Source organism: Pseudonaja textilis, chromosome 3 (genome assembly GCF_049901715.1).
Source record: "Pseudonaja textilis isolate UNSWEBS1 chromosome 3, rPseTex1.2, whole genome shotgun sequence".
Taxonomy (NCBI): Eukaryota; Metazoa; Chordata; class Lepidosauria; order Squamata; family Elapidae; genus Pseudonaja; species Pseudonaja textilis.
In genome coordinates this window covers 57,598,427-57,670,515 of record NC_141992.1, presented here as the reverse complement: position 1 = coordinate 57,670,515, position 72,089 = coordinate 57,598,427, and the positions used below count along the sequence as shown (strand labels likewise).

At 39.9% G+C, this 72,089-nt stretch overlaps 1 protein-coding gene across 1 annotated transcript; it reads left to right on the top strand.

Annotated features, from left to right (window-relative positions):
* Nucleotides 1–26,200: 26,200 nt before the first annotated feature.
* On the top strand, nt 26,201–63,872 carry DMBX1 (diencephalon/mesencephalon homeobox 1). Its single transcript, XM_026707305.2, has 5 exons — nt 26,201–26,360; nt 51,164–51,330; nt 53,197–53,375; nt 58,434–58,788; nt 60,492–63,872. The coding sequence occupies exons 2-5, from the start codon at nt 51,177–51,179 to the stop codon at nt 60,890–60,892; spliced, it is 1,089 nt and encodes a 362-aa protein (XP_026563090.1). The 5' UTR covers nt 26,201–26,360; nt 51,164–51,176; the 3' UTR covers nt 60,893–63,872.
* Nucleotides 63,873–72,089: the final 8,217 nt, after the last annotated feature.

The following is a 72,089-nucleotide window of genomic DNA, read 5'->3' as shown; positions in this document are numbered from 1 at the left end:
TGGCATTTGCCAGTTCTCCGAACTACTCAAAATTTCCACTACTGGTCCGCCAGAAGTAATCAGAACCTGTTGAATAACACCTCTGCTTATGGGCTTTCTAACCTCTTGAACCCCATGCCTTGGCTCATAGGCAGCGTAGTAATAACTGTTATTGGTCAAGTATTTGTCAAGGTATCTTCAAATTGGCAAATCCTATAGTTATATAGCTTCCTGATCCTGAACCAAATTTTCTGGAGTTCCTAAACAAGGCATCAATGTGTGTAAATTATCTAACGTTCATATTATAAGAATATGAATCGCTAAGACAAAGCAATTTAAGGAAGAACATCATATTCTGTAAAACACTGCTGGAGTTATGGATTCTACTTTAATATCCAAATAAGGACTATTTCAGGTGAAAAGGCACAATTTGCCATGGCTGTCTCACCCCAGGCCAACTCTCCAAGGAGTAACTCACCATGGAACAATTCAATGTGGAATAACTCAAGAGAAGGACACGTGAATAGCAATGGGCCTTGTCTTGTTTTAGGTTTGAACCTACTCAACTTAGAGGCTGGGATGAACCAGAGCATGGAATCCCAGTAGCCCTTCGGCCAAATTCTCACCAAAAGCAATGGAGTGTGCCTTGATACAATCTGCATTCAGCACGGATGGAGCAGCTTTGATGGCCTTCACTGCACTTTGCCTTTGTTGGAGGAGGCCATGAATCCAATGGTCCTGACTCTTTTGTGTTCGCTGAGCACATGGCTTTTGTCTTTCCACCTGGTAGTTAGCTGGGTGTTAGGCTTTGTGTTTTCTGCTTTCTGATACAGTTATGCAACCCACTTCACTAATCACTCCTCAGATCAGATTCCCAATCTCAGGAATGGTCAGACATGTACATAGAATGCTTCCTTTTCCAACAATCTTCACCACCCACATTCTGCTCCAAGTTGTATTCTTGATATCAGCTGCATCAGCAAGAGAGGCAAACTACTTCCAGTCTTTCCAGTCCCTAACGAATAATTCTAGCTCTTTTCTTTAAAGCAGAGGTGGGGAACGATGGCCCTTTGATGACTTCAACTCCCAGAATGCCTGAGCCAGCAGAAATGCCTGGGAGTTGAAGTCCACAAATCATGAAAGTGTCATTGTTCCCCTGCTTTAAAGGATGTAAACATGCTTCAAAATGGATGTTGTTGTTCTTTTTAATGCAGCCAAACCATTCTCAGTTTCTTTACCTGGTCTCTGTTTAGCAGGAAATAAACGTTCAATTTCATGAGTACTGCTTCTGGATTGTTGTTGTCTCTCTCTTATCAAATATGTACAGAGGTCACATAGCATTCAATTATTGCAAAATGCTAATCCTTCTATCTCTTATACCACCTCCCCATGAGCAGTTAGGTTCTTAAATTAGTATTTTTAAAGAAAAACCATCTTTGCATATCCAGATTCTTTTATAGGTAGATACTTTTGATTAACGCACTCTTTGGTGCATCATTCCTCACAACGAAACACAGAAAGACAAAGTGTACTTGTGCTGTTATTGCAAACAAGGGAAAATTAGGAATTATTTAAACATATTCAAGGAGCCTGATGGATGGGAGTGAATTATTTTTTTAAATTTTTAAATACATTTTTATTTTCTGAAATTTCCTACAGTTTCAAAAGGTAATTCTTTCAATCTGACACGTTTCCTTGGGTCTTGATGTAAAGTGAAGACCAATGAGAAAGCCAGAGTAGCAAATTTAGGGGCAATTTATAGTCACATCTTGTTTATACCTTGTATACGTTGTCCAAATGTGAATGTATTGGTTTTTAGAGCAACAGAATATACTGTCACATAATCATCCATATATATGAGAAGAGTTATAAAATACATTGAGGGCATAGTGACTATTACCATGTGTTTCTCAGCTGCCAATAAGAAAAAGAAACAAGTCACACTTAAAGGGTGCCAAAATTCACATTGCAGTATTGGCTTTTTTCCCCCCCAGAAGGAAAAGAAGGATGTACTCTGGGTAAGAATGTAAAAAATATCAAATCTAACATCTGTTAATAAAAGAAAGCTTCATTGTTATTATTATATTCTTTTTTCTTTCCAAATGTCCAATCCAATACATAAAACTTTAGAGTTTGGTTAGGATGAGGGATGGGCTGTGGACTATTTTCTACTCTAATGTCCAAGACTGCCTGGTGCAATTAAATATTTCTTCAAATATTTCACAAATTTTCAGTATTCCACCTTTGCTGCTTTGATGTTTGTGTGTATGGCTCCATTAAACTGATTCATTGTGTGATATCAGCCTTGTTTGTGAAAATTGATTTGCCCTGCCCTGCCTTCTTGGGAATAATATGCACACATTTTATTCCCTTTTAAAAAATAAAATGGCATTTAGGCCTGGATGATTGGAATATGAGTTGGTCAGAGAATTTAATACAATAAGAGCGAGCTTAGGAGGAAATCAGTTAAACCCTAGATATATTTCTTATTGCATAGAAAACCTTGAATTGAGAGGGAAGTTTGCATCTATTTTCTCATTGCCTCTTTTAAAGGCTGTCAGACTTGGTTAGTCTCTCTCAAAATTAGTCCTTTGGATCATCTTCTTACTAAAAACAAAATCTGAGCTTGCTTTTTTTTCCCTTGAAGCGATAGCGGATTAGGGCAAGAAGCTTTGTTTAGCTAAAGCGAGGGATTAAAAGAGATTTGCCCCCATAAAGTTGTGGTTTGATGGTGCTTTTATCCCTGGATGTTGCTAAAGCTGTGTTGCCTCAGGATTAGGAGCATACAAAGAGTTTCCTTGTGCTTTTTCTGCAGCCAAGAGGGGGAAGGAGGGGGAGGAGAGGCAGGGAGACAGGATTCAGAAGCAAAAGATCTGGGCTTCCTTGGTTTCACAAAGCCAAAGTTTAAATCCACTGACACAAACTTCACCAGACATGGTGTGAATATAAGATTTTTTTAAAAAGGGGTAGGGGGAGGATGCTGGATGCCAGGTGGAAGAGAACTGTATTTCAGGAAGAGAGCAAAGGCCTAAGAAAAGTCAGCCTTTTGCCAACCCAGAATCTTCAATGGGTTGGACGATGGGCATTGTAGTCCTCATTCATAGGGAGGGTGCTAAGGATGCTCGCAACCAGATAATTACTAGATGGAAGCAAAGAGTCCATACTGCTGCAGCTGATAAGTAGCATTGATATTAATGTATTTCAGGGTTTACCAACTTTTTATCACACCATATTTTATTATTTTTTTCCAAGACCAATGGAAGGGAGGGAAGCAGAAGGCCATAGTCCTCACTTCCTTTTGCTAGTATTTGGATGGAACAAAGTTTATTTCCAATTAAAAAAAATTCACAGAAATAATCTTATTCTAGAAATCTATCAACTCTAAAGATCCAAATTATAACCCCAACTTCCAACCACTGGCCAATTCTAATCTCTTGGAAAGAAATCATCTCAAGAAGCTCAGAAATCTGGCTGCTAACTGGATCCAAAAACGGAACAGAATGGGACTCCATTTTGTATCGTGCTTGCTAAAGGAAGTTTAAACATGGGCCAGGTGATCCAGCTAAGCACTGTAGAAAAAAACATTCCTGACAAAAATTCCCACAATATATCTGAATGGGAGGTTGGGCAACAACTAAGAAGGCTTCTTATCCTAAATCCACCTGTCTCTTGATCCCAAAAACTTTTCCTGAGGAGTACATACTTAAACATGCAGGTGCAATAAGCAGGGTGAACGTAAAGAGGCAGACAATGAAATGCATCACATTAGTCTGATAATACACATGCTTCCTATGGACCCTGTGGATAAAGAAGTTGAGAAGAACTCCAACTTTGCTATGCTCTGCAGTCCCACCCACACACCCACATACCACTGCCCAGGTATGCAGGCATCATTTTTGTCTAAATTGGACAAATTGGTCTAACCCGAGAAATAGAGGGAAGGAAAGAACAGATCTGAGGAGAAAAGACATGGAGCTAAGCATGAGGTGAAAAAATGAATTAAAGGATTGGGAATCCAGTGGAAATTTGCATATTTTGCAATAGGGGAGAGGAATGAATAAGTAATAAAATGTTTGTAGTCAACACCAGTAGTTCTTTAGCTAAAAAATAATGTAAGCCTATGAATCAGTCCTTGTGGGGCATGCTCTGAAAACACGTGACTTATCAAATTGAGCAAATTGGAATCAGTCTCTTGGATCGAAATTGTGAAGACCAAATAACATCCTGCATCAAAGGAAGGCATGAATCTTGAGCATCCTCAGGATAATTGTTTGTGGTTGTTCCTATTTGATTCTACTTTACACAAAACATCTATTTTACCTGAAAGATTAGGCATTTCATAGAGCATTCATACAGATTAAGAAATAAAAACAAAAGCTGGTAATTAGAATTTGCCAGTTAAGGACTGTAGAGATTCTCAGTCATCCAGGTCATGGCTTTCCCAAAGGTGTTTTTTCAGGAGGCAACTGGACTTTGTTTTTTTCTTTGAAAATGTTTCACTTCTTATCCAAGAAACTTCTTCAGCTCTGACAGGATAGTAGGAAAATGGGAAGGTTTCTATTCCTTGCAGAAAGATGGTCATTTGCATCCTTTTAGGGGGTCCTTGAAGCACTTGGAAGTTTATCTGTGTCCTCAGGGTCATCTGAGTAGGGCTCCTGGTTCCTGTAGTCTGCAATTATTCCCCTGGAAATCCATCCCTACTCCCACACCATTCAAAGGGCGCTCACCCCAAATTGTATAGCTAAAAGTCTGTAGAGATTCTCAGTCATCCAGGTCATGGTTGTCCCAAAGGTGCTTTTTCAGGAGGCAACTGGACTTTCTTTGAAGACGTTTCACTTCTGAAGAGATGAAGAAGCTTCTTGGTTGAGAAGTGAAATGTCTTCAAAAGAAAAAACAAGACAGTCCAGTTGCCTCCTGAAAAAAGCACCTTTGGGACCACCAGTTAAGGAATATATCCAATCTTGAAAAAGCATTGCTACATGCATAACAAGCTTTCTCATCATTCTCATTCTTTTTCCCTATTCAGACATGTTATCCACCAATATTGCTCATTCCTCCAGATATAGAACATCCACTCTAAAGCTGCCTCCTAAAAGTTGAAGAAGAAATAAGCTTCCACTTACAGAGCACCGTATTCAAGATACCTGCACCCCAACTCTTCTACTGCACCATATTTTTCACATACCCGTCCACCACAAAAAAAAAATATGGATTCATACATGACCACAGCTCTCCATGTAAACATGGCCCTAAAAATATAAGAAAGTATAATATGGAGAGGCAATCCATTATTTATGAGCTGAGAAGTACTTGACAACATAAATCATGGCAGCAGGTTGATAAAGAGATAAAGTTAAAAGGTAAAGTTATAGGATCCAATCTGGGTCGGTTACCGGGACCAGAGGTTAATCATTCATAAGATACAGTTATGCTGATTATTGAAATATAACATATTCATATACAACAGGGAAGGAAGGAAGGAAGGAAGGAAGTAGGGAGGGAAGGAAGGAAAGAAAGAAGGAAGGAGGGAGGGAGGGAGGGAGGGAGGGAAGGAAGGAAAGAAGGAAGGAGGAAGGGAGGGAGGGAGGGAAGGAAGGAAGGAAGGAAGGAAAGAAGGAAGGAGGGAGGGAGGGAGAGAGGGAAGGAGGGAAGGAAGGCGGGAGGGAGGGAAGGAAGGAAGGCCTTATTCTGTTTGATTCAGGAGCTAAAATGTTAGAACAGCTATGACATAAATTGTTCATATTGTCCAACAATATACTCTATCCCCTCTGGAGCAGCTAGGCTGTTGAACAAAAGGACAAGGTCAAATGTAACTCTCAGCTGTTTTAATCTACCCTATATATATAGAAGGGTAAAGTTTTTTCTTCTGCAGAAGCAGACCAGGGAGGCAGAAATAAAGGAAAAGGGAGATAGAATCCAAGCCACCATCTTATAAAATAAAACAATTCCTTCTCTTGTTTGAACAGAAAGGAATAACATGCCAGGTTCCACAGCTGTGATGTAACAGTACTTAAAGTTGAAGCAGCTGTGTAGCATAGATCTTTTCTGTATTCTACATGGTTTTCATTTTTCATCAGTAATTTTGGGACTCACTCCAAACTCTTTTGGAGATTTCTGAGTTTGCAATCCAATCTTCTTTAAAATTATTTCTTTGAAGTACTCACATCAGCCCTTTTTATTCCAGAACATTCTAGTTTTCTTTTTATTTTTTTTTAGTATGGGCAATCTTTCCTATGCAAATACTCATAAGTGGACAAATCTCTAATGTTCATTTGACCAGAGATTGTGTGGTTCACCTAGTGGTTATGTGCATGCATACATATGAATAAACAAACTTTTCATTACAATTCCTGTCAAGAGATTTTACATCAAAACGCTCAAATATAATTTGAGAATAAGAAAATCTCATTAATTAAGTCAATTACTTATTTCTTTTATCAGAACTGAACACAGCAATTCTTGGTAGGACAGAATGATTGGATACAGGGACGTAATATGCAGGTGTATAAAATTTATATATTTCTTTTAAAAGGCAGTGGGAAAGCTGGAAGATTCATTCATCAGATAAGGTGCATGAAAATGGGCTCTCACAATGTTGAAGATCTGCAAAAGGTTCAGTATATCTGCCTTTTTCTGTTACTGATTGGATGAACAAGGCAGGGAGTTAGCTTGTCCTTTTAGAGACAGTTATTAAGTGAGTTTTGCCCCCATTTTATGACCTTTCTTGCTACAGTTGTTAAGTGAATCTGGCTTCCCCACTGACTTCGCTTGTCAGAAGCTTGCGTGAGGTAATCACATGACCCTGGGACACTGCAACCATCATAAATAGGAACTGGTTCCCAAGCAGCCAAATTCTAATCATGTGACCAGGGGGATGCTGCAGTCGTCCCAGTGTGAAAAACAGTCATAAATCACTTTTCAGTGCCATTGTAAGTTTAAACGGTCACCTAAGAAATGGTTGTAAATCAAGGACTGCCGATATTGTTTTTTATGGATTCTTATCTGCCTCATTTTTAGTATCTTCTGTGGGCAGGACTTTCAATTTTTTCAAAATGTCTAATGTCTATTTGACCATCGGTGACAGCATGACAACAGTTGAAACAAAAACAAACCTGTTCTGGTAATGTAATAAAGACATGGGATCATCTGTCTATTGCCTGACAAAGAAATTCTTTAAATTTATGTCAAGCGCAGAACATTTAAGCACAACATTCCACTAGGGGAGTGGTGGCTAACCTTTTGGGGTTCCTGTGCCAAAAATTGTGCGTGTGCTTGCATGCTCACGCTTGCGTGCCAGCACCCAGAAGGCAATGAGCGTGCCCCACCCCCTATGCATGTGCGCACAATCCCCACCACCCACCCACCCCTGCTGCCCTTATCCTGCACTGTATCTCACGGCTGATTTTCGGTCAGTTTGAGGCCTTTTTCGGCCTCCCAGAGGCTCGAGGAAGGCTTCTGCAGGCTTTGCAGGCCGAAAACTAGCCCCGTTTCGTCACTTCCAGTATTTTTGGAAAAACAGGAAGTGATGAAACAGGGCTAGTTTTTGGTTTGCAGAAGCCTGCAGAAGCCTTCCTCAAGCCTTTGGGAGGCTGAAAAAGACCTCAAACCAGCCGAAAATCAGCTGTGAGGTGCGCGCATGCACAGTGAAGTAAGTTTGCCTGCAGCTCGCATGCCGGCACAAATGGCTTTGTGGGCCACCTGTGGCACACATGCCATAGGTTTGCCATCATGGCATTAGGGTGTATCTAATGTTTCATCAGGGGATATGATGGAACTTCCTTTTTATTCTTCTCTTTCCTTTGCATTCCTTAAATATCTTCTGATAAGATCCTCCATCCTTTTCAAGCAGAAGTTTTTTCTACATGGAGCACAGACAGAGATAGAGAAAGAAGATTCTGCTCAAACGTCATTCTGTGATCAAAATGACACGACTAAGCAATAAACCGCCATTTGATTCCACTTCACTGTTCTTGTGGGAATAAAAGGCCTGTCTTAATTTCAGCCCTCTTTAAAATTGTTTACCTCAAACCAAAGAATATTTTAAAAAGAGGAAATTGCATTACACTGGAAGATTACACTGGAATAGATTCCTAACAAGCAAGAACTCAACAGATACCAATGCAGGGAGAACAGCTTAGCTCCTAAAAGTAACAATAAAAGTATCAGAATAGAATCAACCTCTTGATTCTTTGGGCTTGTGTCTTTGTTTCCTGCTGACAATGTGTGTTGCGAAGTGGCTGAAGCATTTTCAACTGACATTTGTTTTTGCCTTCAGTATCTGCTTTCTCCATATACGCGGTAATACTTGCGTTTTGTCTCTGTTAAGATTATCTCTGATTGATTAAGCTTTGTATCAACACCAGCCATAACCAAAAGACTTATCAAATCCCAGAGAGCAGGTTCATTTTTAAAAGAAAAGAGGTCTTTTATTCTGTACAAGTTGCTATGGCATTTTGCATTTCGCCTAGATAAATGGATAGAATCTGGGGCTTAAAAGAAAAAAAGAAAAGAAACAGAAGTAAAATGTATATAATACCCACAGGCGAGGGAATGGCAAAATAAAATATATGGGAGAATGTAAATCAATTACTGCTCAACCATACTGATTTTACTACAATTGTTATAATGATATCAAATCACATTTCTGTTTTAAGTCTTAAAACAGCTTAATTAGGAGGGAAAGTATTTAATCTCATACAAATCAAAGATTTCATACAGTACCATAGACATTTAAGTAGAATCCTAGTGAGTCTTATGTGCACAATATAAGATTTCAATCCAAAATGTCAATATACCACTATGTGTCAGCCACAAAAAGATGAACAATGAAAAGGGCATATGTTGAGCTCCCAATGCATAGTAGAATATATGCAACAATCAAATGTCTACACAATGTTATTTTTTCTCAACTGGAAGCTCTCCAAATGTATTAGGACTACAATACCCAGAATTCCAGTAGTCTTGCTGAATAAAATTCAGGGACCTGCCCCCAGATATCAGGAGAGTATCAAGATAAGGAAGGTAATATGCTCATCTCTTTGGCAAGAGCCTGCCAAGAAACTGGAAACTGACTTCTGATGAACATGTTGCATTGTATGCAGCAAAATACAGTATGTTGACAGTACAAATGTTCCCTTCTCATCCACTAAAATAAAAGCAACCAATGCTCTGGAGACTAATCATGATATAAAATACTAATATAAAATGGTACCCTTGTGTAAAACCACTTATGGTACAGCCTATTGAACACCTAGATAGCTGATTCAAGGAACATTTTTGTTTCAGCAGAGGATTAACTCAATGACTTTTATCATGCTTCTTTTTTCCATGAGTAGATCAAATGAGCACAGATTTTACATTAATGCATAGTGGGTTTTTTTTTTCTTTAGATGGGCCATAGGCTGTTGCAAATATGTATACTCCGTACTTTGAAATAATGATACAATTGTTCTATTTTGTCATGATATATACTGTAACAGGGTACACACATTTCATAGAATCGTTAAAAAGCATGTGTCTAGCTTTAAATACTCATTTGTTTCTCTTTTTCTAGAACATATACATAATAAAGCATGGGCCCAGAAATCAATATTTGAAAATAGCCTGCCTACATTGGCATATTTTCAGAGAAATTAGATATAAATTCGGGAGACTGCAATGTTTTATTTTAAGGTAGCAAGCATCAATGTATAGACCATGTTTCAAATGACCCAACTTAATTTGTAGGACCTGCCAATTCTCATATGAGTTTATTTGGGTATGGTTGACATCATCATCCATGGCTTTGCTGTCACTTGGGTGGCAAACAGAGCAAGAGCAGTTTTATGATAGCCTCGATATTTCAAGAGATTTTCTGCTAATATCTCTGTCTTTTACTTTCTAGCTAATATAGAGAAAGTGACTTCAGTTTTGTTTTGATAGGCCTTAAAGAGAAAACATATGCCTATGTTGTGTTTCTGATTTCATGTGGTTTTGGAGTTGGAACTCATTGCATCAGATATTTTTTAAATTGAAAATATAAAATCTACATATCTATCACCAATCCACCCTCTTTTCTCTCTCTCTCTCTCTCTCTCTCTTCTATCAATTTAACTACTGTGTCAAAGATTCTTATGTGGTCTTACTCAGTTTGATACAAAAGCATACAGGATGGGTCTATCTCAATTGCCGTGGCCAACTCAACACCTCCAGCTTGCCATGGCCAACTCATCATGGGCCAACTCGCTATGGCCAATTCGACACAGGACAACTTTCTGCGGGTGATGAGTTATACTAATATTGAAGAAATAGTGGAATCGAATCATTAAAGAAAAGTTGTCAAAGGAGAGACAAAATGAAATGTGAATGACAAAAATGAAGATAATTTTTAAATTATTTGGAATAATTGAAGTGAATTGTTGAATTGTTCCATGGCGAATTGGCCATGTTGAGTTGGCCATTATGAAAATGGGCCATGGTGAGCTGTCCCATTCCATACTTCCATTAAGCCACAGAAGAAGACATCATAACCAAATTCCATCTTTAATGCTCCATCGTATATGCAGAAATAGCAACAGGTAATGGTGATGATAGAGGAATGATTAAAAAGTGCACATTGACAGGTGGAAAAGATCTATATTCCACTTTATAGCAGCAAGGACAATTACATGGGATCACCTCTGCACTGCATCAATAACCATGTTGGAGGGTAAGACACTCAATAATTTACTGTATTGGTACAGTAACCAGTTATTACACTACCAGTAATAAAGGTAGTCCTCACTTGGTGATTGCCACGGTCAGCAATTGTTCCAACAGGGCTAAAGTAGGTTTGTGAACAATGCCCACCTTTGCAGTGCCTCTCTCTCTCCCACCCTCCAACTCTCTCTTACTCTGCCATGTGTTCCACAATGCAATTAGTTAGTACTGTGCAAAATCTTAAGTTCAGTCTCAATCATGTGATTTTTTTTCATTTAATAACCACTATGTTTAACCATCAAGTTTCCATTCCTAATTGTAGTCACTAAACAAGGAATACCTGTGATAATAACAAAGTAATAAGAACAATAAACAACAAAACAATAGCCTATTATGAAAGATTGACTAATAATCTAATAAATGTAAATTCACCTGGAAACAGGCATTCGCTTATGTCTCATTTATTTGTTCGATTTATATCCTAACTTTTCTCCAGGAGCCAGAAGTGGCAGTACAGGTAGTCCTCAATTTACAACTGTAATTGAGCCTGCAATTTTGGTCATAAGTCATGATGATCATTAAGTGGGACACTACATGACCATGCCTTATTTTATCGCCTTTTAGGGGCGGTTGTTAAGAAATGTCATGCCAACGCTCTAGATTTCAACAAAATGATAAAATATAAAGATCTTTTAAATGAAAAGGGGGAAATAAAAATGCAAAACCAATTAGAATCCAGGGAACTGAAATAGGATGGTGGCCTTATTTGCAAGTCCAAACATGTTACAAAAAAGACAAGGAACAATTTGGTTTTTTATATAATTCAGCAAGAATTAGATAAAATATTACAAGGGATGAAAAAAATGATTAGCAAAATATATAGTTACCTATTGGAGTATAAAATGAAAGAGGAAACTGTTAAAGAAAATATGATAACTTGAGCCAAAAATGTGGGCCATAGCATTGATTTGGAACAGTGGAACCATATTTGGCAGGTAAATTACAAGCTAACATTGTCGGTATCCTACAAAGAGAACATATATAAAATGTTTTACTGCTGGCACCTCCCTCCAGCGAGAATAGCTAAAATGTTCCCAAATATGATAGCTAAATGTTGGAGATGTAACCATAAGCAGGGAACATATTTCCACATGTGGTGGATGTGCCTCCTTGCACGGAGACACTGGCAAAAAATTAAATCATGGTTAGAGGAACTAACGAAACAGAGAATTAAATTTAAATCAGAAATCTTCTTGTTAGGCATGTTCGAGTCTAATATGAATAAAAAACATCAATATTTAATGTTCCATATTATAACAGCTGCCAGAATCTCTTTCACCCAAAATTGGAAACAGGCCAGGACCCTCCACCCAGGAACTGCAATAATCAACAAGGTATACAAATGCGCAGAGATGGACAGATTGACGAAGTTGTTGAAGGATAAGGAAGAAGGAGAATACTATAAGATATGGGATGACTGGTACGAATGGATAAGGAAGAGATGTAAAGGCATCAAATGATAATGTATGAAATACCATAAAGCAATAAGGTTTACGTGTAAATAAATGTAAATACAAATGTATATATGTATAAAATCCCTAGAATGACAAAGAAGCAAATACAGAGATGGATAACACATTAATAGAGGATACTTACAAATTTAAACACTGCTATAGTAACAGTGGAAAATGTGGAAATGTGTTTTTAATTGTCAAAACATTGAATAAATAAATTTATTTTTTTAAAAAAAAGAAATATCATGTTAAGTAAAGTTATTGTTCACTTTGGGGCAATTTTTTTGCCAGAAACAGAAGTAAAACATCATAGCTCCTGGCCCCAGTTGACTGCAGGACATTTTAAATAGCTTTAATTGTTGGCCAATTGCTGAGTAGTCCAAAATGCAGTCACGTGACACTGGGGTAGCCATTGGAACTTTGAATCTGACTTGTAAATAGCTTTTTCAGGATCCACCATAACATCGGTTACTAAACAACTTCTGGTAAGTTGAGGACTACCCCTGTATTTATGTAACTGTGTTGTTAGCGTGTCATTAGACCAGAGAGCAGTGCCACTAATTTACTCAGGCAACTTTTGGTTGCCTCGGTAACAAAATCCAACTTTGCATTTTATTTAATAAAGAGCAATAAATATATTCAGACATATCTGGTGAGATTTTGCAAAAGTTATGCACCTTTCCTTTCCCTCTCTTCCATTCCATTTATTCTTCTATCTTGTATTTTCTTGTTTTTTGTCTTGTAAATTCCACGCTCTTTGGACAAAAATGCCACCTTCTCCTAGATGACCGTGATTCGAAACCTGAGTTCTTCATTCAGTTAATTGGAGCAAACCCTCAATTAGTTTAAGTCAGTGTTTTTGTCAACCTTGGCAACTTTAAGACAGGTGGACTTCAACTACCAGAATTCCAGGTTGGCTGGGCAATTCTGAGCACTGAAGTCCACGTGTCTTAATCTTGCCAAGGTTGAGATACATGGGTGTAGAAAGAGATCCGTTTTTTTAAATCTGCCTACCATGAAAATTGCCAGATGGCAAGCTCCATGTATGTTTGGAAACCTTGTAGAATCTAGCCCAGGTTCCAATTAAAAAGCTCTGCACAAACCTTCCTCTATTAATTCTCCTCCCATCCCCACATTCCGACTTCAGCAACTCTGTGCAAGAAACTTTTTGATGCCTTCTGCGTGATCATGGCTTTTGCAGCAAAATGGAAGCAGCAAACATGTGACACAAGCTATCACCGTTTCTAATGTGTCGATTCCCCAACCCTTTAAGAAAATGGAGCATGTTAAAAGGAATTTCCATCCCCACAGTATTACAAAGCCAGCTAAGTGATGCACTAGACTTGGTCTGGAAATCCACACATATTTAATTCCATAAATAGCTTGGAAGCAGGAGGGAGACTAAGCTAGAGCAACATAATTCTTCATCATAGCTTTGCAAGCTTAGCAGCAGCCCCAACTCCTAAGACATGCTTGGAAAAGACTCACAAAATAAATGATCTTCTAGTTACAGAAGTATTGATTTTTGCCCACATCCAGTAATAAAGAGCAAGTCACCTGTAGGTAAAACTGTTGTAAAATACATTTTATACTCTATTAGTTCAAGAAAGAGAGATTGCTATATGAAGCTGAGAGAGAAAGGGAGAGAACAAAAATAATAATAAATACTTTCTGATAAGAGGAGATGTATACTTTCTGGCACTTGTTGAAATAGTAAAGCTTTTTTTTTTTTAACCAGAAACTTTTACCAAGCAGGTTTCTGGAAAGAATGAATGTTTTAAACTCTAACATTACATCACTGATGGAAAAAAGAATCATCTAAAAAGAAGGGATCCATGATATAATAAAGAAGCAGATTTGAAACCAGAGATGTTTTTATTGGGAATTTTACCTGATACATATAGCAAAGATTTGAAATACCTGATTGTAAATGTATTAACAGCGGCTAGGATTGTATTTGCTAAAAACTGGAAAAATGAGAAAATACCATCGCAGGAGGAAATCATTAAGAAAATATTGGAATGTGCTGAAATGAGTAGATTGACATTTGAAATTAAAGAACAAGAGGATAAACAATTTTATAAAATTTGGGACCTTTTCTATCAGTGGTTAGATAATAAAATACAATAATGAAATATGTAGATTTTTTAGAAAATAATACATATATAAAGATGTACTTCTTTTTTATTATATCTACAAAATGTTTTTAGAATAGATTTGGGGGGATTATATGAACTGTTATAAAATAAACTAAGTAAATTATGGTTATCTCGTAAAATATGAATAAAACTATAGTCAAATGATTGATTAATGATGATACTAGGGTATTCAGTTTTTGACTAATAATATGAGCTATTATGTAATGTAACTGTAACTGAAGACTACGAAATGGATGCACAAAAAATTTGTAAACCAACCGGCACACTGCTTGTATACCTATGGAAGAAAGTTTGATGTTTTTATGTTTTGTTTGTTTATGTTTGTTTTTAAAAACCAATAAAATTTACAAAAAAAAAAAAAAAAGAAGAAGAAGCAGGGCCTCCAAAACATGACAAAAGATTATTCAGAATAACAGCCACATAAATAGTAATCATAGTCAACTTAAAGGTACAGGTAAAGGTTCTCCTCGCATATACGTGCCAGTCATTTCCGGTTCTAGGGGGCAGTGCTCATCTCCATTACAAAGCCGAAGAGCCAGCACTGTCCAAAGATGTCTTCGTGATCATGTGGCTGACAGGACTAAATGCAAAAGTCACACAGAGCGCTGTTACCTTCCTACCAAAGTAGTCCCTATTTTTCTACTTGCTTTTTTACATGCTTTCGAACTGCACGGTTGGCAGAAGCTAGGACAAGTAACGGGGGCTCACTAAGTTACGCGGTGCTAGGGATTCAAACCACCGAACTGCCGACTTTTCTGATCGACAAGCTCAGCGTCTTAGTCCCTGAGCTACTGTGTTCCTAGTAGTCAACTTAATCCATGGCAAAAGTAGAATACGGCATGCATCTCTGCGCGATATCTTTATTAAGATGCATTAAAGCAAAACAAAGGTGACCTTTTTTTTTTCTTCTTCATTTGACAAGACATGATCAAAAAGCAGGGATGGGGAAGATATAAGAACTCCCAAAACTAAGAAATGAAATTATGGCTATTGCAGCTGTAATAGACTGTTATGGACTGAACGCAAAGACAGGACCTATTTATTGATTTATACTCAGATGAAAAGGACCCCAGAGTTGTTTATAAGTTGACGTGGTGGAGGAGCAGGGCCTTAAAACACATTACTACAAAAATGTTTTTAAAATTAACACATGTACAAAGGAAAATTATTCTAAAATGTAAAGGCAATGTTGTTAAGGGCAACCATGGAGGACAGTACCTGCTAATGCAAGGAGCTCCCCAAAATTCATATTTCAAAAAACCTTTGAAAAATGATGAGTTTTCATGTCATCATAAATAGATAGTAACTACCAATGTGTGATGTAATTAATTCTTGTGCTGCACAAAAGTGTTTTATAGGTTCTTTATTGTATTACATATAGTAGATGAGTGAATATATGATGAAACATGACTTTCCATGTACATCATTTCTGCTCTTGGGTAATTCAGTTTGACTTGCTATTCAGTAGTAAATTCTTTACTTACTTTTTTATTGGTGCATATCAGACAAATAATACTATGATTTCTAGATATATGTTTCAAGGGAGAAAAAAATTGAAGAATCATAACTACATCATAGGAAGAATATCAAGGGTTATGTGTAAATGTAGGTGCAAGTAGACAAAAAATGAAGGCTGTGGGAATTCTTGTGCAGCAACTTATTTTTTTTATGTAGCAATAAGTGTAACTCAAAAATGCATTTGCACACTTCTTTCTCTTCTATGGTTTTTTGGTGACAAACATGACTAAATAAAACTATCTAGGAAAGGATGAAGGACCTTGTAATACTCAGTGGTGATATAGATCAGAGGTCTCCAACCTTGGCAACTTTAAGCCTGGAGGACTTCAACTCCTAGAATTCCCCAGCCAGCTTTTTTTGCTGGCTGGGGAATTCTGGGAGTTGAAGTCCTCCAGGTTTAAAGTTGCCAAGGTTGGAGACCCCTGATATAGATTATATACGGCCAGTCCTAACTAATCTTTCTGACATGAGAATCTTTGACTTTGCAATAGTGACAAATATCTGTAGCTCAGTTTAGGATGAGGATGAGGGTTCGTTTTCCAAGTTACATACACAATAGCACAGAAATCCACAGCCACACTTGGCCAGGAATTATCCAGAACCAAAGACAAAATACAAAAGGATGAAAGAAGCAACATAATCTACAAAATCAACTGTAACCGTTGCAACCAATTCTACATGAGACAAACTTCATGTTAATTAAAAACCAGAATCCACAAACACCAGCTGGCAGTCACAATCCCAAATCTCTACCCACACCAACACCAAACAGCACCAGTTCAATTGGAGCAGCACAAAAATCATTGGCCACGCTCAGGGGTGGGATTCAAATTTTTTAACAACCAGTTCTGTGGATGTGGCTTGGGTGGTGGGTGTGGCTTGGTGGTCATGTGACTGGGTGGTCGTGGCTTGGTGGTCATGTGTGGCCCACTCAATATCACTCACATCGAGGCATGTATCTCCTCGCCTGGCCTCTCATGACTGTGGGGATGCTGCAACAGTTTTAAGTATGAAAAATGGTCATAAGTCACTTTTTTCAGTGCCATTGTAACTTTGAATGGTCACTCCACACAAGCAAAGTACAAAAAAGGAGGGGGGAAAAATCTAGAGAAGTTCCTGAGACAGGAAGTCTAGTCCTGCCAAGAATATAATAAGGGTCAACGGAGAGGCAGTTTCTGTAAGCAACATGTTTCCTTCCTGCCTTCCTTACAGGATTAGGCCAGTAATTTCTTCTAACAACCGGTTCTCCAAACTGCTTAGAATGTTAACAACTGGTTCTAGTGAATAGGTGTGAACTGGTAGAATCCCACCCCTGGCCACGCTACCACCTGCCATGCTCATGAACTCATGAACCTGGCACTTTACAAGCGACTCCATCAACAGACACACCGACCTACAAACCCATCAGAATCCAAATCAGCTGCACAGCCAACTGAAGACAGCATTGACTCTCAACCAACCTACACAATCACTCCACCAGCAGTTCGCCTCCCAATGACCCTGACCTGATGCAATCTCCTTATCACAAAACCCATCACAAGACTCACCAATGACTCACAGCTGACCCATCACAAGACCCTCACTTGACACACCCACAGAAGCCCTTATAAACAGAAGAACACTGACACTCACATCCCCTAAACTCCACTGAAGATGTTACCTAGCCTGGTAACAAAATGTTTGGAAACCAACCCACAAACTCAGAGAACAAACCCTCACCCCCAATCTTTGACTTTATCCCAATTTGCCACCTTACAATGTTTGTGACTTCATACGTATCAAGATGGTCTATCCATTTTGTTGCACAATACCTGAATATTCATTGTACAACATATTGCATGTGTTTGTCCTCAGAAGTGGCGCCCCATTCAAATAAAGTGAAGCTAAAGGAATGTGCAACTTTAAATTTTTGGAATTTGTCCACCCAGCTTTAAGTATTCCCAACAATCTGGGTTTGTTGGTCATGCAGAATTAGGACAACCTCCTCTGGTCAGGTCTCGCTGCTGTTAAAAGAAGAGTGTGGTTTTATTTATCTGAAGATCTTACAGACATCTGACAGATAATCACAGTTGGAAGGACCTTGTAGCAGAGGTGGTATTCAGCAGGTTCTGACCAGTTCTGGAGAACCAGTTTTTAGTCACAAAGGCCATTGTGCTTAAACAGGTCTGAATCTTCTGTTCCACTGAAAAAGGTAGCAAAAAAACTGTATGTCTCCTTGCTTCATAGTGCAGTCCTGAGCACTATAAATGGCAGGTGGAATCCCTTTCAGTCCCACAGAAAGGATTATGGATGCTTGTTTGATTGAGATCCTACCTTCCTTCAGAGACTCAGCAGCAGCATCTTCTCCAGATTTCCCCCACAACAGCCCTGTGAGGTAGGTTGGGTCCTGAGAAAGAATGTCACCTGGTGAATTTCCATAGCGATGAGTGACAATAGGGGATAGGCAGTTAGAATTAATTAAGTACTTAATTGAAACCTGGATCCCCACGCTCTAATCCAAGGGTCTTCAAATTTGGCAATTTAAGACTTGTGAATCTCAACTCCCAGAATTCCTGAGCTAACATGACTAGGAGTTGAAGTCCATAAGTCTTAAAGCTGTCAAGTTTGAAGATCCCTGCTCTAATCCAATGTCTTAACCACTGCTCTACACTGGGTTTTCCTCACATAGCATGCAAATGTGTGTGTGTGTGTGTGTGTGTGTTTGTATGTGTGTGTGTGTATAATATATATGTGTGTGTGTGTGCGTGCACTTAAGTTTTTGTGGGTACTTACATGTATGGTATTCAGCTTTGTTCGGGTATTTTCCCACGTCATTATAGTTGTGCTTTTAAAGTTGTAGCAACGTTTCGGCAGAATCTCATCTGCCATCATCAGGCTTCTGTATTGTGTTTTTATATATATAAATAATAAATAAAAGGGGCATTTCTTTTCTCAGATGAATGCTTTTTTTGAAACTTCAGCATTATTATGCTTTGGTCCCTGTGCTTTTAAATAAGAATGGCCAATGGTGGGGGGGTGTATTAAAAATTTAGTAGCATCTAAAATAAATAGAAATGAACAGTTCTTTGTGTGTGAGAGCCAAGGAATGAGACAGAGCAGAAGGTCCCCTTTTTACCTCACAACCTTGAGATCACCTTGCCTTGGAAACAGAAATCATAAGATAGGAGACAAAGCAGAGAAGGTGCCAATTTTCTTTTTAATCTTCTGGGTTTTTCTCTTCTCTTTTCCTTCTGTTCATCAGTTGCTCTTGGCATGTAGAGAAGGAAGGAAGGCAGGCTCAGGGAGTGAATCAGAGGATGGGGAAACAGAGCCAGCCGAGTAGTGGGTGAACAGTCTGGCCCTTTAAAGCAGGTACCTTCCCCACAGAAGGTTTGGGGGGGGCGGGCTTCTTTAAAATGAAATCTGTGCTAATAACATGTCCAGAAGATGGCTTCTGGCAAATTGCTTTGTTATTCTTGTCAAAAAAAAAAAAGTCCCTTGGAAGCGGTCAATTTTAAACCATATATCAAAATGATTAATTGCCCTTAAATGAGCAGATGTTGAAGTACCCTTGAATAGAGGCAAAGAGGCTAAAGCCTCCCCTCCCTCTTTTTTTCGTGGGGGCGGGAGGATTGCAGGCCTAATGTATTTATCGCCTTGGCGAAATTTCATTAAGGCTATTAATTAGCCTTAAGCGCCCCAGCTTTGAGAGAGGGCAAGGTGTGTATGCAGTGCGCCCCCTCACCCACCCACTTCTCCTTCCCTGGTTTTCTTCCCTGAAGGTTTCCGCGCAAGGGGGCTTCTTGGATTCCGTCTGGGGCGGTGATTCGCAGCCCGAGGAGACGACGCCGTCCGTCCGGTTTGCGCGCCCTTCCGTCAAAGGAAGCCTCTCCAGGCCGGGCGTGGAAAGGATCCGACAACCCTGCGCTGCTCCATGTCGATGCAGGGAGACCTGGGATTCCCCCCTCCCCACCACGGGCCACCGGACATCTAGAGAAAAAGGGCCTCCGGCTGGCTTGCTCTCTCTCTCTCTCTCTTTCTTTCTTTCTTTCTGCCCTTGAAGCAGGTTCCAATTAAACGTGGGGCTGCCACAGAAAAGACCGAGTCAGCCTATTCCCCAAAGCGTCTGAAGGAAGGACGCAAGAAGCAACGGATGGAAACTAACCAAGGAGAGAAGCCACCGAGAAGGAAGGAGAAAATTCCTAATAGTGAAAAACCATTAAGCAGTAGAACAAATTGTCTTCGGAACTTGTGGGTGCCCCATCCCTGGAAGGTTTTTTAAGAAGAGATTGCATAGCCATTTACCAGAAATAGCGAGCGAAGAGGGTTGGACTAGATGACCTCCAAGGACGCTTCCAACCCCTGTTATTCTGTTAAACGCGTTCCATGGCTCCTGTTTTGTTTTTGTTTTGTTTTAATGACGGCCAGGAGCCTCACAATCTGATTAGGGGATCGGAGGGGTCCTAGCCCCACTTAGCTGGATAATAACCCCTATTCAACCTAAGAGGGCTTCTCTCCCCCTCCGCCCTCCCCCCCAAAAAAAAATAGGTCAGGGCTAGGGAACTGGCCTTTTCTCCAAGCAGACTCCTCGTTCTCTAGGCCAGGGCTCTCCAAACCTTGGCAACTTTAAGCCTTTGCTGGCTGGGGAATTCTGGGAGTTGAAGTCCTCCAGGCTTAAAGTTGCCAAGGTTGGAGACCCCTGCTCTAGGCTGCTAAGATCAACCTGGAATGCGGACCAAGGGCGTCAATCAAAGACCATTATTCATCCAATAAAGACTGATAATTGGTCAGCGAACTTTTATTAGCCGAAGGTGAGCAAGTTGATGATTGATAAATTACGGATGTTGGAGGCGCGTCAAAAGAGATTCGGGTTCAAGTTCCCCTTTAGCCACTGGGCATCTCTGGGCCAGCGGGTCCTTTTACGGGGCGGTTGTTGGGTTAACATTGAAAATGGGGATGCTCTTTTTTGCGTTATACCCGGAAGAAAGCCGGATATAGAAGCCTAACAAATATATTAATTACCCAACACCAAATACGTGTTAAGCAGAGCAAGCGTTTCTTTCGCTCTCCACTCTTAAAGGATGGTTTGGTTGATAAAACTCTTGCTGCCCTTAGGGTGTTTAAAAGTGAACCTGGAGGTATTGTAAAAGGAACCCTTAGCCAGGAAAAAAAAAGCCCTCCCCATTAAAAAAAAAAGATAGGGAGATGAATAGCAGAGAAAAGAAGTCCTCCCCCATCTACAGTTGTGGAATTTTTTTCATAACTTTCCAAAAGGAGAGGGCGGGAGAGAATCCAAGCCTGAACGACAGCAGCAAGCCACTTCATACTTTTCATCAGAAAATCCTTAAAACTCAGCCTGCTCCGGTTTCTTTTGAAATCCGGCATCAAATATGTTTTCAATGAATTCATGGGGAGGAGGGAGGGAGCGGAGGGATGGGGAACTTTTAAAATCTGTTTAAGTTTATAAACAAGATTAAAGAAACAATGTCAAGGGTCTTATAGAAATGGTGATAGTGCCCCTTTAAATAACAGCAAGCGGAGATTTTCTATATCACTGTGCAATTTAAATCTGCCTTGATGGACTGGACATTAGTCCTCCTTAAATCCTTCAGAAAGCAGCTTTAAGGAAAAAGGCTGAGAGGAATTTCTTCTCGCTTTAATTGCTTAAGAAACGGTTCCCACAATGAGCGGTGGCCTAGATTCGCCTCTCATTTAAGTTCTGATTTTTAAAAGTTCACAAGTTAATCCCCTTTCAGTCTCACACGAATGCAGTTGGCATAGGGGACAAAGTAATGGACAATGTGTGTGGTGTGGGGCGGAGGGGGGAGACATCTCGAGCCATTAAAAAAATAAAAAAACCAACGCCCCATTAGGAAAAGAAGAGGAAAAAAAGAGAAAGCCAATGGCGATGTATTGATTTGGTTAAGTAGCCATTTTTAAGTCCTTGTTATCACTAGAATATAGGGGTGACTTTATGCATCTTCCGATAGCTTGGATAGTTTGGATTCTTCTCTTCGCTCCCCCCACCCCCCCCTTACTTTTACTGTCTTGGCTGTAAGGATATAGAAAAGCTGTTTCCCAATTTAAACGGGTCGGTTGGTGCATTTGAATTCAAGATTTATATACCAGTCTGTCATACGAAGGGGAAAAAGAAATGAGAAGTAGGATTCTAGAGTTTTGCAAAATAAAAAAATAAAAAGAGTGAGAAAATGAGAAGGAATACTTTAGCTTCTGGTTTCTTAAACGAAATTCACACACACACACATACACACACACACACACACACACAATCACAAAGTCAATAACTGAGAAAGATCTAATAGGTCAACTATTTTTCCTGTTCCAGTGAAATATAAAAAATTGTGAAAAGAAACAATAGAATTAAGGAAATTTTACATTTGTTAAGGAAGTGTAAATCTGATTTCAAAATAATTGACAGTATCTTTTCCTTCACTCCCATACACTCCTTTTGACTAGCATTCCCATCATCTCCAGAGAGGGATGATGGGAGTTGTAGTCTAACACAGGTTGGAGGAGGGCACTTCTAGGATCACCTTTCTCATCCACTTTCTGATGTTTGAACATCTGAATTCGGATGAAACAATAAAAATAACATCTAAATGTTGCTTCTTATTTAATAGACAAGCATGTGGTTCATTTAAATGTTAACGTTAAAAATGAAGTTGTGGTGGACAGTTTATGTAACATCAAGGCTATAAATGTTAGACATGTATGTTTATAAATCTACTTAGCAGGTAAACAGCAATTCAGGGAAAGCCGATTTAAAACACTGAAGCGCCAGGGGGAAAATATTTAAAATTGAACTTTAACGACCTGAATTGACTTCAATGCGTGGCGTGGCAAGGGATCCCGACGGAACGAAAGCCAACGATCAAGTCACCTAAACGTAATTTTAGTAAGGTTCGGAAAGAAGAAAATTAAACCGGATTGAAAGAAAATAAAAATTCTGTCCCATTCCCTCTGGGAATGTATTTACCAAATCGCAGCCGGCACCTTCACTACCACCCCGCTTATAAACTGTGCGACGCGTTTATCCCGTCCGCACCTGAGAATCGCAATAGATTTATCATTAATCAATCGCTTGTTTAAAACAGGGTTAAAAGAGAGCGAGAGCGGGAGAGGTCGATCAACAAAATCAGATTTCCCTCTCCCTTTCTCGGATGGCCACTCTGTCGCTTTACAAAACCGAGCGCGGAGTGGCCAGAGCCGGTTGCAGGGCGGTCGGTCCACAGACTTGAGGAAGTTCACGTTCATGGACGGACGGAGCCCTTGAGCGGCTTTTAAACTTTTTGGGGAACCCATTTGCCGCCGCCGCCGCCGCCTCCCCCCGCTGCGCTTCTGCCCGGTTAAAGGGCCGCCAGCACTTTCTCTGAGCCAGATTTCCTGCTTCCACGCCCCCGGAAAAGCTACAAGTGCCCGGTTTGCGGGCAAGTGCCGCAGGGCCTAAAGGCAAAGGACCACGGAGATCTATCGCCTACTTCCCAACCCGGAGAGGGCGGCCCACAAAGCAGAAGGCGGGCGATTGAAAAACCCGCCAAAGCTGCTTTTTCCGCTGGGCTGGCTCTCCGCCGGCGCTCGACCTCTCCTGGACGCTGCGCTCACTACTTCGGGGCGGGGAGCCAGAAGGGCCGCCACCCCATAATGTCAGAGAACATTCCCCGAGTCCCCAGCAAGTAGAGATCGATGCTGGGCACACAAACTGGGGGTGAGTGGGTGTGAAATACTTTATCAGGCCAAATGGGCGCCTGTCAAGTGACTTCTGGAAGAAGCTTTCTCACCAACTTCCTGAGTTCATCTCAGGTTAGAAACAGAGTCCCTGCCCCACGTCACAAGTAGGCAGCTTGGCCCAGGTGATATAAGAGCTTTTCCGAACGGAAAAAGTGGGGCGAAGAAAGAAAACACCCCCCTCGTCCGGTTTGGTGCCCTCTAGACGCGTCGGACTACACCTCCCATTGTCCTTAAGTCAGCCCGACGCATCTGGAGGGCGCAAACTGGAACGGGCTGCTCCAGGTGAACCTCCTGTTTTACCTTGTTCAGTGGGAAGGTATTTCAAGATTTGTGCTGTACTCGGAAGGGATATTCCCGGTGTCCGGGTTTTTCCCTCTCCAAAACTTGTATTTAGAAGTTCCTTCCTTCCCACTAGCTCAGCAAACCATTTGCCCTGCACCGTATATGAAGGTGCGCGCGCGCGCGTGTCTCTCTGTGTTTGTGTATAGAGAAAGTCAAGAGGCATTGCAGATGGCTATATGAGCTTCTCTTTTTCCTCTTTCTCTCTCTCTCTCTCTCCCCCCCCCCACTTTTTTTGACTGTCTTCTTCCCTTAATTCCTGCCTAAACGGTTTTGCTCTGGGAGAAGAAATCTTTTCTAGAGGAGGGGGAGAAAACCCTTAAGAAGAGAAGGGTATTATTGTTTTAATCCTCTTATCCGCAGTCATTTTAAAACAGGGTGTTTTGGAACCTGAAATGGCGTCTTGTCCTCCCAATCCCACCCTAAATCCTTCTGGGATGGGAAAGAAGTCTAAAGCAAAAGAAAAAAAGCAAAAGAGAAAATAAAAGAGAAAGAGAAAGAGAAAACCTTGGCATCCTGCAAAGGATTTCAACAACTGCAAAGGCACGGCAGAGCCGAAAAGCAAATAAAACCAACGGTGCAGTTAAGGTCTGCCAAAAGCTATCTCTTGGCTGCCTCAGAGATTGTGTGTGTGTGTGTGTGTGTGTGTGTGAGAAAGAGAGGGGGGGAGAGAGAGAGAGAGAGAGAATGAATGAGAATAGTAGCAGAAATTAAAGGAAATACTAAAACTGTTATGTCTGCATCACGCCTACTTTTTCCTTCCTTTTAATCCACCGGATTATTTAGGAATCAAGTCTTAAGCCCACCCGCGGTCTTCACACACACACACACACACACACACACACACACACACACACACACACCGCGGCAAGGGTTAACGTTCTCTGAAGTCACCTACGCCTTTTCATTTAGCTAACTGTAGTAAGGCTCCCGTAGATTTATTTATTTGGCGAAGGGAAATTTTAACACGTCTATTTAGAAATAAACTCAGTTTAGAAAGCTCTATGCCCGAGTAAACTGGGATGGGTGGGTGAGGGGGGTAGGATTTCAGCTTTAGAGCCCATGAAAATGATGCCGTCACAAGCAACGGATAAGACTGCAAGTCGTCGTGTTTAAAAAAATGACTCAAAAGATCTGCTCTTAAAAAAAAAAAAAAAATACCCCGCCAAGCGTGTGTGGTGTGGTGAGGGGAGGCTTAGTTTGGATATCTAAGATTCCTCGGCAATCAGGATTAAAAAAAAAAAATCAAACTGGACGGGAAGAGGATGTGTTCCTGTCCTGGGTTGGGTACCCAGGAAGACCCAGGGAAGAGGTGGTGATTTCAGAAGTCCGTAAACCTGTGGAGTAGCACCCCAAAAGACGGGGCGGTTCTCGGGATCCGAGTCATAGTTGGGCAACGAGATTTGAGGTGCGTGGGTGGGATGCGTGTGAAGCTAATCAGGGGTCCTCAAACTTGGCCCAAACTTAAGACATGTGGACTTCAACTCCCAGAATTCTCCAGCCAGCTATTCTGGGAGTTGAACTCCACAAGTCTTTAAAGTTGCCAAGTTGGGAGACCTCTTGAGCTAAGGGATTTTCGCCTGGAGACCTGTGCGGGCGTCTCGTGGAAAGCCTTCCAGACGGGACAAGTGTGAAGGGTGAACTTTGGACTTTGGCCTCCCCCGAAAGGAAAGGAGTCATAAAACTCTGCGAATATTCGAAGTTCAGGGCTAAATCCAGGTAGGGTTTTCCCTCTCCTTTACTTTCGGGTAGGGGGCCGTCCCAACTGTCGGCGGCGATCCGCTGTTGATCTTTGCAGGCACCTCGTTATCGGCCTCACCATCCTTAAGATACAAACCAAGACGAGGCGCCGCGGAGGGATTAGTCTATATTTGTCCCCCCCCCGCCTTTGGCTCTCTTAGGGGCGTGGATCCATTACTCATTAAAGCACTAATGCGACCCCTTTTTCCTCTTTCCGCTGCTTCCAATTCGACCCCGCCAGCCTGCTTGGCTATTATGATCGGCCAGAGATTCAATTAGACTTTTTAACACCTGACTAGCCTTGGAATAAAGGACTGGAGCGAGCGAGAGAAGCGCTTAAATTGCTATTGGGAGGGAGGGAGGGAGAGAGCGAGGGAGGGAGGAGGAGGAGGCAGGGAGACGTGGCGGGCCGGGGAGGGGGAGATCAGCAAAGCCTCTCTTTTGATTGACGTGGGGAAGAGCCACTGAACATCTTGTAGGGGAGCTCCCAGGTTTATGGTGAAGGCTCCTTTTAAAAATCCTTCCTGAATCCGCCTCCCCGCCCAGTAGATGGCAGCTTTGCAAGATCGAGAGCCCGGCAGGAGGAGACTTGGAGTAAAGCGAGCGCTCTCGAGTCCCGCGCTGGACGCTCCGCACACTCCCGAGCGAGAAGAGGCTGCCTCCCTTCTGCAACCGTCCCACCAAGACAGAAACATCCTCTCGAAAGGTACGACGGCCGTTGGGTCCCCCGCCTTGCTCCTCCCTCTGCTTGGAGCGCCTGGAAAGGCCTTCCGGGCGCTCCAAACTTTGCCCGGGGCTTTGCTTCTCTCGGTTAAGAGGCGTGCGCGCGTTTGACAGGATTGGGTCGAGCGGTTTTCCGCGTGGCGAGGAGGAGGAGGAGGAGGTGGAGGAGGAGGAGGTGGAGGAAGAGGAAGAAGTGGCGAGGATGCTTCTCTGTCGGGGACCGAATCCTGACAGGATCCAGGGACAAACTTTTCCTCCTTTCCCACGAACCCCGCGGGACGGTCCCTAGTCCGGGCTCCCTCGTGGAAGTCGCTGCCCCGGGAAGGAGGCAGTTCCTTGCCATTTGAACGAGCCTGGGCTCCGGCCTGACTTCATTTGGAACAGATTAGTTCTGTTCCATAACTATTCCCCACCCCCCCACACACCCTTTTTTTCCCCCTTGTCCGTTCCCCCTTTTTCTTTTAGGTAAAAAAAGAGAAATCTCTTGCCTCGCTTTTCAAATGTAATGTTTTGCAGATGGTTAGAGGAAAAGCACAGATTCGTTTGGTTAAAAGTTATTTCCTCCCCGCCTCCCCCCTTAGCGAGGAGGCGGGGAACGCGGTTGGTTTTAATACTCAGCTTCGAGCCTTCAAAATTGTCAAAATGTCTTGGCTCCCCTTTGAACTCATTTCCACGCACTCCGTAGGGGTGAAAATGAAAAAGAGTTCAGACTTTCCTTCCCTTCCCCTTGTTTTATTATTGACTTGTGGGGCGCTTCCCCTCTTTTTCTTTTTACAAACTTTTACTTCCTTGCCAGGCGTCCCGTCCATTTGCCAAAGGGCGCAGTTAAGAGTTCAGCGCTTCCATTTGTAGGCTTGACCCATTTCATCCCTATTTACCCTAACGACGTTTTAATAAGCTAAACAGCCGAGGGAGGCCACGAGAGACAGGCTTGGAGGCGGAGGGAAGCGGAGCCGGAGGCGAAGAGATTAAGTCAAGAGAAAGAAAGCTGAAAGACGAATATTTCCGCAGCAGCAGTATGCAAGCATGGGGGGGAGAGAGGGGGGGAGGGATTTTGTTTCTGATCTGGATGGGAATGTTAAAAGAGGATTGAAAAGGCCACTGCGTGGAAAACTCTATCTTAAAGCGAGGTTGGACTAGATGGCCTCGGGGGATCTCTCCCAACCTGTTTCTAGCAGGGGTGTAAATCTTGGCAATACAGTTGGGGGGGGGGGCAGTGTTCAGCTTGTGCAAGGGTTGAATGGGTCTCGCTTTCAAGTATTTGGATGGCCAGGGATTGCAGGCCCACGCAGGGAGAGTTTGGTAAGTGGGCCTTTGTTGCCTTGTACTTAAGCGCGAGTTTTTCGGGGAGCGTGTTTTTACTGGTTCTTTCCTAGGAGCTTCACCCTCTCTCTCCCCTCCGGCAGCTCCTCTTTAGCCCCCACCCCGTCAAATTCAGGAAAGCGTGGGACATGGCATTGCTGTGACCCGGGGTTGATAAATTGGAGGCTGACCAATACAACCTAGGTTGCGCTTCCATTACGCTGCGAATCCGCACGGAGATCCGCCGGCATATTTTTTTCGAGTCAAGAGACTGCATATGCATCTCGGCCCACCGCCTCCCCTGGGGCCCTCGGATAATGGATGAACCAGGGTGGGAGAAAGAGGAGCGCGTATGTGTGCGCGCGTGCGCGCGCGGAGGGCGCACCGCAATTAATTCCAAGCCACCAAGAATTGTTTGGCCAAAGGATATTCTTCCCTATTCCCGGGTACCTTTTTTTTTTTTTAAAGACAATTCTATGGTTTAAATACCCAAGTCCTGGAATAGCTGTGGGGTATTTAAATCTCATGGTTCTGTTAAATCGAGGCAAACGAATATTTGCGAGTATGGACAGGGGGGGTTGGGAACAGGAAGCAAACAGGTTTTCTTTCCTATTTTGCATTCATTAATACTGTCTATGATGTCGTGAGATCCCCTTGTCTTTACAAAACAAAAACTCTGCGTCTCCAATTACTTGAACGTTAATCCGGTTGTTGAAGGTGGATCTAACTGCCAAGTAAGAAGCTCTCTCTCTTTAACACACACACACACACACACACACACACACACACACAATACCTGCCACGGAGTAAGTCACATCCAACACAATGTTTGAATTAGTCTACAATCTCAAACTTTGAGGAACACGGGAACAGATTTTCCAAATAAAAAGTGTTAATGTTGCGCAATTGCTACGGTTGCACAGGCCTTTTAAAAATAATTTATCTTTCTGATAAGTTAGAAGCAGAAGCAAACAAAAATGAGTTATTGAAGAAAAGGAAGAGGTGGGAGGGGAGCAGGCTCTGTTTATTTTCAATAAGGGCATAACAATTCTTAGTCCGTCTTTTTCCCCTGTTTCCGAAGATTTAAAGTAATGCTTGCTGAAGGAAGGGCAAAAATCTGTATAAAATGTGCAAAATAACTCTTGGAAGTTGATGTGCAGTAAAAGTTGGTCAACTAATTTCATATGTCAAAACATTAATTGCTCACATTTCTCAGCCATTTCCTAGCTCCCATTGATTTAAAGTTGGGGTTTTTTTGAAGCTAAATTGAGGAAAGTGAAATTGTAGAACATGAGATAAGGGCCAGCTACTAAGATTTATACATTTGGGGTGTTTTTTTGTTGTTTTTTTGCAATCCTAGAGGTGAACCTTTGTCAGTTTATATTGGGTGAAAAAAAAAAAACTGATCAATATCTTATCAGTCAAATGACATCTAGAATGGCCTGTTTTTAGCAAAAAACCAAAAAAAAAAAAACCGTATTCAGAATTCTTCTGGGTGGCATTACAAAACTTATCTCCTGCCTCATGTTTTCAAAGCATGGTGGGAATCTTTTTTTCCCCCCACTTATAGCAAAGTGGCCCCAAGACCCTCTCCTGCTAAGAAAGGGTTTCCATCTACAATGCTGAAGGAAAGGCAAAAATCTGGATAAAATGTGCAAAATAACTCTTGGAAGTGCCTTGGACCCGCAGAGCGCCGGCCAGAAAGACCTAGCCCCAAATTCTCTTCTGCTCTGCGTTTGGGAAGATCCTGCCTTGGAGAATTGGAAAGCCTGCACACCTTTTTTGGTTCGTGCCAGTACAAATACCTCCAACTGTTCGGCGTTGGATCCCCATGAAGAATGTCATTTTCGGCCCACTGGCGCTTTCCTCCCTCCCTTCCCATCGCGTAGGCCTGGCACGAAACCCTTGGGGTACGACGCGAAGCCTCGGCCTGAATTTCCCCTGACTTTTAGACGAAACGAGTCTCCCGGATTTCGACGAAACTTGCTCCGCAACCAATCTGTCTCCAAATTGATGTCTGCGTTGGAATCGGGCCTTGGTGCCGGGTCAGAGGAGGAGCGAACTGCTCCAGAAAAGGCCAGGACTGGTCAAAGCCAGAAGGCCCCAGAAGCATTGGGCTCCTCTCCTTAGGAATGCGCTGAGCCAATCGACCGATAACTTACTTCCCGAAGTCTGATTTGCGTTTCCTCCGGCACTGAATCTCCGTTTGTCATCCGGCTCCAGGAGAAAGGTACTCTGGATCAGCGAAGCCCAAATCTCGGGTGTCAATCGCTGGAATCCCGGCCACTGTTTGACGGGACCGAGGTGATGTCCTCAACCCCCACCCACCCCTTTCACACACGCGCTCTGTCCGGATAAGAACTTAGAAAGGAAATCGACTCGTTTCTTCACCTAGAACGAAGCGTGGAAAACGTTCGCTTCTCAAACCGATGTGGTCGGAGCAAAAGGTTTAGGGAACTCCAGTGGGCTCTTATTAGAGATTGAGCGGAAGAGAAGGCAAAGTCAATGGTTGGGGGGAATAGGATCGTGTAAGTAGATACCTGCAGGAGTATTTGCGCGTTTACCCTAAACTGTCACTCAGCCAAGCACTTGACCCGGTCCATTTGCCACGGCGACGCGAGTAGTTCTTCCTATCCTTGTCAGGTTCCACGCCAACTTACTCTTTTCTCCGACTCTGACTCTCGCTGCGTTTCTCACTGCCGTTGCGTAACGATTTGTTATTTTTTTGGGGGGCATATTTTTAGCCCCTAGTTTAACGCAGGATTAAAAAAAAAACTAGGGTACCAACCCCCAAAAAACAAAATTGCTTTCCTACGCTGAAGTGCCTGGTAGTTTTTAAAGGTGCTTGCAGCTGTGCCTAAGGGCTTCAGGAACCACCTGGGCTGAAGGGTGCCACTTTAAAGGTCTTACGTCCTGTTTGTTGGGCCAGATGCTCTATTAACCTTGCAGGCGATCCAGACAGAAGTTTCTCACCCAAGGGGCAACGCTATGCATGTTTCCTTCCTAGGGATTTCTGACTTCTTGTACCTCCCCGCCATTCAGGGGCATACTTGTAGCCTCCACACAGCCAAGGTTCCATGAAAAGCTGGCGGCTACCTTCACTCCAGGTAGAGTTTATGGACAGGTTCAATGTTCTTAGCAGCAGAAAGAAATAATTCTTCATCATCATCTTCCAGGATGTTCCCCCCACCCCCCCACTACTTGGGATTTCTTGGTGGTCTCCCATCCAGATATTATCTAGGCCTAATCCTACTTGCTTAAGCTTTGCAAATTCAGCGAAGATCGGCTACATGTTGCTTTTTGCTATTACTTCTCGGGAGTCAAGCCCGAACAGAATTGCGGTGTGTGTGTGTGTGTGTGTGTGTGTGTGTGTGTGTGTGTGTGACTTTTAGTCAGAACATGGCAGCCGGACTCGACCTGAGAAGAGAACTGAAAGTGAGATAGTTTTGTACAAGGGAAAAATGATGGTCTCGCACATCCTTGCCCTCAGCAGAGCTACACATACACCACAGGCTTTGTCATTGCAATCCTATGGGAACTCTTTGGGGCCTAAAATACGTCTCAGTCCTGACCATCTCATTCTAAAGTTTCATTTATTTGTTTTAAAAGTCCTCATTGATTTGGTTAGTTAGTTAGCTAGAACTTCGCGTTGTCCTGTTACTTCGGAGCAGTCCCGCACCGTTGGATAAAGACACCTGAATGCGCTCTTCGAGCTTTTTCCTTGCGCTGGACAAGCTGCAAAAGCGAAGCGGCGCCGCCGCCGCCGCCGCCGCCTTTCAGTTCCCTTTGGTTGATTCTTCAAATTTCCTATGTAAATGACAGTAATAAATATCTAATCATGTCCCGCAGCTATCTACGGCTTTCTGAGCCACCCTCATTAATGAGACATCAAGCAAAGGGTTGGAGGCGGGGACAGAATCCCTCACCATCCCCAGCTGGGTAGAGTAAACGGCTTGTAGAGCCCCGCAGTTGCAAGCGATTCCGAAGGAGGGGAAGGGAGAGTGGGCAGAGATCCGCGCGCAACGCCGTTTGCCTTTCGAGAAGGCAGTAGTTAAGGAAAGCCTCGGACGGCGGCTCTGGCGATTTCTTAGACATCCCCTTCTGTGCAGCGATCTTGGCAACGGTAGGAAAGTCGCTTTAAAAAAACGCCTTTCGGGGGGACATTGTTCCACTACCCCGTTTGGTGAATTCTCCGCTTGCCGTTCTCCTATTTTAAGTACAATAAGCTCAACTCACCTGTACCTGCGTGTTTCGCAGGTGGTGCTTCTAAATCGTCGCACGTGGACTTAAAACCGCTTAGAGAAAGCTGCAAAGCACAGTGACGTGGCGTATAAGTCTACGTGCTATTGCTACGGGCCCGGGGAAGGTGCTGGGATTTGAGGGGAGCTCCATAGGTGCGGTGCGTTTGTCTGTCCCGATTTCAACCGGGTGGGGAGGATAGAGAGAAAAGCGGAGGCCTTGGGCCCCCGCTGGTTCCGTGCGCGGAGGAATTTCCCGGCGGATTCAATTCCTTTTTGCTTTCATCCAGAGAATCTCTTGCAAACCGTCTCCAAGTTATCAGGTACAGAGCGCGGACCGCTCACGCCACGGCATCTTTTGCTCAAGGGATGTTTGGCAGGTCTCTCTTTGGAACAATGAATGCACTTCGGACGCTATCAGTCGCTGGTGTCCGAAGGTGCAGCGAAGGAAGGAAGGTTAAAATGATGCCTGTAACCCACCCAGTCAAACAATGCAAGCTGTGAACTTTTTCAGAACTCTTATTCAGCAACACACACACACACACCCCTCCCACCCGCCCATAGTCGGGGAAGACTGACGGATGGGCGAGCTCTTTAACGCCAAAATAGGCTACTAAGAAGTTAGAAAGGGGGAAAGCGATGAAGAACCAAAAACTGAAAGGAAAGGAGGAGGGAGGGGGAGAGGGAAGAAAGCAGTAAGTAAGGAAGATCCAAGTGAAGATAAAGAGTAAATGAAAGGAGACCCACAACACCATGAAGAAGCAACAAATACAGAGAACTAGGCATATTTAGGGATCCAGCGATGGGGAAAAACCTTAGCTTTGAGCCAAGGGAGAGAGAGTTCTCTTGAGATAACTTTTTATTTCTTCTCAACCAAACTGATGTCCATCAACAGTTTGGCACCAGAACAATGCATTGGCCCAGAAAGCGTACTTCATTGCCAATGGCAGGTGGTGTGTGTGTGTGTGTGTGTGTGTGTGTATATGTGTGAACTAAGTCTGAAATTAAAGCATATGAGTTTGATATTGTTTTTCTTAAAACTAAACAAATGGAGTGATCACATTCTCTCCAAATGCATCAGTCACGCTACATTAAACAGCAGAGAGCTAATTATCCCAATTAGGAGGCTGATTTATAATTAATGGCTTGGACCAAGTAATAATTGGATGTTAATGGATAACAGTTTTGTCTGGAAGTAACCCCTGCGTTTCCCCAAAGGCAACCCTTCCCTTCCCTTTGCTCACAGCAAATGAAGGGGGGGCGGGAAACATATGAAAAAGGAAGGAAAGTGTTTCCAGTTGCTTTGAAAGGAAACTTAACAGGCAAGAATAAAAGAGGCGAAGTGAATAGTTTCCTTTCTATATAATGCTAGAACTGGAAGGAACCATATGGTATCCAATTTAACATATTTTCCACTTACATGGGTTGTTTTTCCCCCGCATGATATATAAAGCAATGCAACTCTAAACATACTTGTGTCCCATTTATATTTGAACTTCCTCATTAGTCATTTAAAAAAAAAAATATTCTAGTGACTGACAGAGCAAAACTGGAACTATTTTAAATACTTGGATAAGGCCATATATGAGCAATATTAAAACTCAGCCACTCAATCCCCCAGATTAAAAGTTTAATATCTCCAAACAATACATGGACCTTACTTTGAAGTAGATATCTGGAGGTTACTGAAACTTACTAAAGTATTTTCAGATCAGAGTTTACCTAGCTGGTCTTTTTGGGCTTATGCATGTTTGGATTCCATAGACTTGTTCCCGACTTTGAAATTAAGAATCTTTTTGTTTTGTTTTGTTTTCTGAAAGGGGAAAGATAAGACAATTTCCTTCAGTACATGGAAGAGTAAGGACAGATGAGAACAGGTACTTTATATCTGCATGGTGCAATAAAATATTGTTGAAATATGATCTTAACTGAAGGGTTTAGGTATCCCAACTTTGCTATTTCATAGAATTGTAAAATATATGGGTTGGGAGGGACTACGGAGATCATCAATCTCAACCCTATGTCTAGTACTGCAACACTATCAGATGGCACTTGACTTGCAATAGAGCAGAGTCCACCACCTTGTGAGACAATCTGTTCTATTGTTGAACAGTTTGTACCATTTGAAGATTTTTTTTTTTCTCTTATGATGTCCAACCAAAATCTGCTTTCTTGTAAATTCAGGATTTCTTGTCTGGCTTCTGGAACAACTCTGAGTAATTCTGCCCCGTTTTCTACACAACGTTCTTTCAGATACTTGAAGATAGCTACTACTAAAGGGCTTCCTAACCAGCAACTTCTTGTAATAGTCCCAGGAAAATACTGTGTATCTTCTGAAAGTGCCCATTCTGGTTGTGCGTGAACAAATACAGAAGTGTACTTACAGTCACAAATCATGCACATTTGCTTTTGTAAAGTCAATGAATTTAAGTGTTAGACTTGGGGGGATCCGAGTTCAAATCTACCCTCTGACATGGAGACCTTCTCTCTCTCAGCCCAACTCTGCAACAAAAAGGCAAAAGTATCGTTCATGGGAATAATATGAAGAGAAACTCCCAGGTGTGAAGCACCTTGCAGGAAATCAACCTAACAAATATTTATATCCTTCCCAATTCCTTATTGTCCTGTTTTTCCTTTATAGTAGTGCAGATATCTCACTAGAATATCTCACTGTAAGATTGTGAATTTCACTTAACAGGAACTGTTATTAAAGCACATCACGCTGGCCATCTCACCACAAATGTGCCTTACCAGTAGCTATAGCTAATGGGTGCCTGAGATTCCATGCTCCAACTATCAGAGGACAGAGACCTCTCTGTCCCGTTTGCGACTATGGTACCTGTCACAGCATAAGGCCTATTAGCTATGCCCTTAAGGGACAATAATAAAGACTACCCAGAAGGCTCCTTTTAGGTCAGGGGAAGTGGACATTGGCAGGAGAAGCCAGGAATATTTTTATTTTTAACACAGCATTGGTCTCTGTAGCCTGTGGATAACTGTAATGGGTTTTGTCCCTAGAGTCATCAATCTCTCCTAAACACCAGACACATCATAACAAAAGCTAGAGAAAAACATTCTGTAGTATCCAAGCCCAAATGAAGACTTCTGGCTATTACCAGCAGCCTTTTTTCTTTTTTCTTTTTTGCATGAGGGTCAGGATCAAATTGATCAAACCCAAACAAGCCAATCCATCTGCGTGGATGCTGCTGGCTGCTGGAACAAAGTTTGAGATGAATGGCCTGAAGTTAAGAAGTCAAAAAGCTGCACTAAGATACCCAAACACAACAGGCAACGCTTTAGCCATTCATCACTTATTTAATAGTTCTCTGTGCTGCTGCTCAGAGCAGGATTTGCAAACCAGTGGCTTTTCTTTTTTAAAAATGTATATAAGCAACCAAAACGTTATTAATGAGATATGCTTTCCTATAACAAATCTACCTTGGATTTCCTTGATTAAAAAAAAAAAAACCTTTGAGATTTTGGAATCAGAGATCTCTCCAATCCATACTTTTAGGCTTCTGGTTTTCGTGCTTCAAGTGTTAATAACATGAAATATGGAAAATAAATAACTGAAACATTCACTTGTCGGTATGCTGTGGTGGAATTAACACGGGGTTGCTAATCTTGAGTGACCTTAGAAAGGAAAGCGGCACTGGACCTAGTTAGTATTTGAAACACCAGGAAAAACCAGTGCTGTGTCCTTTTATAAGGATATTCACAGAATATGGTTTAAAAAAAGTTAAAACGACAGCCATGACAGTATAACAGAAACTGTCTCTGTCTCTTTCATGCACGTAGGCTCCATACAAAAAACAGACCATGTTCGGTCGCACTGGCATTGCTACTATTTTGATTTTTTTTTGTCCACACTCTGCAAATATCCTTGCCAGCCAAAACTGGAAGTAAAATGAAAAAGAAAACTACGTAAATGTCAGGTGGATTTGACTAGAAGGAAATATCATCTTTATTTTCACTTGCAGTAAATACTTGAAAGTGCAAATGTCATGAGACAAACATGTTAAAATATTGTCCTTTAATAATCTGGTCTTCAACTTTATTTCCTGAAACTTCTGCACTTTAGTTGAAGCCATTGGAGATACCATCCCAACCTTTAAAAGCATGTAGCAATAACAGCCTAATTGTAATTGATCATGTCAGTATGTTTTTCTTTCTGTATATAGAGAGAGCTTGCTTGATAAAGTGATTAAGGTATCAGGCCAGAAACTGGGAGAGAGTGAGTTCTAGTCCTGCCTTAGAATTAATCCAGCTGTGTGACCTTGGGCTGGTCACTTTCTCTCAGTCCTTGAAAGAGGCAATGACAAACCAGTTCCAGAAAAAAAATCTTGAAGGGACAAGTCCAGGCAGTCACCGGGAATAAAAAAATAAACTGACTTGAAGTCCCGAAAAAGTAAAAACATTGCTACACATAGAGTGAGTATTCCATTTTAATATAGAAACAAGTTTCTGCCCATCAACTGCTAAAAATGCTCTAAATGAGGGTGATTTTTGTCCATTCAATATATGGCAGAAGAAAATATGTTATTAGGACATTACTCTGCTTCTCTTTGGAAAAAGAACAATATCCTATTTACTACTCAGACTCCATACCTTAATCCGCTCCCTGATATTAATGGAATTTACTTGCAAGAAACTAGGATTAAGATTGTGGTACCATATTCATTTTAATCCAAGAAATTGGACCTAATCCATATTTGAAATCAATATATAAAAAGCAGAGCCTTTTATTTATTTTTAAATGCAAAGTAATAATACTAATTCCATCCATATAGACCATCTCCCTAACAGGTTCTAAGACAGCAGGCTTATGGTAATGTACAGCTGAGTGTTTAATCACATATGTGAAGACAGGAACAATCTGATTCACATAAATAAAAAGGAGGTGGTTGAGGGCAAATAAAACTCAAGTGAAAAAATGAAGGAAAACAGTCACTTTAAACCTGGGGAGTGCAAAATTATTGCCCAAGTAAACAAGCCTCTACTGGCAAAGTAGATTATCCTTTTCATCTGAAATGTCTGCATTACTGACATGACTATTGTGCCTAAATAGAAAGGAAAACATGCCATTTGATTCTAGCTAATACTCATAACAGATTCATCCTGCTGCAGCCAATTTTTTCCAGTTTTCAAAATACTTGGATGCTAAGAATTACTTTTCTTCCATGTTTGTTAGGTGTGAATTCCTTTATTTGATTTCTGGACCAACCTACATTCAGATCTTAAATACTTGGAATTTTGACCAGAGTTAGGCATATTTCCAATAGACTCCTTAAATTTGATGACAGATTTCTAACTAGAAAAAAGTTGAACCCTAGTCCTTGAGGTCATCACTATTAGAAAAGTGTCTAAATCTTGCTTAATTTTTGCTTTTATGTTACCGTTCTACACATTTTCTCCTATCTGTTTGCGCTTGATTATTATAGGCATATAATAATGCATAAAAGACAGTGATTTATTTCCTGAAACCTCTTTCATGGTACTTTTACAAAGCAAATTTTGTGAAGTGACAGATTATATGATAACAAAAGGAGCAAACATTCACTGCTAATTGGGCATTCCTTATATTTCTTTGAAACAAAGAATTCAACAGGAGAAATAAGCATAACATTGTTATAATTGAGAGGCCAGATGGAAACCAACATAAGAATAAAAAATGAAACAATCACAATGCCCCATGTGCTTTTTAATTTGCTCCCACGACTTTTTAATATCCTTGTCCTATAAGTCAAGCTTGAATAACCAAATTCAAATTTGCACAAAAGCAGCTGAATTAACAAAGCACACGAAGAAATTCTATCTAGAGATTCAGTATAGATTGTGTGTTGCCCACTCTCCTTTTATATCATGAGAGATTTCACGCTTGTGCAACAGTTTTGCTCTTCATAACTGCTAGCAAAAATAATTTCTTGTGTTCTTCAAGGAAGATCCCAAACATTGTGGAGGTGTCTAGGTATGTTACAGAAAATGTTCAGTTTGTGTTGGCCATCAGTAGTATTGCAACACATGGATTGCAAACCTTCCTCAAATTGTCACCTACCTATAATTCCTACTGGTTTGTATGAATGTTTGGAGTATGCCAGTTTGAGGAAAATTAGTATAGAACATGTGTTGCGGTGCATTGTTCATCACCTGGATTTCTGGGAAAAAATAGCTTAAATCCAGGAAACCTCACTGCTTACAGAAGGCAAGGTAAGGCTCACTGTCAATGAGCATATGTAAAAATCCATATCCACACTTAGGACTCATGACTAAAGAGGCACTGTATGTGCCAAAGTTATTATATCTACAGAAATGTGCACAATAGCTCCCGGAATGGACATAGGAACTACCTCCACATTAGCACCATGTGAAATGTTTAATCTAAAATCTTGCTTGGATTTCTAGTGAAATATATCTTGTTCATTTTGATTCTTTGGAATTCCATATCATTGTTGCAAATTTATGCAACAATGAGATCACAATTAGTAGTTAGACTAATAGCAATATGGGGAATTATTTGGAGAAGGATATAAATACTGAAGAACTGAACCATCTGTCCAGCAACTAATGCTCTGTCAAGATTTAAATTAACCCATTAAATGGAGTTTATATGGGTTTAATTACATGTTTGTTTTATGTAATATTTACTCAGGCTTTTTTTCCTAGTTAGGAATATAAAAGTCTTTGCAAAGTGCCTAAAAGGAGTAGAACAAGCCCAAACCAAAAGGCTCAATCCCTAGATTACTGATACTGTTTTACTTTACATGAGAAGAAACCTCCAAAAATGACCATGGTACACTTCTAAATGATGAGAAAATGAGATTGCCTTCTATAATCAGGTGCCATTTAAGGGTGTAAATAAAGTTCACCGAATTCCAGTGACAATGTACCTGGGTGTGATGAAAGTTGTAGCTGAACACACTGCAAAAACATGGAAGATATTGGATAGAGGACAGCTGGAACAGGCATTCATTTCAGATACCCAGGTCTGAAAGAGGAAATATAGAAAAAGTAGTAGTTTAGACTCTTGCCTTTATGGTCCGTAATAAAGTTGCATGCCTTTCAACATCCTGTGGCATTTCATTCTACTGGGGCTTTTATAGAAATTTGCACACAGACCAAGCCAAAGCCTTAGTAAATTGGAAGAGCTGATTACCCATAATTCCAAATTATAGCCCATGATTTAAGATAGTGAAGACATCGATCTCAGTTAAGATCTAAATATTGATTCTTTCATCATTTTGATATTCTGTGTGTGGCATTTGGAGGGTCTCCCCGTACCATAATTTTTATGCCAGAGAGAGAGACAAGAAGAAGAAAATGTGTATGCATTTATGTATATAGCTTACTGCCATGATCTAGACTTCTTAAAACCTATTGAAAGGAACAGAACATCAATTTGTGATAGGAAGTCATGTGAATTGGTTTAAATGTTCGTTGAATGATAGCTAATTTTTCTTGAAGTGTGTGATTCGGTAAAAAGAAAAGACACCTCCAAAACTTGAGAATGCGTTACAGGTTGTACCAGGGAAAAATGCAACTCCCTCCCACATTCCCCAAGATATATATCCAAATCTATAAGTATGAGTGCATGTAGGTACATATATGTACAGGGGAAAGGAATGAGGTGGCTCAGTGGCTAAGATGCTGAGCTTGTCGATCCGCAAAGGTCGCAGTTTGGCAGTTCGAATCCCTAGCCCTGCATAACGGAGTGAGCTCCTGTTACTTGTCCCAGCTTCTGCCAGCTTAGCAGTTCGAAAACATGTAAAAAAAAATGCAAGTAGAAAAATAGGGACTCCTTTGGTGGGAAGGTATGTGCCTTTGGCATTTAGTCATGCTGGCTACATGACCACGGAGACGTCTTCGGACAGCACTGGCTCTTTGGCTTTGTAATGGAGATGAGCACTGCCCCTTAGAGCCGGAAATGACTAGCACATATGTGCGAGGGGAACCTTTATCTTACTATGTACAGGTAGTCCTCGACTTATGACAGTTCATTTAGTGACCTTTCAAAGTTACAAAGGCACTGAAAAAAATGACTTATGACCATTGCGGCATCTCCATGGTCATGTGATCAAAATTGAGATATCCTATGGTATTTAAAATGGCTGCAGTGTCCTGAGGTCATGTGATCACCTTCTGCAGCCTTCTGATAAGTAAAGTCAATGGGGCAGCCAGATTCACTTAACAATTCTGTTACTAACTTAACATCTGCAGCGATTCACTTAACAAAGGTGGCAAGAAAGGTTGAAAAATGAGGAAAAAGTCACTTAACAAATGTCTCACTTTGCGACAGTAATTTTGGGCTCAATTGTGGCCATACCTGTACGTCCTTGCATATTTGTTTGGAAGTCAGACCCGTTGTATCAAAATAACTGATTAGAGGGTTACAACCTCATAACTAAATTGACCATTTCTTCCTTCCATCTTTCTGAGAACACACACACACACACACACATTCACACAAAATTTAAAACTTTTCTGGTTTTAAGGCTTTGGGGTGGGGCGTTAGAAATGTATGAAATTAGAATCCCCAATGCAACATAATATTGCCCCCATCCAGCCTACTAATGACATCTATCCTACTAAATGTGTTTAGCCGCAATTACCTTTGCTGCTACTTCTTTTCATGAAAATCTTTCCTTTGCCAAACCAGGAAAAAAAAAAGTAGACTGAGTTGTTATTGCATTTAGAGGTAATGAAAGGGGAGATTATTAAACACATGAAGAGTGAGAACGCCAACACGGCTGCACTGGGTTAACGTAATGTTAATTCTACTTAAATATAGGAATTATTACGTTTTTCTCCCTGGCTGCACTCACTGGTTTATCTTGTTTCTCTCTCAGATTTTGGAGAATGGCTCCCTGTACAGCAATCAGAGGTCAAGGGGGACATTCTCATCCTGCCTACTTCCGTCTCTGCTCTACCCTGATTCTTTTGCTATGGATCACTTTCTCTAATTCTCTTCTTTCCCCATCGGTCATGTTACACATTGATGAAGCCTTTCTCTTTGTCACACATTGTCAGGCAGGATTGGCTACAAATGACAGGGGCTGTAATCCAGCCCATCTACAAAGCAGTAGAGCAGTGTTAACCTGGATGTTATTCTGCATCTCTTAAAAAAGACAAGGAAAGGCTCACACCTCCTTTGTTGTTATGCAACTCCACCCTCTACTCCTTTGTATACAGGGACTATGCACACTTGATCTTTGACCAGAAAGCATCTTGACCTAAGGCTGCAATTACATCCACTTTTACCTGGGCAAATGGAAAGGAATAAAGTAGAAAGGTACCCAGTGGAATTTACTTCAAAGTGGAAACATTTGGAATTCGAATACAAGGTTATTGTTCTTCATCAATAAGCAGATATGACTGAGTTGAGCAGGATTTACCACTGAATAGATATTCATAGGATTTCCCCATAAAATATAGGTGCCAAAGAAATCAGAGAGGGTGATTCTAAACAGGAGCTCTTATAGGCTTTTGCAAACATTCACAGTGGCCAAGGCAGGAATGTTTCGAATGTAACATTCAATATATTAGACCTGAAAAATGGACACTTTGGCAGAAGAATAGGAGCACCCCATTCTGGGTTCCTCAGAAATGATCAATATATAGAGTAATGCAAACTGGACTGTAAGACAAAATAAAAGAAAACCTTTTCTTGGAAGGAAATGCAATTATATCATTGGAGCCTTCTGAAGAGCTCAACAAGAATTAGCAATAGCACTAGTAGAATAGAATACTTTATTGGCCAAGTGTGATTGGACACACAAGGAATTTGTCTTAGTGTAAATACTTGAGTATACATAAAAGATACATTCGTCAAGAGTTCAGAATCATAAGGTATGACACTTAATGATAGTCATGGGGTACAATAAGCAATCAAATCATAGTAGGAAACAGTCGATATAGTACTTAGACTTATATACTGCTCCATAGTGCTTCACAACATCCTCTGGGTGGTTAAAACATCAGCCTATGCCCCCAACAATCTGGGTCCTTATTTTACTGACTTCTGAAGGATTGGAAGGTTGAGTCAACCTTGAGCCGATCAGGATCAAACTCCTGGCTGTGGGCAGAGTTAGCCTGCAATACTGCATTCTAACCATTGGACTACCAGGGCTCTTTTAAGGTAATAGATTAAAATAATTGGCATAAATGTGTCAGGATCTATTTATCCATTGCAGTATTACACTGGAAAAAAAACTGCTAAAAGCCAAAGATCAAACAATCTTGAATTCTACGGTGCCAAAGTACCTTCAGAACCATTTTTTCTTGAACCTCCCTGAACTGCCTTTTCCTAGATTAGACTGAACAGTAAAAGCATTCTGGAAGTTGGTTAAGAGGGAGTTCTCCTGGAGGGATATATTAGCTTCATAACCGAGATGTCTTCATGTGAATTTTAATGTGATACTCTTGGTTTAGAGTGAACCTTGTTATTTTTGATGAGTATCTTGTTATACCATAGACACTTTACTGTTTTGTACAGTGGATATTTAATGCTGTATTTTTTTGTGTAGTGCCAACCATTTAATGACTGTGTTGGTACATAAATGTAATAATTATCTAAAATATACTGAAATTTAAAATCATTTAACCAACCTACAGTAATGCCTTCTTTACCTCAGTAACTTTGTTTAACATCTTAAAGGGAAATTTGTTGAACCCTGATTTATTGTACATATATACATTGATGAATCTGAGGTATATCTGTAAATCTTATTTATATCCCTATGAATGTTATAATAGGGAATGTTTCCAGAGATATCAAATATCCTCTGAAGAAAAGAGAACTTACATTAGGGCTCAGAAATCATTATATTACGGGAATTGTGGAGACTTTAGACCTGAAAAATTTAAAACATCTTGCAGAAATCATTTATTTAGAGCCCTTCCAGATATGTAAGGAACTGTCACTGTATGTGTATGGTAACTGATGTCTCTAAGTGGACTATGTTTTTCACTTACTAACAAAAAGGATAATAGAGTGAGAGCAATGTTTATCTTGTATAGCAAGCAAGGGTGAAGAAATATTTCTGCTGAAGACCACAGCATTATCTTAAGGCTTTGGGGGTTCCAGTGGAGATCAGGGGTCTCCAACCTTGGCCACTTTAAGACTTGTGGACTTCAACTCCCAGAATTCCTCAGACACCTTTGCTGTGACCAAGGTTGGAGACCCTTGCTGTAGATTACAGCCAAGATGGTGTAGACCTCTCTTTTTGCTGTTTCTGGCCTATCCCAAACCCCAGTATATTTGCAGTATTTTTCTCCACATGCATGCAGCAGGTTGTAACAGGCGAAAGAGATTTTTCTTGTCATAGTTTGGGCATAGTTTGCTCAGCGAGGACTTCTGAAATTAATCCAAGGGTGACATTAAGTCTTTGTGCTGAAAAAAAAAAATGTCCTTCCCTATTGGAGAATGAAAATATCAGGGATTATTGAAGCTCAGCGAATTACAGAATTGGTAATTATTCAGAACTTATATAAAATTGCACCTTTTTTGTGGCTCAGATCATTTAATTACTATTGGAATATTAAAGTCAAAGTAGTTATGGGGAGGCGTAATTGGTCTATAGACGCACTGGCAACAGAAAATGTGATAAGGTGACCAGAAATGGAATGTGGTTCAATGCTTAAATGATGGCAGGGATTTTCATAAAGGCAGGTAAGATTCAGTCAACAAGACTGAAATATCAGATAGGGAAGAAGGGAGGGAGGGAGGGAGGGATTTTCATCAAGGTAGGTAAGATTAATTTATAATAAGGCCAAAATATCTGATAGGAAAGGAAGGAGGGCGGGAGAGAGGAGGGAAAGAAGAACAGAAGGAAGGGATGTGATTTTTCTGCCATATCTATTTTAACTAAGTAGCCTGCGGATAATAACTGGACTTTGAACACAGGAGAATTGTACCCCTTATGCCAGGGTGTCGAACTGGCGGCCTGTGGGCCAGGTGAGTCATGCACAGGCCACGCCCATTCCAACTCCACAAATGGGGAAAAATGTTGTGAAACGTCATGCGACGGCAATGTGACGCCACAAGATTGACACCTGTGCCTTATGCTTTTTGTAAACGCTTCTGGTGATGAATCTAGTAGGGATGATGCTTTTTCAGTGAATCACAAACCAAAACATGCTGATTAGAATTAATTGTATAGGTAGGAAGATAATCTGGCATTAGCAGCCGACAGATAAGATCAGAGGATGGATTGAGTTTGGCAAATATTCTACGTTGCTCAGATTGAAGGAAAACCAGTAGAAAAAATAAGGAGAAAGTGTCACCAGTAAAGTACTGGAAACAATTACAACAACATCATCATTACAGCATGAGAGATAAAGAAACACCTAATCAATGAATTAGTATGCCCGAGCCTTCAAAATAATGATGCTGAAATAAATTCTACGCATCATGCCTCCGCAAAGCATACCTTCTGTTTTCAAGTCTTTGCCTCTTACTTGGTCAAGCAGCTTCTTATCTGATCAAAAGCAGAATTTGAGAAAGAGATGCCCAACCCTACAGATTGTTCACACAAGCAATAACCTTGATGGTGAATTCCCAGTTGGCATAAGGGACACTCTTCCTTCCACACCTTAGATACCTGTTGTGACCCAACCGGGTTCCCAGAGAGCAAACACAGACAAACTCAGTAACTCAAACCTTCACAGCTTTAATCTACAAATAAACTTCTTTGTAGATAAAAGATGGCTTGCAGCCAATTAGTCCAACCAGAAAAACCTTGACAGAATTCTTCAGATAAGCCAAAGTCTCTACACACAATGCTGAGTTCTTCGAACGTTTTTGCCTTCTACAGAGCAAACCATTTGAAACCAGGCTTAGATTCCCTGGAGGGAGGGGCCATTACTTAGCATTCTTACTCCTGAGTCACCTGTGCTACTCCAGCTCTTCTCTTCTATGAATCATCCTATGCTCACTTGCACTTAGCACAGGCTCCTTGGGAACCTCCTCCTCACTGCTGCCGGCTAACCACAACAATACCCATGCTCCTTCCCACTATGCCCCTGGAGAATTACAATTCTCTCATGGATCCTCCCATGCACTTGTGCCTGCTCTGTTTGCTGAGTGATATGGAGACAAGTTGTTCAACATTTAAGGGTCTCTTTCACAGTTGCACAGCTCTTATCCAGTCTGTCTATTCATTTAACGTCGCAATATTCATTCTCATCTTATCTCGATTTGGACTCTGGAGCCCTTGGTGCTCTATGAGCTTGGTTGTTTGCTGGCAGAGTTTCATTACCTGATTGGGTAATGTCATCAATGCTATCATCATCACCATCATCATCATCATCACATCATCAAACATCAATGACAATGAACATCATCTGGATTTATTAGTGATGTTTTCCTCTTATTCTCATCTCTAGGAAAACGGACACAAGGATAGCAGTCATTATTAATGGAGAGGTGAAGGATCAATCTTCCAATGTGCCAAGGACAACTTAAGATATGCTCTTTTTCACTGCACAATGTTAATTTATATCATACACCACCTAATCAAATGCCCCTGCTTATTCTCCAATTGGCTGCAGCATTACCAATGCCCTCCAGCCACCAAACGACATAAAAGATGCATTTGCAGATTTTGAAAATTAAAGCCATCTATACAGCCAGTGGGGAAGATCAGCTTATTTGGTTGCTTAATGAAATATAAAGATTATTTTAACCAATGTAAGCACAATTCGACAGCTTGCAAAACACCGTAGCAGCTTGACAAATGGCCTTGACCATTTATAAGAAATTTGCTGCACACTGTCTTTTAAATATTTAATTTATTCAAGTTGGAATGTGGCAAGGAGGTAAATGGGAAGTTAAATGTGCCTGAGCATGATTCAGTTTGTCTCCATCTCCCCATAAATGAATGGCTCTAAGAAAATAGTTCTTTATTACATTCTTATATGGGTTCTAATCAACAAACAATTCTCATTTCATTTTACCAACGGAGCTATTAAGCGGGGGGGGGGGCACTTCAAAGGTTTAAAATGAAGAAGGGTGATACGGGGGAGAGGTTTGATGATGAGTTACAGGCAATTTGAAGTCTCTGATCCTGGCCTGTGTTTTTCGGGAACAAGGACTGTGCTTTCTCAGGTTTATATGCTCACGTTTTAAACCTGAACTATCTGAGGAATGCTTTCAGTCAGTCCTTTTAAAAAACATGGATCTATGAACATTTTTAGACTGAAGACCATGCTTCACTTTTAACTAGCACTCCTAAGGCAGATGTCAAAAAGAATGTGGAGCCACAGTAAAAATTAAACGCCATGTCATTGGTAGTTAAACCCAATGAATGGAGAATGGTGTCAACAAAACAGTTAAACTGGTTAGTCTTCTCATCTTGAAAATTGTACTTTTATTAGCCTCATTCGAATGGTCCTGTCTAATGCATTCCTGTTTGCTTGTTTTTAAATTATGTACCCACGTGTTAAATCATATGTTTCTTAGATTTAAATGACCCCGAGGTAGGGGTGTCAAACTTGCAATGACAGGTTGTCATCACATGACGTATTACAACTCCCCCCCCCTTCCCTAAAACAGGGCTGAGGATGGCCAGCAAATGACACATCAGGTCTGTGGGCCATGAGTTTGATACCCCTATCCTGAGGAGAAGGATTCAATCTCCTCATTAAAATATTCATCATCTGGTCATGTTACCTATCTTATAGACAATCCCTTAGTGATCAACCCATTACTCGAAAGTGTCTTCTCACCGAAGGGTTGTTCAGGCCAAGCTTTGTTTAAAGATGCAATAAGTGGATGAACTTTCTTCTTCTTTTTTAAAAGGTAGGTCTTCTCTTTATGATAGCGTGTAAGTCTCCTCCAAGTCTCCCAGGAAAAAAAATGTAACTTTGTCCATTTATCTATTCATTTCAGAAACATTTTTTCATCTCACGCCAATTTTTAACTCAGGTTTGACTCCTATTTCTCCTCTTCACTCATGAGAACAGAATATCCTCCAATTCTATCAAGTGCACTCCACCTGCTGCAACAAGTTGCCTATCTTTCTTTTATAGTCTATCAATCTATTTTTAAAATAATCTTATGGCCATAATTTCTCAGTTCCTTCTTTTTCCTGTCTTTGAATAAATGTGTTCTGCCAGTTAATGCCTTAATATCTTGCATGATTTCAGCCTGTTTTGCTTTTATCTCATTTATTGTGTGTTGAGGACTCTTTCAGAATTATATTCAACCCTCTTGATGCCTTTCCAACTGCACATTTATATTATTTAACCAATTAGTAGTTAGAACATGGACTTAATGATTAGGGCAGTCCAGATTCAAAACAAAATGCAAACCTGGCCTTCTTTTGGGTAACCTTAGACTTCTCACCCTTCTGAACCCAACCTGCTTCACAGAATTACTCCGAACGTTTGAGAATCTCATCACATTGCCCTGATCCATCTGGAAGACAGCTGAGTTAAAAGTATAAGAATAAAAACAAGGATTTCATTCATTCCCCGTGCTTTGTTCGAATCAGCAGGAAAACCAGAAGTAAATATAGGTGACAAAGCTTAAAGGCATTCTGTCTTAGGTAAAGGTGTAACGTTTCTTAATATAAAATTGCTACTGTTCTTTACTTTATAATTAAGTGGGTGTGTTCTCTACCTTCAGGTACTGAGATTCTCTTCTGCTTCTTGAATAATGTTAGATAAACTAATGACATCCAACAACAAAGTCTTACGTGAGTCCTGTCCGCCTAGAGCTCTGAAGACAAGCTTGTTGAATAGAAATCTATTGGTCTACTTTTCTCAGTCTTGAAAGTCCAAACTTGCCTAGAGAAGGCTGCCTTTTAGGATTTGTTCAGAATATTTCAACTAGTCCAAAAAAAAGTTTGCCACCCTGTTTAAAGGGGACAGCCCCTTCAGAGAAGAATAATATTGTTCAGATTCATCGGCTTTCGCTATGATGCTTCAAGCCCTGTGAAACAACAGGGAAGGAAAAAGGCATCTCAGCTAGCCTTGTACACAAATTTTTGATAGGAAAGCCACCTGAGTGTACATACAATATTACCATTCTCAGATATTAATAAATGGGTAACTTTCACAAATCACTGCACCAGCTGGTTTTAATCCCCAGTTCAGACATCTATACCTGCTTACTCAATCGCTCAGGCGAAGTGCAGCAGGTGATTTTATGGGTGAGTGGGTGTCACATTGTGATTGTGCAACTTCCTGCTGAAGGAGTACTTCCTTATGGTGTGTCTCTCAACAAGTTGACATTTTATTTCTCTCACAGGACATAATCTATTACAGGGCTGTCAAACTTGCAGCCCATGGGCTGGATGCGTCACACACTGGCCACACCCATGCCCGGTTTAGTGAAGGTGGAAAAGGTTGTCATATGTCACATGACAATGCTGTGACAACACAAGTTTGACGCTCATGATCTATTACACGTTGCTTTCGATTCTGTTTTTCTTTTGTTTGGGGCTTTAATTGTTAGATGTTGCTGGCTAGCCACTAATGGTTAAAGAAACTGGATACATTTTTTAAATCATTAAATGAAATAGACATTTTTCAAAGAGTAATTCTGAACTATACGGTTGTGTCTATTATACACTTATGTGCAGAAGACTGGTCAAACGTTCATGTGCATTTTTGATCTCACTGAATGTTGTTGATAGGAGTCCAATTCTTTCACAATAAAGAGCAAAAATCATCCAAACTGAGCATTCTATTGCACTATTGTAGAAAAGTTGTCATATTCAAAATTTACACAAGAAGCATTATGATCTCTTCAAGTTTTTAAATGAAAGAAGGAATAGATGAACAATGTATATTTTGAATATTGACTGTTTTCTGATATCCCTAACTTGATATATTGACAACTTCATCACACTGGAATTAAGAGCATTTTTTCTAGGATTATATCCTTTGTTTTGTAAACATTGATGAAAATTCTGTGAAGTGTAAAGAAAATTGTGTTGGACTAAATCTAAGGAAACCTAGATTCAGACCTGCATGTTCATGGATCTAAGCATATACTTTGTCTTGAGACAAAAATATGCAGGGATGTTCAAATTTTCTGCGATTGCTATGCATGGTTGGATTTAATTGGTTCTTGATTAACTTTTTATTTTTTTTAAAAAAGATCCTTGTCCCACTGCAAAAACAGACATTTCTCTAATTTGATTCTCCTTATCCGACCCTCTTTCCCTCTCATATAAATGAAGATGCTTTGATTAATTTCATGGAAGTGAGTTCACTTTCAGTATATATAGTGTGACATTTTTTTTCCAGCCATCAATGCCTTGTTAACATTTTATGGGGGAAGGGAGCCATTTGTTTTCCTTCATTTCTCCCCTGCCCCTGTTCCTTCCAGATACAGAAAGTACATGATTGTGACCAGACCATAAAGAATAAAATCTGTCTACAAGCCATACAAAGTATAATATTGGGAATAAGATTTTGACAGCTATGATCTATAGGGCAAAAGAAAACACAGAGGAAAGAGCAAAAAAAAAAAAAAAAGCCCCTCTGTCCAGTTTTCATAAGTCTTTTATTATGTGCAGATGGAACTTTATGCCATAATTATTGAAAAGGACCATCATCCAGAATAGCTGAGCAGTGGTTTCAGCTGAATGACAGAAAGCTACTTTCTATCTCCCTAATATGGAAAGACCCAAAATGCCAAGGAAAGATTATGAGAGGCTGGATTTCAAAAATAAAATGCTACAGCTAGAGGCTACCTCTTTTCCAGTGTTGGAAAATACAAGATGACTGGTTAGAGTTGAAATCTCTATCTAGTGATACTTTCTCTCTCAGCAGTACACAAATAATATTCAGTAGCCGACAGCAGACAAATACCCAAAGCTTCAGTCTTGCTCTCAGTCAATGTTTTGGAAGTTGTAACATTGGAGAAAATCACACAAACATAAAAATCGCATTTTAAAAGCAGCAATTCTGAAGATCATCAATTGACAAATAAGACAATTTGTACACCCCAGATAAACTTACTGGAAAGATGGTGACTATATCAGTTACAGCTTTCTCTCCCATAGTAAAAGTCAAATTATATTAGCTACATGAAAACTTCATCGCATGAATCAAGTTCATTAAGTCCCCATAGGATTGGGAAGAAAATGTTTAAGATTTTAAACTACACCTTGGTTAGAATGTATGACACCTGTTTTGAATAGTACTTTTGTAGAGGATGTTTCTCAAGCATGTATTATAAAACTCTGATGTATTTCTTTTATTTCTTACGACTAGATAAAATTTACATTTCAAATGAAATAGATTTCATTTATGAAATGCAGAAGATTGGACAAGTAGACCCTAAATTCTAGTTTATAAAAGCATACTGATGAACCAATGGTCTACCGTACATGAAAAGTAATATTATTGTTTGCAGAAAAATAGATGTTTCTATTTTGAAAGTGATCATAAATTATTTTTTTGAGGTTCAGTCTGTCACCTATATTTTCTTTGAACAAGCAAAATGGTACTTCCTGTATCAAATATAAAAGTTTGTACCTAGTTTTGCAAAAACAGCCAAAAGGAAAGATAGCGGGGGGGGGGGGAGGAATCTACAAGCGACTCCAGGTAACTCAGAATTCTGAGGGTCTCTTGGCAACTTTAATATGCATGAACTTCAATTCCCAGAAGGGTGGCTAGGAAATTCTGGGAGTTGAAGTCCACCTCTTAAAGATACCAAGATATCAATGATCTGGAGGGAGGTGACAGAATTGGCCATTCCACAGAAAGGCATAGGAGGGTGAGAAATCCTGAAGACAAATATTACTGATGCTAACACGGAGATGTTGGTCTCCTTCGGCTTCTTACGTGTCTCCTCCTTTCTCTGTAGAACTCAGGAAATTTTTACAGGGATTTTGAGTTATCTATTTAAACTTTAAAATAACCTCACAAGGTAGGTTAATCTGAAACAGAACCCGTATCCTCCAGCAACAGAATATGGATTAGAAATGATCTCCCCATTCCCAATCTATCATTCTAAGCAGTTCTCAGCACTTCAGGGCAAGGGATAATTGTGTTTCTCTATATTACCTTTACCCCATCTTGCTCAGTTACCTTGGAAGTAAGATGTTGCTCTTATGGTTGTCTGATGCATAGTTGGACCGTTTCATTAAAGATGAAACACGTATCCTTTGAACCGCAAGCAGAAAAAGGGACCCTGAATCCAATATGAGATTCAACTCTCTTTCGTTCAGCATTCTTGTTTTGCTTTTGCCTCCATACATTGCCTCAACCAGTGTCATTTCTCTGTTTGCTTTAGGTCCTATGTCACCATGCAGCACTATGGAGTGAATGGCTATTCTCTCCATGCCATGAATTCTTTGAGCGCGATGTATAACCTGCACCAACAAGCAGCCCAACAAGCCCAGCACACACCCGATTACAGACCCTCAGTGCATGCCCTCACGCTGGCAGAAAGACTGGCTGGTAAGAACAAGGATGGGGTGTGTGCCAGCCGGGAGGGGAGTACGGGAACAGACCAGTGGTGGGATTCACAATTTTTTACTACCGGTTCTGTGGGCGTGGCTTGGTGGGTGTGGCCGGGGGAAGGATACTGTAAAATCTCCAGTCAGAGGTGGTATTTGCCGGTTCTCCGAACTACTCAAAATTTCCGCTACCGGTCAGAACCTGCTGAATACCACCTCTGGAACAGCCGCCCTCTCATAAGTTACCCAGGGGACCGGCACTCTAAAAAAAACCAGGGCTGAAATGACTAGAAATATCCAGTCCGCCCAGTTGTGTACGGGTTCAAAAAGAAGAGGAAGAAAGTGTGTTGCCCTTACTCATTTCACTTCCTTGCAATTCTCAGCCCTTGTCACAGTGGTGATTTTGTTAGTTTTTAGCATGCCTTTCCCTTCTGTTCATTTATTTGGCGGTAGAGATAGTCCTTAACTTATAACCACAACTGAGCCCAAGATTTCTGCTGTTAAGTGGGACATTAGTTCAGTGAGTTTTGCCCCATTTTAAGAACTTTCTTTACCTCAGTTACTAGGTGAATCACTGCGGTTGTTAAGCTCGTAACCCGGTTGTTAAGCGAATCTGGCTTCCCCATTGACTTTGCTTGTGAGAAGATTACAGAAGGTGATGACATGATCCCAGGACACTGCAACGGTCATAAATACGATCCAGTTGCCAAGCATCTGAATTTTGATCGCATGTTTTATGGGGATGCTACAAGGGTCATAACTGTGAAAAACGGTCATGTGTCACTTTTTTCACTGTTGTTGTCGGTCACTGAATGAACTGTTGTAAGTCAAGGACTACCCATACTTATAGGAGAAATGCAAGCTTGAAACATCCATATTTGGTAGCAGTCAATTTCAGCTAACATTCAGTTTATAAGTTGTTAAAAGTATTTCTAAACCACATCTCATTAGAAAAGCAAGTTACAACTATCCTTAAAGCTTTTTGGAATAAAAAAGAATAAGAACAATAAAATATTGAAACAACCCACTCTAAGGCACATGTTATTGAATACAACTTTTCTGAGAACACTTCTTCAATGTATTTGTGTATGTCACTTTCCCAAATGTGTACTGTTTTATGAAGCATCTTTCCTGTACAACTTTGTACAAATTTCTAAGAGAAAGCGAGAGAAGGCCTCATTCACTGTTGCCACTGAATGGGTTTATTTTCTCTCATTTGGAAATCTCTGGAGAACTTTCCTCTTGAGACATGCTTGTCCCTTCTGTAGTGAAAGCTGTTCCCTCTCCCTCCCAGATTTTAGAAAACAAATCTTCCCAAAGATCCTTCTTCTAACCAGATTTTATGAGGGTCTGGACTCTGGGGAATACTTCCATGGGTACAGAAAAACTGAGCTCTGCAGACAATAATCTACGTATACAGTAATGGTTAATAGAACAGCAAAGAGGCAGAGCTTCATACTGTAATTGCTATTCCTTCTTTTCACCCTAATGTTTATCCAAAACCTGTGCTGACCAGATGGTTGACTTTGCTAGCTGGGATTATGAAAGCTAAAATCTATCTCTTCCGCTGGGACCTGATTAGGATTGATTGGCTTATATACAAGAGCAAATGTACTCGTACTTCAAATAATATAATAATGCTCACTAGTTTAGCCTTGTACCTTTGGATCTTACAATGTTGCTTTCTTTGGTTAAATCAGACAAGTGATGTCTACCTAGAGGTGATGGTGGCTTTGAAGCAGAGGTTTTTCCAATTATTTAATTTAATTTTTGTTGGCTGCCGTATTATGATTATTATTTTTAACACACAAATTACACTAATTAAATTGGCCCTATTTCTTACCTTCCAACGGCTGTACGTTTCAAGACATCATCTTGGAGGCCCGCTATGGCTCCCAGCACCGCAAACAGAGGAGAAGCCGCACAGCTTTCACAGCCCAACAACTGGAAGCCTTGGAGAAAACTTTCCAGAAGACTCACTATCCAGACGTGGTGATGCGGGAGAGATTGGCAATGTGCACTAATCTACCAGAGGCTAGAGTACAGGTACCCATCAATTAGTATTCCTCATGGGAATGCAATTGAGCTAAATGCTAAATGATCCATGGATACATGTTTTGTCATGATAATAGTGTCTCAGGCACAACTAAGTATATCTAAAGAATCAACTAGTTCTTTAGCAGCAAAAATGCCTATTAGCTACAGTAAGATGGAAGAGGGTTGGTTTCCTTTAGTTGATGACTGTAGGTGTGTGTGCTGTCATTTCTGTAGTCTTAGTCCAACTGTTAGATCTTTGAACTCTGACAACAGATCATATAGTTCATAAATATACTTCTCCTAATTGTGCATAACTGCTGTGTTAGGACCCCGGGTGGCACGCAAGCAAAACTTGCTACTGTAGGCGAAAGCTGGTCAGCTTTTATTCAACCATGATCCCAATTCCTGGTCTGTTTCCCAAAGTCTCTGCCCACAGGGTACACCTACAGTCCATGAGCAAGACTTGAACTCACAAGCCTGCACACGCTTTGTGCAACTTCTCAGCAGTGGAAGTCCACCAATCTCAAGGCAAAGGATCAAACTTTAGTCAACAAAAGCAAGGATTCTGGAGAAAAGTTCTTCTAGGAGCTGTGGAAAGTGTTGCTGTGAAATGCAACACTTGTTCCCAACAAAAGCCCCTCCCCACAGCGTCTCCTTAAATGCTACTATCCAGGTGATCCTCGTGAGGAGGGGCAGGGTGCCTCCTCCTGAGTAGATGGGTCGCCCTTTGCTGAGTCTACCTCCTCTCCATTCTCTGCACTCAGGGAACAGGTGGGGGGGAGCATTTGCTCATCTCCGGAGCTCCGCTGCTTCTCGGCTCCGCTGCCTACTCTTTCCATCTCCTCCCCTCTTCCTTAGTCAGCCTGCACCTTCTCTGCCTACTCTTCCAAGGCCCGATGGGCCCAGGACTGCCTTGTCCTCATCCCCAGGTCATTCCTCAGGGGCCATAGGGACTGCACCCACTCCCTCCATCGACTCCATCTCCATTTCCTCCTCTTCCTTGAACCTGGGCTCCGACGGGGCCATGACATGCCGCTTCAGAGCATAATATGATTATAAAACACCCAGACAAATAGATCAAGCTTCCTGGCCATATTTCTTTTTTTTTGGTCCTTCAGGTATGACATTCCCTTAGTGATTAACATGCACTTATTTCTGCTTCTATGCTATATACATTTGATGTATTTTATACATACCAGCTACCTAAAAGTTGTTCATAGTACAGTAAAAGCTTGGAGCTCATATTCTGATTGAGATCAATGCCTGGGCAGAGGAGCAGGCTTAAAGTTGTTTCAGAAAATCGAAATACCATGGGAGAATTAAGAAAGGGAAAAAACCCAATAATGCCAATGAAGCTTTCTACACTTCCCCCTCCTCTGTTTCATGTGAGATGGTAGATTTCATAAACTATCCCCGCTTCTATCGTAGCGGTTTCCATTAGGATGAATATACTAGTATAAAAAAAAATGAGGCTTACTTGATGTTATATATTTAACATGTAAAATTAATCCTGCAGATGCAGTAAAGCTAAGGCATGTTAATTTGTAGCTGTTCCTCATTAAGAGTGTTTAGATATCATTCCTGCTTGTACTTTATACACACACTTCTAATAGCTGCCAATGACATGGGATCCAAATGAATTGTTTTGATGATGGCAACCCAAGGCTTGCTCTCAAACTCACAGCACTATCCTATGCACATATCTTATATAATTTTATTTAAAAAATTAAATTATAACAATTAATGCAACGTAATATAAAGTAAAAAGAAAAGAGAGAGAGGTGTAAGAAAAGAAAAGAAAAAATAGAAAAAGAAGAAAAAAGATACAAAGAAGTAGCTCTCAATTTTCTTTACAACAATTGTAAGTACACTTATATGTTTACCACTTACACTATGGTTACAACTTATCTCCTTTCTTTTAAAAATTTATTCTGTTTAATAATCAAAAACATGAATCATAATTTCATTTTTTTTGTTCCATGCAAAAAAATTATAAGATGTTCTCAGTCAGTTATAAATGTAGATATTGTCTTTTCTTTTATAAAAAAAGTCAATGTACTTATGCGTACAATAATCTTCTGTCATTATCATGTACAAAAGTACAACTTTTTCCCAACTGCTTGTCCAGTTTATCCCTTCCAAAAGAGAACCCCTCTGGTTTCTACTGTATATTAATCTTAAAATCCTCCAAAGCAGTGTATGTATTTGGATCCAGAATTTTTTAGCTTTTTCACACATGATACAAAGATGATACAATGTCCCTTCTTGTCGTTCGCATTTCCATCATAAATTTGAAATGTCTTTATACAATTGCTCAGGTGGCGAATACCAATGATCCATCATCTTATAAAGGTTTCCTTAATATTTCAATCCTTTCAGCCACATATTTTCCCATTGTTCCATCTGTATATCACAGCCAAAACTTTTAGCCCCCTTTATCATAAAATAATAAAAATGTGGATCTTACTTCTGCAGCAACAAAAAAGAGAAAAAAAATTGAGATGCAGTTGTTTTATACATTAGTCTCCAACTAAAGGAAGATCTTGTATTGACAGATCTGCATTGTAGATTAATTGGGATAGAAGTTAATTTGCATGGAGCTAAGTCTTTGAATTATATCTTGTTTTAATTTTTTAAAATAATCATTTGTTTCCCCTCTCTTAAGTAGCATTTACTCCATTTATATTCCACATTAAGCATTTTACTTCATCATGAAGCCAAAAGTTTAGAAAAATCTATGCTTGTAGCACTTACTTCAGTATCATCTTTCAATTTCTTCTTGCATTATTGGGACTTTTGTGTAGTCTTTTCTGATACCTCCATGTCAATCTCCTCTTTCTCTTGGATTTTTCTAAAAATGTCCTCATTTTCTTGACATAATTCAGTCAAAACCTCTGCTTTTAAAAAATAAAAATCAAACCTTGTAATTTGTCCTATCAGAATGGGTTTTTTTTCTGCAGTTAAAAAAAACTCTTGTGCAAAATTTTAATAGGAATTTCTGTAAAAAACAATTATATCTGATCTATCAATCTTCAATCCTGTATTAAAATGCTGCTGCAAAACCTAATTTCTTGCCTTCTTCCTGACAAATTTTACCAAAACATCCCCTAGAACAGGGGTGTCAAACTCAAGGCCCATGCGCTGGATCAAGCCCACAGGGGGCTTAAATCTGGCCCACGGGGCTGGCCTGGGAATAGCAAAGGACCGGCCTGCTGTGCAGGGCCCCCCTGTGCCCCATTTTGGCTGGTAGCATGCTGCAGGGGGCATCCGTCCCGTCTCCCCCCACCTCCCAGTCAGCCTGCAGAGGAGAACTACAATGCTGATCCAGCCCTTGAAGAAATCTAGTTTGACACCCCTGTCTTAGAGCATTTCTTATTCGTGCACACCTCGGATTTATTCTACATGCTTCAGCAACTTCTACTTCAGTGTCCTCTTCTTCCTAATTCAGAAAGTTTGCCAGGGATTTAATCAACTTTTCTCTAATATCTTTATTCTTCCTGGATTACTCTTAAGTCTCAAACAAAATTCCTTCTCTCTCAATTCCAATAGAGATAGATTATATAGTTCTCTTTCTTTTTTTTCTGTTTTAAGATCTAAATTTTTCAATTTAGTCATTGACCTGTTTTACTCCATGGACACTTGTTTTACAAACTTTCCACCTTTTTAACTTCACCTTTCAATTTATTTAAAACATTTTCCCAAAAAATCAATCTTTCAAAATAACTATCCCCTTCAACCATTTTAAACTTTTTGATATCAGCCAAGCTTTTTGCAAAAATAAAAATAAAAAATTAAGTCATTAAAGTTCTTCCTTCCTTCCTTTGTAATCCCTCCTCCCCCCAAAAAATTATAACTCACCAAATGGATTCTTACTTCATCACTTAGAAAATATCTGTTTAGTTAATTACATGCTGATTGGGAGTCTTCAGCCCCTGCAGTCATGAGAAGAGTGGTCCAGAGCAGGGGTCGCCAACCTTTTGGACCTCAGGAACCACCAAACTCATAATTTTAAATCCTTCGGACCAGAGACCCTGGAAAATCCCCCCCAAAAAGCCTGCAGGAAAATTCCCCAACCCATTTTCCTGCCGATCAATCATTCTTTATTTGGGATCGCAGGATACCCTCTCCAGCTCCATTCTTGGGGTGGGAGGGAGAGAGACTTTTGGCTGCATGCAAGGAAAGCAGCAGAAGCAGCAGAAGTCTTTTTTTCTCTCCCCCAAACTCCACCAGCCTCTTGGAGCAGGATGCCTTGCAAGGTCCCAAAGACTGATTTCTGGCAGAGTTTAGGGGAGAGAAAGAGTTTTGCTGCTTTCCTTGCGTGCAACCAAAAGCAGAAGCAGAAAGAAGCAGCCCGTGGCCTGGCCAGGTCAGGCGCGTGGGACGCATGGGGCAAGTTCTCCCTTCCCCTACCTCATGTTGTTTGCAATGCATGTGGGCAGCGCAGCCTTGTGTTCCTGCACAGCCTGGATTAACTGCTTTGGGTGGTGCTTTGGGTGTGACATTTCTCTGCGGACCACCAAAATTTTCTCACGGACTACCAGTGGTCTCTGGCCTACTGGTTGGCGACCACTGGTCCAGAGTACAAAATGGGTGATCGCATCTCTCATTTATCCAGAAAGATTTGTGCCTGCTGATATCTGCTGACCTGGCTGCTGATCAATATTGCCATCCTTGCCTTTTCCTCATGATCTTCAACAGAAGCTCAGAGCTAATTTTATGCATATTGTCCCAACAATAAATTCAAATACACTGATGTGGTTTAAATGTGCATAGGATTTAAATTTATATACTACATCAACATCTTCTATCTGCTTTAATTTTAAACCTTTATCAGACCCAGATTTATTGCAGGTCATATTTTCAAACAAAACAGGAGTTTGCAGCTATCCATTTATAAACAGGAGAATATGCTGATTAAACATTGAATTTGTTTGAATTTGTCCATGTAATTTGCTAATGTTTCTGGAGTGTGCATGATAAAGAAGATTCAATATTCAATTCCAAATTTTACCTTTTCCTCTTTTCTTTCTCTCTCTTTTTTTTTTCTCTTTTCGATGGGAAACAAAGGTTTGGTTTAAAAACAGAAGAGCTAAATTTCGAAAGAAGCAGCGCAGCCTGCAGAAAGAACAGCTACAGAAGCAGAAGGACTCTGAAGCCAATCACAGTGAAGGCAAAGCAGACACTCCCGTGTTAGAAACACCAACTCCAACTCCCGATCCAGACAGGTCTCTGAGCTTGCCAAGGGAGGTAAACGCAGAGCTCAGCCTGACTCTCTCGGAGCATTCAGCCAGTGAGTCAGCAGCCGAAGACCAGACTGATAAAGAGGAAGAATTCAAGATCTCCCTGGAAGAGAACAAGGAAGAGAAAAGCCCTGAAGGGGAAAACAAGGTGCTGAATAGTAAGAGGGCCAGTCCAAAAGCAGGTGAGAAGAAAACCAATTCCCTTTGCTAAGAATTTTTATCTCAAAATCCCATGTTAGATTAAAGCATGCAAACTCTGGTTTCCAAATCTCTTAACAATGTAAAAGCTTTTTTTTTTTAAAAAAAAGATGTTGAAGGTAGAGAAGGGAAACACACAACAAAGACAAGGTCAGAAAATACTGAGAACATTAAAAACCCTTTAAAATAATCCTACCGAACCATTTCAGTCACTTGCAGATGGATTATTTCAAAAGAGAATTTTTGTCTCTGAAGAAAAGTGACCTAAACATTTCTCAGAGTTTGCTCCTTTTTCTCTTGAGTTATTCAGTTACATCACGTTCATTATTTCATTCACTGAGTCAGGCAGAACAATGCGAATGAAGCAATGTGGTTGCTTCATTTTTCTGGAATCTGGGCTAGCTAGGAGATTGTTTCACAAATCCCCAATATTCTCAAAGCATTGTCATGATCCTGAAGTTGTTTCTTTTTACCTAAGCATCAAACTGAGCAAGCACCAATTTAACCAGGTAACAAACTGTTACGTGTAACGGTATTGCCAAAGAAGACTAACATTAACTCAGGTCTAGGAATCACAAAGTTACAACTTTATATTGTAAAAAAATCAGGGAAGACCTTCATCCATCTTGGTGCAGCTTTAGAGCAATTTTTCCAAATATGACAGGCCGATGGGATGTGTACAGCATTCTCAGCTATTTCCTACAAGCAGAAGCCCTGTATCCATCTTAGTGTGATGTGTTTTTTTCCAGATTACAATGCTTCTGCTTTAATGAACCCAAGGGTGACATTTCACACAAGTGATTCATTCTTGGATGAGTTCAATCCAGGTTTATTGGAAGCTACATGGCAAATGTTTAAAGACTAAATGCTTGGTGCCAAATAATGAGATTGCCTTTATGAAAAGTTGGTGTTACCATCACTTTATTGTCACATAACAATTGGGCAAAGGAGTGATGTAATAATACTGAGCATGACAGCAATAAAGGAAACAGAAGTGTTATAAATTGCTGCTATGTAAATTTTGGCCTTAGACTTAGATCCAACAACATTATTTTCTCCTCTTTTGAACATCCTCTTTACGATTGCTAAAGGAATCTTCTAATATCTTCTAACCCAGGTCTCTAAGCTTGTTACTGCATGAATATCTATTCTTAGAAATGTATGCATGTTTTAATTTTTGTTGTAAATCCCTACCTCTGAATGAAATTTGTAATATATAAAGCAAACAATTTAAAAGTGTTTTTGCATTTGTATGAAAGGGAGAGTAAAACTGTGCCTTAGGATATCATATTATATCTGGATCAGAATTACTAAGAATGATTGGCAGGGTTTTAGACAAAAATGTGTCCAGTGGCATCTGAAATTCTAGGATTCAAGGTTTTTTACATGAAAGAGGGAGCTGTAGATTTTCAGAGGTTGCTAAGTACATCCCGCTATATCTCTTGGCGTTGTGAGTTCTGTCGGGGGTTGCTGGCAGTTATGGAAAAGCAACGGAAAGGCCGTGGGTTCTCTTCCCCCGGTTTATACAAATCATGTTTTCAAGCATGGCGTTACAGCCATCATTCTTTCCCCCTTACCCCACTGCACAGAGCTTGAAACATCTTTTAAAAATCCCAGTGCAATTTATTCATACCAGGTCAGAGCTTAGGTCTTCACTGACTTGATTTTGTTGTATTTAACAATACAGAATCCCCTGTCAGCACAGCTGCCTCTGCATCCTCCAGCAGCGGCATGTCTCAGGCGCATTCCTATTCGTCTTCTCCTCTCAGCCTCTTCCGCCTTCAAGAGCAGTTCCGCCAACACATGGCAGCTACCAATAACTTGGTCCATTATTCGTCCTTTGAAATGGGAAACCCCTCTGCCATGCCATATTTGGGCATGAATGTCAACATGGCACCCCTAAGCTCACTGCATTGCCAGTCTTACTACCAGTCCCTCTCTCATGCCCAGCAAGTGTGGTCCTCTCCAATTCTCCAGGCATCTTCCTCTCTTCCCAGCCTGAACAGTAAAACAACCAGTATTGAGAATCTCCGGCTGCGAGCAAAGCAACATGCTGCCTCTCTGGGATTGGATACTTTACCAAACTGAGGGCCTAGCCAAACTCCAGCAAAAGCCCGATAAACAGATGGCTTCAAGAAAATGCCCAAGTCTCTGCCACAGGAGAGAAGGATTTCTGATGTAGAGCCTACGACTTTCAATTTTGTCCCCATTAAGGTGCTCCCATTTGCCGGGAAGGGTTGACAGAAGTTGTGTGGAGACCACATCTGGCATTACCTCTGCCTCTTTGCACTGGCCAATAAAAAAAATAGCCTACAGAAACGTGTTTTAAAATGTGAAATTGTCTTCAGAACTGTGAGTCAAATATGAACTATTTGGGAACATTGTTATTATTCTATGTGTTGAGAGCTTCGCTTTTATTTGGGGCGGGAGGAGAACTGGGAAGAGGAAGTCCCACTTCAAGCTGTATATAGTTTACATGTTCTTTCACTTGTGTGTTAATATCAGTGTTGCCTTATGCAGAATTGTGGAACACCCCTCCTTCCATTTTCTTTTACCTTTTATACTTATTCAGTAGATGGAATCAATAGTGTCATTACAACAAAAGGCAGAGGAAAACAAGAAAATTCTTTATCAGCTGGTTTTACACAGTCAGTATTCCTAATGCAGTTGAACAAAAATAGTTCTGAAACTCCAGTGCCACTTTTCTCTGCATGTTACGAACACCAGGATATAATTAAGAATTGAGTCCTGGTTAAGCACTTCCAGTCGGACAGGTTCAAATTTTTCTTTGAAGCACTTCCTCAGACAAAATGGCTGAAAGCCCTGCTAAATTTTCTGTACAAATTCCAAAGACTATTTCTCTCTTCTGCTAAGATACATCGTTTTCTATTTGTATGTTTGTGCAACTTTGAAACTGAAACACAGTTATGCAATGGTGTGCTTTATCTGCCAGGTCTTTTCTGTATTAGTTGCATGCAAGAGATGTTGGCACCCTTCCACTGGACAGTGCATGGCACCTTTCTCCTGCCACCCAGGCAAAGTGCCCTGTATTGTGTCTAATAAATTTGCTTGGTATCGGAGACAGGAAATCCCAAAGGCCCCTTCCATCCTCCCTGTAATAATAGTAATAATACATTCCATAACCAACTATCTGCTGACATTTTATTATACCATCTGATGGTAGAGCTAGTCCTTACATCTGTGCTCTAATTCATACTATGTTATTCCATATGTATCCTCATACCCAAGGAGATTGCCTGCAATATCATAGCGCTTTGCCTCCAATTATGGAGTGGTACATCAACATCAGAAATGCTCTTAAGAAAATCTTAAAAACTTCTATTCTATATATGATGCTTTTTCATACTGAGACTCACAATTTACACAAGTTGTAATTGGCCTAAGTCCTCCTGACTCTGATGGCTCTAAATGATTTGGCGGTAATTTAAATCCAAACAATGAATTTATTTAGATTGGGTCAACAAAAGTGATTTTTTTCAAGACAATAACTCTGTTGCTTTTAATTTAGAAGACAATGGTTAACATTCACTTTTATGTTTTAAAATATCTACCTGATATTTACAAGCAAGGTCATGGTTTCATTCTGCTTAAAATAATATTTCTTAAATGCCTACAAAGTAGTTCTCTCCAGATTGGTTGGATTTCAGTTCAAGTCTTGATCCCTATGAATTATAAAAGTTACTGTTGCTCAATATTCCTGGAATGCAACCAGGTTGAGGAAGGCAGAGATTAAATAGTACAAAAGTGAACATAGGACACTGAGAGCTTAAGAAATGGGGAAAATCAAGGTAATATTAAAAATGTATAAGAAAGATGCTACAATGAAGTTAATCCTTCATACAAATTAATTTCCTTTAAAAGACATAGGAAATACATGGAAAAATATATTCCAGAATTTTTTTCCAGATTGGTTTGTAATCCCAATGGCTAAATAGAAGAGAAATCTTATAACGAAAGATTATCATTTTAAAATATTATTGCCTAAAGTCTGTAGGAACTTAAGAAGTTAGCAAACTTACTTTAGAACTTTTATTTTCTATAAATGAAACTCTTTCCTATTATTTTTTTCCCTTAAGGGTTGCAAAGGTTATTCGGGTAAAATTGAGACTTGCTCAATCCAGGTTTGATTTTGGAAATTGCAAGCATGCCTCTATTATTGAGTGCAAAACTTTCATTATTGTCATAATTTTTTTGGATACTAGTTATGTATCTTCCAAATTTAAGATCATACATTCTGCAGAAAAAAACCATTTTTCATTCAGGAACATAATGCATACAGACATACACAATATTTGTACATCTTGTAATTACTGAAGTATTTAATTACCCTCTTATGTCAAGGACTTTGTAATTAAACTGAACAAAAATTCTGTTGCTCTGAAAGCTTTCATTGAATAAAAACGTTCAGTTAACACATAACATGTTACTCTCAAAATTACTTTAGCATTTCTCAGATTCATTACAGTAAAAATTTGATTTCGATGGAGAAAAATAAATAATAAAAAGAAAAATTAATGAATCGTAAATTAGTCTTCCCAAAAATAGATTGTATATATATGACCAACTGCTTATGTTACAATCTGGTTAATAAAATAATATGTTGTCTCTTTTAAACATAAGCAAAGCATACATGAATAGAATCACAGATTTTGAATCTGAAATTATATTCTTAATTTTTTCAGAGCAGTCTCGTACACAATTTCCAAGCTCCATCTTGAGACTGAACTGGGCAATCCTTTGAATATTTGATCCAAATTTAAGCCCTTAGAACTCTAGATACATTTCTTAGATACATTTATGTATCTGAAGTCTAACCAGGTTTTGAAAACAAATTGTGTTAAAATACAACCAAGTTCATACTAATAGGGAAGGAAAAAAAGTTCTTAAATTGTAGTGTGTCCTGTTCAGGTGCTTCAGCAGATTATTCATTTCCATTATAGGGGACCATATTGTATTCTAATTTACTTTCCAATGGCTGAATCAAAAGACAGGTGGAGCCCCAGAAAAAAAGTGTTTGTGTGTGTGTGTGTGTGTGTGTGTGTGTGTGTGTGTGTGTGTGTGACAAAAGTAAGAATCTTATCATCTGCATTCAAACCAAGCTATTCATTCTCTTACATAACCAATGGCTTCCACTCTGTAAAGATATCATTAGCCTGGGCAGAGGTAAATGAAGCTTTCCATTAATTACAAAATTCTCTCTCTGATCTTCAATATCACATACACAAATATCTCAAAGGCTGAAAGCCAGAAGCTGGGAACAAAACTAAGCTATAGCCCTGAAATATTAGTTTTTATGTGCAGGCACCTCATGAACTCCCTTTTGCAGTCTGAAGCAATTCAATTAACTTTTTATTTGACACCTCCTGAACATTTTCACAAGAAGGCTATGGGGAGTGTTCCAGATATTGTTAAGCTTTGAACATATCTGCACTTACCATTTGAGCTGCTCCTGTCCTTTGTTCCTGTCTAAATCAGCCTAGGCGAAACACATCTGGATTGAGACAATTTGGCCATTGTTTTCAAGGAAGATTAGACTGCAGGCTACTGTGACCTTAAATTGGACATTTCCATGTTGTTGTGCACTCTTACCATTTCATTGAAGAAAAGCAATTGGCAATCACTTCATCTTTCTGTGCGTTTTCATGCCTGTACATCGTACATTGTACATTGATACATACAAATACATACATTTTTGTATATGTATACACACACATATATAAATGTATGGTATTCAGCTTTGTTCAGGTATTTTCCCACGTCATTATAGTTGTGCTTTTAAAGTTGTAGCAGAAGCCTGATGATGGCAGATGAGATTCTGCCGAAACGTTGCTACAACTTTAAAAGCACAACTATAATGACGTGGGAAAATACCTGAACAAAGCTGAATACTATACATATAAATACCCCAAAAAACTTAAGAAAACACATATATAAATACATATATAAATTTATATATACATATATAAAATGCATATGTAAGTGCATTTTGGTTATATATACATTTAAATATTACATATATAAATTTATAAAGTTATTTATAAATTTATATATTTATGTAAATAACCAAAATGCACATATAACTAGATTCAACACCCAGCTTTCAAAATAAAATTCCTTGCTTGTCAACAGTTTTAAACTATGACAATTTTTTTTACCTTTTTTTAAAAAAATACTAGTGTTTCAAAAGGTTGCTGTTTCATAATCCAGCAAAATGTTTTTGTCATTATTCTGTTTCCTTGCTAGCTTAGGGCTTTAAAAATAATAGCGCAGAGTTTCACTGTTTCATTATTCTTTTTCAATCCCTGGAGATAAATGAGAGAGAGAATAAAAAAGAACCATTGTAGTTATCTAAACGAAAGAAATTGGTAATTAAAACCACACACATTTCTAATGGATTTGGAACCAGCAACCTCTTCTTTATCAAGCCAAGCTTTTAACCACCATGCTATCTGACTGGCACTGCTAGAAGTGATGTCTTTGATCAGGGCAAGTATTGTTTCAATTTGGAGGCATTTTTTTCCTTTGCAAAGTAGCAAATGAATTGCTGGGGTTAGTCTACAAGGAAGAAAAAAAACCTTCCAGTTGAAACAGACAAAAGAACTTGGATGACATAATAGGAAAAGGCTACTTTCCAAACATAGCAGGAAAAGCCCCTTGAGTTCCAAAGATGGAGGTGAATAAAGGCTGACGTTACCCAGTTCCAGCCTCAAAATGTTTTCTGTTCCATTGTGGGAACAAGCCATTGTGGGACAGCAGCCCCCCTAACCTTCTAGGCACCAGGGACCAGTTCTGTGGAGAAAGGTTTTTCCACGGACCAGAGAAGGTGTGGTTTTGTGTGCTGCCTGCATCCCACAGATGGGGCTTCGCTTGTTAGCAGGGCCCAGTTGCTGGCATGCCGTGGACTGGTATTGGTGGATGGACCAGATGTTGAGACCCCTGCCTTATAACTCCCAGTATTCTGTAGCTGACAGAAATAATAGCTCAGTAGCAACTGGAGGGCTACAGAATTCCTATATATTAAGCTCAGATATAGATTAACAGTGGATTAAAATGACTGAAGATGTTGTCTTTCAAATATATTCTCCATTGATAAAAGAGACTACGATCCTTTCTGATTAAAAGTTGTAAACTGGGGGTTATCAAACTTTTTCAGAGTCTGTAATCTGTTAGCTGAAAGAAATACAGTATTTGCATACCTAGAACTCCTGATCAGGAAGTAAAACTTTAGTGATAGAAGACTTTCTGTGTTCAAGTGATTTTTTTCCCCTGTTTTTTTAAAAATTTAGTTTCTTGTATAATCTCATCAAATTCTTGTGGAACCTTAAGGTTTTACAAAACAGAGTTTGAAAAATCCTGGGGTCAATCAGGTCTATCTCCCAAAAGTCAAAGATCTGTTAAAACTTGCTGAAGCTACTTTGTACAGTTATATATAAGGTACAGGACTAAATAAATATCCTGCTCTGGTGGTAAGTGGGAATGGCCTCTGGAGTTTGTATTCATTGAATAAAGTACAAATTTCATCAAATTCCATATTGATTTTATATATAAAACAACTTAAAGCCGAGAAAAAAAAAAGAACGTGGTATGTTTATTATGCCCATCCAATTACTCTGGAAAAACTTGTGCTTTTCTAAAGCAATTCAAATGCACAGAAAATGCATTGGTTGGTTACTATTTTATTTATTTATTTAGTGGAGAGAAAGGAGAGAACAAGTTTGAAGGCTTGGTATCAAACTCTACATCAATGGAGCTAGGAAATTCTCTCAGGAGAAGTCACATTTGAGAATAAATCTTTCATAAACTGATCTGTTACTTTTAATGTTTAAAAATCCTCTGTGGCTTTAAAAACATAGAATACATCAATTTCGATGTTGAGCTATTTGTAAAAAGGTGATTTACATTGCCTCAATAGATAGTCCTCAACTTACAACCACAACTGAGCCTCAATTTTCTGTTGCTAAGTGAGACGGTTGTTAAGGAAGTGCTGTCCCATTGTACAACCTTTCTTGCCTCTGTTGTTAAATAGATCGCTGCAGTTAAGTTAGTAACACATTTGTTAAGTGAATCTGGCTTCCCCGTTGATTTTGCTTGTCAAGAAGGTCGCAAAAGGTGATCGTGACTTCAACCATCATAAATATGAATCATTTGCTAAGCATCTGAATTCTGATCATGTGACCATGGGGATGTTGCAAAAGTCATAAGTGTGAAAAATAGTCATGTCACTTTTTTCACTGTCATTGTTACTTCAAATGATTACTCAATGAATGGTTGTCACTTGAGGGTTACCTCTACTTACCAACTTGACCATTGAACTACTAATCAAAATCATGCATGTGGGCCATATCTAGATAAAGACCTAAACATTTAAAGGATGAAAAAAACTGATATAATTTTCTGTAAAATTTAAGCTATAATGTAACAGTTTTGTGTTGTAGGAACTACCTGGCAATGCAAATATGTATAATATTTATTTATTCTCTGATAGTTTAAAATAAATACAATTGTATTCTTTTGAAGCAGGCTGCAGCATGACGCCATGTAACCAACTTGTGTCCGTCTTACTTTATGTAAAATGCCTGTTACCTTCAGATAATAAAAAAAAATATGAGGAAAATATGTTTCTTTGTTATTTATCGAGACAACATCAACATTGGAAGAATGATTGAATTGCTTTCTTCTTTTTTTTTTCACCTTGAAGGTTAGAAACACCTAGATGACATTTTATTGTTTTGAACAGTGATTTTATTCACAATATTTTAAAAATAAATAAAAAGATTCTCCAGTTCGGAATCAGATAGGAATTGCATTACTTGGACTGTTGGATCTGGCCCTCAATGCATGTCATTTTAAATATATAATTAAAAGGAAAAGGAAACCTAGTCATTCCATTCAAATTTTAAAAGTTGAAGTTTGGCATCTCAAGGTTGACAAGAATCAAAGCATATATGACAACCTCAAAGTCTGTTAAATTAAATAAAAATAAAACATTTTAGTCAAAAGTATTAAACCCATGAGACTGCCATGAAGTTGCCTGGAAATTTGCAAGAAAATAATTTTTTATGAAATTTGATTAATTTGGCCACAGTATATTAGCAACCTAACTAAAAATTATCAGTAGAACCAAGAGCAAAAGTTAGGAACCTCAATCTAGCGAATGAATAGATTTTTAATCTTTTTTCCTAACACATCCAACCTGGAATCATCATCCCTGCTTCTGTTTGTTATTAACAATCTGAAAAGAGTTATATCCTAAATGGATCTTATTTTCCTGAAACTTTTTCTATTCCCATATTTTAATTTAGGAAAATAATAATGATATAATAGTTAAAATATTTAAAATCACATATATCGTAGTATTGGAAAACTAAATTTGTGGTCCTTTCGTTCAATGGATTGAAGATCTGATTACGCTTGCCACTTATGAGTGGGCCGCATATACTGTAGATATAGACTTTTTAATGAAATATGAAAACTCATAATGCATTAGGACCATAAATGTATCAGAAATATAAATGCTTTGAACAATGTTTGTGTTAAATAAATAAATGTAAAATTTCAACGATTTATTATGACATATCATATTGTGTTTCTTGTTTTTGGTTGAATTTTTCACTTTTATTGCTATAGCACTTTTTATGTACTTTTTCTTTTTGACAATGTATGTTTCTATCTCTATTATTTTTGTGTTTTGCTCTTTATTACTAATTAAAAAGCAGTAAAACAAAATTTAAATTTAGAAATCATATATTTTCCTCTAAAGAGGGGTGTGTGAAATCAACACTTCCTAGTATAGCATTACAACCTTTTACAAATAAAAAAAATGCAGTGAACTTTTTCTTTTTTCTCAAGGAAAAAAACCGCACCTTAGAGACATCTATGACCTGGCTGACTGGGAATCTCCATAGACAGTTAACATCTTTTCTTCACACTTTCTCTCAGTAGCCTATATGCCCCCTTTAACAAGCCATGGTGTAACAGCAAGGTAGGTGCTGTCTCTGAAGCATCATGAAGCTAGTGGTAATCTTCAGCAGGAAGGACGAAGAATGAGGGTGAAGGTTCGTTCTCCGAGCTTGTGGGTTAGTTTCCAAACATTTCATTACCAGGCTAGGTAACAGCAGAGTTTAGGAGGTATCAGTGTTCTGTTTATAAGGGCTTCAGAAGTGGGGTATCAAGTAAGGATCTTGTGATGAGTCAGTTGTGAGTCATCAGTGAGTCTTGTGGTGGGTCAGGTGTGGGTGTGTTAAGTGAGGGTCTTGTGATGGGGAGGTTACATCAGATGAAGGTCATTGGGAGGTGAAACGCTGGTTGGAGGAGGTTTGCATGGGTTGGTTGAGGGTTGGTGCTGCCTCTTGTTGGCTGTGCAGTTGATTTGGATTCTGAGGTTTATAGGCTGGTTGTGGGCCAGTGTGTCTGTTGATGAAATTGCTTGTGAAGTGCCAGGCTTTGATGAAGTTATGAGCATGGCAGGGGATAGCGTGGCTGAAGATTTTTGGGTTGCTCCAATCGAACTGGTACTATTTGGTGTCAGTGTGCATAGGAAGAGAAATGACCATCACAAATTGACCATGAGCCATGGTGGCAAAGTGGTTAGAATGCGGTATTACAGGCTAACTCATCGCTCATTGCCAGGAATTCAATTCTGATTGATTTACCTTCTAAGGTCAGTAAAATGAGGGCCCAGATTGTTGGGGGCAATAGGCTGACTCTACAAACTGCTTAGAGAGTGCTATAAAGCACTGTGAATTGGTATATAAGTTTAAGTGATATTGCTATGGAATTAGACTGGGAGTGGGGCCAAACTCTCACCTTTCTTCCTCCCTCAGTCCAACCTACCTCACAGGGAGTTATTGTGGGAAAATAAAAGATCTAGTCATACAATACATAAATCTAAGATTGATCTAAGCTTTACATAAGATTACCTAAGATTCAGTTGTGTTCCCTCTAGCAATAAAAATGCACCTGGAGATAGAAGCAGCAATCACTTATTCCAGATTAGTGTATCATCAATTAGCTCTGATGCTGGCTTCACCCAGCACATTGAATCACAAATTAGTCAGTCATATTTCAGCCTCGCATGCATATTTTTTAAAAAAGAAGAACATGACATAAAATAAAGTGAATAGAAGGCATTGCAGGTAAGTAGAGCAGTAAACTAAAGTAACAGGCATGTAGCAAGAAAGCGTTGGGGAGAAATCTGAATAAAGGCTATTTAGTGTACACTCTGCATGAGATTGTTTCACAACAGTCAATCCAAGTAATTGGATATCCTTAGTAATATATGGAAATATGCCATAAGCATCAGTAAATGAGTACTGCATTAAATTTTCTCTCATTTCCATCCCTGAGTTTCTTTTATTCAATTTCTCCTGGCTAAAACTAAATAATCTGTGTGGTGCCAAAAAGGTCAGGAAAATGTACCTATTTTCTAATGTTTCTCTGAATAGGCTGTTGGTGCAATCTGAGTAATTCCTTATTTTGTTAAACTTCACACTGTTTCTATGAAATGCTTAGTGAATAACATCTTACACATTACTTGTCGAGTGCCAGATGTGATAATCATTTATCACCTTTATCTGCATCAAGTCCATTAAGCTCCTGCTAGCTGCATTAACCACAAAGTAATCAACTTAAATTCACTTTATATGACAGTATTTTTTCTTAAATCAGTAGGAGCAGTCAATTCCTCATTTATGTTGAATGAATCCATGTTTCAATGCTGCCTTTTCCCATGTATGAATAGTAAATTCGGAGGTTCAGAAGATTAGGGAACATAGGGAATGCTCGCATGATTAGATTAGCAGCCCACTTTTAATCCCAAATTACATGCTGGAATTAACAATTAAAGTAAGAGGAAATCTAAATAAAAAGAGCAACAATCAAAAGAAATAAGAACATTTCAACTCAACAGCCAAAACCTGCATGCCCACCAGAAAACTGTCTGTCTGTCTGTCTGTCTGTCTGTCTGTCTGTCTGTCTGTCTGTCTGTCTGTCTTGTCTGTCTGTCTATCTATCTATCTATCTATCTATCTATCTATTTTCTTAAGTTTTCACGGGTACTTACATGTATGGCATTCAGCTTTGTTCGGGTATTTTCCCACATCATTGTAGTTGTGCTTTTAAAGTTGTAGCAACATTTCGGCAGATGAGATTCTGCCGAAACGTTGCTACAACTTTAAAAGCACAACTACAATGACGTGGGAAAATACCCGAACAAAGCTGAATGATATATATATATTTCTTGCATTATATTTCTTTATAATTTATTGCAACTCTGCAGATTTACCTTCTATTACCGGGTATAAAGCTATATTTGTTTCATAGGATGGGAACCAAGTATAATATAAATTAATAACTTTTTTTTCCTTTCAGATGGCTATGGAAGTTCGGGTAGATTGCTTTTATGTTATGACTGAAAAAAATATTTCCAAATTTAGCTTGACACCAATAGTAAGATCCTTTCTGTGATGCTCATCATTCTAAACCAATATTTTGCAAATCACTGCACAATATCTTCCTAGAATCTCGTTATTATGTACAGACATCCCAAGACTTTGAAACAAGAGTTGAATATCTGAGTTTCACACCAATGTTTGTAACTCATCAGATTCATCAAATTTGCAAGTATTCCCCTTCTTAAAAATCTACTTGCCATTATGATATGTCCAATGTGGTGCCCTAGACATGGAGCTCCCACCTCACAATCAGGAGGATGTGAGTTTGGTCCTAGGTAGAGGCTAATATTTGGAATAGACTCTCCTGCTCGAACAGGGGTTTGGACTAGATGACCTCCAAGGTCCCTTCCAACTCTGTTGTTCTATATTTTTGGTCTACAAGAACAAACCGGGAGGTTAGAATAGTTTTAAGGGGCCAATAGATTGAAATGAAACTGCCTCTGACAATGGCTCTAGAACAGGGCTGTCAAACTCACAGCCCGCAGGCGAGATGTGTCTGTCACACACGCTGGCCATGCCCAAGCTCAGTTTAGTGAAGGGGAAAAAGTGATGATATGTCATTTGTTGATGCCGTGACGATGTGAGTTTGACACCCCTGCTCTAGAAAGGCAGAGAATTGTGTCATCCCAGCACAATTGTAGATCCCCTCAATACACTCTCTTGGTTTATTTATACTTTCATTGGTTATCTAAGGCCTGGAGCTGCTGCTAAAGATCAATATGATAGAAGGGCAGTGGAATCCTAGGTAGGTCTTGGAAACAGACAAACCAGCTGAGCAGCAAATTTATTATAACTAAACCTCAGTCCAGCAT

What these genes read in the sequence shown, in the direction of transcription:
- DMBX1 (XM_026707305.2), top strand. Translation starts at nt 51,177, where the DNA reads ATGCAGCACTATGGAGTGAATGGCTATTCTCTCCATGCCATGAATTCT. An exon ending in GCTGGCAGAAAGACTGGCTG is followed by an intron (nt 51,331 to 53,196) that starts GTAAGAACAAGG and finishes GTACGTTTCAAG; the next exon opens with ACATCATCTTGGAGGCCCGC. An exon ending in GAGGGCCAGTCCAAAAGCAG is followed by an intron (nt 58,789 to 60,491) that starts GTGAGAAGAAAA and finishes TTAACAATACAG; the next exon opens with AATCCCCTGTCAGCACAGCT.